The sequence below is a fragment of the Nicotiana tabacum genome, chromosome 21 (assembly GCF_000715075.1).
Source record: "Nicotiana tabacum cultivar K326 chromosome 21, ASM71507v2, whole genome shotgun sequence".
Lineage (NCBI taxonomy): Eukaryota > Viridiplantae > Streptophyta > Magnoliopsida > Solanales > Solanaceae > Nicotiana > Nicotiana tabacum.
This window is the reverse complement of record NC_134100.1, coordinates 81842109-81914197: the sequence shown is the minus strand read 5'-3', so window position 1 is coordinate 81914197 and position 72089 is coordinate 81842109. Positions and strand designations below refer to the sequence as shown.

Here is a 72089-nt window from a genome sequence, read left to right as displayed (position 1 = left end):
CTTGCTCGGATTTCAGCTATTCAGAGGAGACTTGAGGTATAACTACATAGCGTCCGCAGTTCTGAAGTTCCCGTCTATTTTACTTTAGTTGTGTGTTTATTTTCAGAAAGCTTTATTTTATTCAGACAGCTTTATTTGTATTATTCTAGAAACTCGTACACTTGTGACACAAATTCTGGGATGGTATTTAGACACCGTTATTTTTTTATGGATTATTTTATTATATTTCAAACTTTGCTTCCGCTTTTGGTTCCTTCATTATTAATACTGTAAAGATTGTTTAAAAATTGGTTAATATTATGCTAACGTTGGCTTGCCTAGCAAGTAAAATGTTAGGCGCCATCACAGTCCGAAGGTGAGAATTTTGGGTCGTGACAGGCCCGATTGTAATGACCTGGCCGGTCGTTTTATGTATTTGAATCCCATTCTCTTATTTGATGCTTTCCTTATTTGTGTTTGTAAGTTTGTGACTTGTGGAGGTGGTTAGTTTGGTTTCAGGAAAGTTTGGGAGTGAATTGAGACACTTAGTCTCATTTTGGAAGCTTAAATTGTAAAAGTTGACCAAGGTTTGACTTTGTATGAATGATCTCGGATTGGTGTTTTGATTGTTCCGGTTCATATGGTAACTTTGGACTTAGAGGTATGTTCGAATTTGGATTTGAAGGTTCCTAGAATGTTTTGGGTTTATTTTTGAAAGTTGACAACTTGAAGGTTTTGAGAATTTATAGGTTCGACCGGGAATTAACTTGATGATATCAAACTTGGATTATTATTTAGAAACTTAGAATAGGTCCATATAGTGGGGTGGAACTTGTGTGCGAAGTTTGGTTGGAAACCAAATTTGTTAGGTATGAATCAGACGCTTGGTTGGAAATTGGAAGTTCTTGAGCTTAAGATAAGGATTTTGATCGTCGATTCTTGGGGTTGATATTATTCATAATGTTTCGAGTCCTTGGATAAGTTTTAATTAGGTATATAGACATGTTGTGGATGGACGAGATCCTGAAGGACTCCGGTGTATTTCAGATTAATTTCAGACCATTTGGAATGGTTGGGGCAGTTCTGGTTCTGGTGCATCACACCTGCAAAGGTTTGGGGGCAGGTGCGAGGTCGCAAGTGTGGCTGGGCTGTCGCATATACAGAGTTAAGGTGTTCTGGGGAGTTTCGGTTCTATAAAGGAGAGGGTTTCAGGTGCGAAGGCGTACCTTCGGAGTACTGGTGCGCACTTGCTAGGATTGAAGGCCTGAGGGAATATCCGCACATGCGGAGGAGTTTGCTGCACCTGCAAAGTTGCAAATGAAATGCATGGGTCGTAGAAGCGAGTGGTCGGCAACTTAAGTGGGTTTGGCAGATGCGAGGGTTTTACCACAGTACAGAAGCGACCTTTTAGCCCACAAATGCAAAATTGCGGGGCAGATGTTATATTTCGAAGGTTTAGCCTATTTTATTATTTTGAGTTTTGGAGATCGGTTCGAGGCAACTTTTGGGGAGAATTTCATCACCACTTTCGGGGTAAGTGATTTCTACTTGATTTTGTTAACATATTATATTTTTTCATGAATTTTTACACATAGATTATGGTATTTGAAAGAGAAATTTGGGATTTTGACTATCATTTTGAAGAGTGTAAATAAGAGATTTGGGAGTCGAATTGGAATCGATTTTAGAATCTAATCACATATTTGAATCTTAAGGTTATGGGTAGTTAGGATCTACCTCCTGACTCGGGGTTTTGACTGTATTGACCTCGGTTGACTTTTGTTGACTTTTTGGGGATTTGATTAAAGATTTGAAGTTTATTATTTGTAATTGATTCTTATGGCTTTGTTTGATGTTATTGAGTTGTATTTGACTAGATTCGACTCGTTCAGAGGTTGATTTAAGAGGTAAGGATATTTTGGAAGGTTGAATGATACCGGGTGAAGGTAAGTCTCTTGGCTAACCTTGTTAAGAAAAAAACTCCTAGGATTTGGCTTGATTACTACTCCCCCCCTTTCAATTTATTTGAACCCATTTGACTGGGCACGTAGTTTAAGAAAAGAGAGAGGATTTTTAAACTTGTGGTGTAAAATGAGGCACATATATTTTGTGTAGCTATAAATCATTGCATAAAGATAAATTGTTTCCAAATAGGGAAAGAGATCATTCTTTTTGGCACGGACTAAAAAGAAAATAAGTTCACATAAATTAAAACGGAGGGAGTATATGTTTAAGGTATTGGGTATGATGTATATATGGGGTGACGAGCGTATATGCACTTACCAAGTTACATCATGACCGGGGTAGAATTGGGATACTATATGCCTTGTTTTGATTATGTGCTTATTTTATTCATGATTTGTTTGGCTTATATAATTATGTTTGCTCTCTTATTCATGTTAGAGATCATGCCTAGGTTTATAATTATCTATGAATGTATGGTAACTTATCCTTGGTATATTGAATTGCTTGAATTATTTGTAGCCATAGTGAAACTCCATGAGCAGACATGTTTTATTTATAATTATGCATTAAGTCCTTATGCATCTTTTATTATAATTCTTAAGCATATGCATATATTTTGAATATGGATACCTGATTTGGACTAAGAATTTTGGAACAAAAGGTAAGGCATGTGGATGAAATACAGTAATAGCACATAGGACATGATGATCAGATATTTGATTATATGTGAGCTATCAAGCTCTTTTTTGAAATTTAATAAGGATCTGCCCCTCTAGAGTCAGGTGATTACCCATGTTACTTTGGGCTCTATGAGAATGGCCGATACATGAATTGTGTATCGGGTCGATGCATGAATTTTATATCGGGTTATGGTAATACATGAATTTTGTATCGTGGTACATGGATCTTGTAGCAATTTTTGTAAGAAATTGAGTTTGAGCATTCTTAGATATCCTTGACTTATTTAGATATTAATTGTTACTTGCCATCTTTATATACTAGTTGGAAGCCCCGACTCTGTTGAATTGAAGCATGCCATCTTTATATATTATATATGAGCATCGTTATAATTATTTTTTGAGCTGGAAAAGCATAATTTATACTTTTCGACTATTGATATCTTTGATTCTTATTATTCATGAGATTATTTACTGTTTCAGATTTCATCTCTATTATTTATATCTATGTTTTAAATATCTTGATGCTTACAGTTTCGTCACTATTTTTTTAAGGTTAGACTTAATTGATACTTACTGGCTGCTGAATGTGGTGTAATCATACTATACTTTTAATATTTTTTTATGCAGATCCTCAGGTAAGTGCTAGCGGAGCCACTTGATTGACCTTAGGTGCTCGCACGGAGACTTAGGGTGAGCTGCACTCCATGAATTAATTTCGCAGTGCCCGAGTCCCTATTCTTTACCATTTTCTGTCTAATTTATTATTTCAGACAACCTTATTCATGTATTCAGGCTTGTACTTATTCAACATTTGTTTGTGTACTTCTGCCACCTAGTCTTGGGTGTTATACTGTTTTGGCCGCGTTTAAGCTATGTTATAACTGTATTAGATATATTACTGTTTTGAGGCTATTTCTATCTTTATGTTTTTATATGAATATGTTAATTAAAGGAATCTGACTTTTTTTGTTGATTGTGAGTTGGCTTTCTTAGCAAGTGCGGCTAGGCACCATCACAGCCTAAGGTGTAATTACGGGTCATGACAATATTGGAGAACAAGATGCGGGAAGCAAGACTTAGATGGTTTTGAGCATATGAAGAGGAGAAGTACATATGCCCTAGTAAGGAGGTGTGAGAGGTTGATCTTGATGGGTCTGAGAAGATGCAAAGGTAGGCTAAAGAAATATTTGGGAGAGTTGATTAGGCAGGATTTGGAGTTGCTTCAGCTTACTGAGGATTAAGGTAGAAGGCTAGTAGGTAGTCGAGAGTATTTATTCCCACTACTAGTAGTATTAGTGTTAGTCTTGTTTTCTATTATTGTTAGCTTTTTATAATTATATGTTGTTCTTTTCGCTTCGTTTTCTTATTATCTTGTTGTTATTACTACTTGTTGCTATTGCTTAGCTTGTCTGTTTTTTTTTTTTTATGAGGCTAAGAATAGTGTTTATTATATAAACTTACATGTTCCGTCTGTATAGCATATGTTTGGACAAAAAAGGATCATATGCCTACTTGATCGAATTAACTTAACGATTCATGCATTTAGTTTACTCCTTTTCTTTTAAATGGTGAAATACGACAATTTACCCAATCTTTGCCAGATTTTCAGGTAAATAAATATCGAGATATGGTATAGTTACCACTTACCCTGGAAAGAAGATGAAGACAAACATGAACTGCAAATACATCTCCAATAGGTCCCTCTTATACCACCTTTTCCTAAGCCAGGTCATTATGATAGGCTGCAATCAAAGTCACGTATAACTTTAAGAAATTGATAAAGAAAATAAATAAATAAATGAGAGCTACTATAGACAATTAGCATATAAAGTTTTAGAAACTTTATGTTCTAATTTCTTTTTTAAACTTTAAGTTGCATATAGCGATGATATAAAGAATATTTACACGATCAAATTATTTATAAGGTAATTATGAGTAAATTCATATAGTTAGTATTAATTAACAACATGATAAAAAGGTAACTTACTTGCAATTAAATTACAATGACAACATGAAAAGTTATATTATTCGTAAATAAAACTTAAAATCAATTTTTTTATCTCCACTTACTGGGGCAACAAGGAAGTAGAAGAATGCAGAAATGGCCAATTGGATCAACACCGAAACCAAGTCTTCTTCGTTATTCACACCTGTCACTGCCAAAACTGGCTCTGCACCTACCTATATATTATGGATTCATGAAAAACTAATCCTTCAGAAAGAGCAAACATATAAAAAAAATAAAAAAAATATTGAGTTAATTAATCTCAACTAAAGGGTCTTACAGTGGCAAAAAGTGCGCCAACTTGAATAGCCAATAAGGATTTTGAAGAAGCCAGACTTTCAATAGCCTTCAAATTGATGCATTTTGATGCCTATTATTGAATTCAAGAAAAAAGAAGAGTGGTAAGTTCCTTGATGGTAATAATTGTTGTATCGTGAAAGTTTGCGAACCCGTAAGTTGCTGCCATGTGACCAGGAGGTCACGGGTTTGAGCCATGAAAACAGCCTGTGCCAGAAATACATGGCAAGACTGCGTACAAGAGACCCTACTGGTCCGGCCCTTCCCGTACCCCACGCGTAACGGGAGCTTAATTAGTGCACCGAGCTGCCCTTTATTGCCTTTATCGTGAAAGTTTGCAAAAAATAAAGAAATCAAACCTTTAATTGTGGAATAGATGATTTATGAGATTTTTCCTGGCTTGAAGCTTTAGTGGAGATAAAAGGAGCTTTGCTATGGAGAAGAGGAAGAGAAGGCAAAGCCTTTGGGACAAAGGAGGTGTTCATCTTTTGGGCCACCTGTTTGTGGTTTTCCTTATCTGCTTTGGTTTTTAGAATGCAAGCAAAGGGACAAAAACAGAAATGCAATTATTTTTGAGTCCTCACATTCTTTTAGCTTTTTCACAACATAATAATGGGAAGTTTCAAAAAGTTTTCATTTTTGAAAATAATTAAAAGAAAAAACGTTTCAGTTAAAGATAAGGTTGCTCATTAATTCGTTTTACTACTATGGAAGAGGAAATAAGATCTCTTCGTCCCACCAAAAACCGTCATTACCATCTATCGTTTCTAAGTATCAATATAATTTATTTAACAAACAAACTCCCCTTAGGAACCTTTACAGCTTGTTTGGAGGGTTATTATATATCGTTTCATAATGTATCGTATTGTATTGTATTGTATTGTACTGTATCGTTTTAATGTATACAATGTTTGGATAGATTGTATTGTTTGCCGTCATTTTATGATGTCATGCACCAACAATATAAAAAATAAACCTGCAATATTATAAAGAAAAAGTAAGGTACGAGTAGAGCCGTCAAAATGGGCTTGACCCGTGAGGCCAGCCCAACTCAACCCGCTACTTTGGTAGAGTTGGGATAGGATTTTTTGCGCCCATTTAAAATGTAAAAATTGCACGGGGCGCCTTATTTGGTCGCCCACATTTAACCTATACTCACTTTTAAATTATTTTTTAACTTGTACCCACTTTTAAATAACTTCATGCCTCTTTCTCCTCCTCCCTCCCCTCCTTCTTTTTCTTCTTCTTTGGGTGACATTATTCTTTCCTCTAGATGATATTATTATTCTTCACATAAAGCGAAGCTCTTGAATTCAGGAAACTTGGTTTAATTGATGATTTGTCAGGGAAGCCAATATGGCAAAGTTTTGATAAACCCACTGATACATTCCTTCCTAGTATGAGGATGGACGACGGGAATGTCATGACCCATTTTCTGAACAAGTCGTGACCGGCACCCGATCACTAAACATGACCGAGCGAACCATCTGTGCTTACCAAATCTATTATAACTTCAAACTTTATATGCAACAAGGCAATACTTTAACCAAATACTTTTGATTAATTTAAATATTTAAAATAAATTAACTCCAAAACTTTATTCGTAGTAACTACTGAAATACTACTAAATTATTATCAAAAACATCTTAATCTTAACCCGCCGACTGTGTCTATGAAGCCTCTACTGATAAACTGACGCACTACTCAGGACATGAGATTTCCTGGCCAGTTCTCTAAGTGAACAAAGAAATAGCTAAATAAAGATGACACTAAGGAGTACTCCACGAACAATAGCGGAGCTCACCAATAGCACTGGAAGTGAGGGAAGTCCTAACCCGTAGCCTGCTCGCCTGCAAAACCGGTTCCTACGTTGTACCGCAGACCAACGTAGGTTCCCAAAAGAGAACGTCAGTACCATCCATTGTACTCAGTGAGTCTCAACGACAGGGACAAAACTTTAATAACATATACATTATAAGGAAAGATTCTAAATGCATGTAAAACATAAATCTTATAAAAATAATTCTAAAATTTATTGCATAATAGCAGTTTATGAATATTCTAAAGAAATTCTTTCTTTTTTTCTTTAAAAAAAAAAATACATCACTTTATACTTTGGGAGTTCCAACTACCCTGACTTAATTCTGTCTCAGTCAACGTGTGATCAGCAAGGGTTCGATCCCAACCTGATCGAATAGGCCCAATCCACAAGGTGCCACTCGCTTCATGGTTCTCAGCGCCGATGTGCTATACCTTAGCTTGGCTAGGCAAATTTTCAGCAACGAGACACTCGGCTCGTGTGCTCCCTACTTTGGCACAAGTAGTTTCAGGAAGTCAACGCCTTGGTCAGGACCCTCGGCCTGGAGATGACCCCTTCTCAGAATAGAGGATACTCCCAAAAATCTTTTCTTTCTAAAACTTCTTCTTGTGATTTTTCAAGTCTAAATCTTTTCTGAAACATCCTATGCATATTCATACCGGTATCCTTAATTGTAAAGCATGGCATAAGAATGAAATAAACATTTAAAAGTATTTCTAAAGATTCTTGATTTTTTCATTATTTTTCAACATGAAAATGGCATATACGAATAACACAAAAATCTGAAAATTTATGCACATATATCATAATAAATCATCTAAACTTTAGCTAGAACAATTCTAAATTAATAGGTACTCAATAGCTCCAATTAAGTACATATTAACTCTTTTAAGCAATTCATCAAACACCTTGTATGCGTTCTTTTGTGAGTTAAACCACTTTAGAAAAAGGTTATATCAACTCACCTCAAAACTCCTTGAGCCAATACGTAGGCCCAAGTCCGATTTATACCCGTCAAACAATTGATTCTACAACAACCAGTGTATTTGAATTAATTTCAGAGTTTCATACCTAAACATAAAATTTAATTTTGATACAGAGAAAGAAGGAAATTAACTATTCAATTCTTATCTACCACTACTTTAGGATAATTGATAATAGGGAATTTTATATATCTGAGTTCAAGAATTAGTGATTTGTAAAGAACCCTAGAATTTTCGTTGCCTGCGTGTTTAAGTTCCGTAGCCTTTGTGCTTGCTGCGTGAACAAAATAATGTTCTGTTTCTCTATTTCGAATTAGGCTTTTTAGCCTTCCGCCTGTGAATGAACAGAGGTTTGTTCGATTAAGACTTTAAGTCTTTTGTGTGTGTGAGAAACAGAATGCTTTTTGTTTTCTTAAAGGCATTAAGCCCTTTGTTTTCCTTTCAATACCTACTTTATGGGTTAGTCACGTGACTCCCTTTTTTTTTTGTTTTATTGCCTTCTCTTTTATTTTTTATTTTTTTTGACTTAACTAGTATTTAATGATACTCACTTCTAATAACTAATAATATCAACTTTATTAATATTCCCTATTTGTATATCCAATTATTTATAAATAGGAAAGTAACTCAAAAGTCAATCACAAGGGTTTAAATCCGTAATAGAAGTATAATTATTTTTTTATGCACTTAAGGCAAGATTTAAAAAAAAAAAAAATCTATATTTAGCGTGTGTTGAAACTTTTATAGATTTGAGGAGTGTTACAGGGAAGTTCAAGTTGACTGCTTGGAATATTACCCAAAAGGACCCAAGCACTGAAGTGTATCCTATAGGAGGTGAAGTTGAGCAAATACTAAACAAACTTCAGCTCCTAAAATGCTGAAGTTCAGCAATTACAAAACAAAAATTTCAGCCAAAATTGCTGAAGTTCAGCAATTATTGAACTGAAGTGCATCCTCTAGGAGCTGAAGTTCAGCAAATACTAAACAAACTTCAGTTCCTAAAATACTGAAGTTCAACAGATACTAAACAAACTTTAGCTCCTAGAATGCTGAAGTTCAGCAATTACAAAATAAAAATTTCAACCAAAATTGCTGAAGTTCAGCAATTATTGAATTGAAGTGCATCCTCTAGGAGCTGAAGTTCAGCAAATACTAAACAAACTTTAGCTCCTAAAATGCTGAAGTTCAGCAGATACTAAACAAACTTAAGCTCCTAGAATGCTGAAGTTCAGCAATTACAAAATAAAAATTTTAGCCAAAATTCCTGAAGTTCAGCAATTATTGAATTGAAGTTTTCCATTGTACTATGAACTGAAGTTTGCGCGATTGCCTTTACAAGTCAGGCCAAATTTCAGGCAAAAATATCTGAAATTTTGCTTTGATAAGGCTACACTTCAGGCAATACATTCTGAAGTTCAAACTTTAGACATAAATTTTTGCTACTTCAGGCCCGTATGCCTGAAGTTACCCGAAAAGTGGGTACGCTTGCAATTTTTTTTGCAAAGCGGGTATAGGTTAAAATGTGACCCAAAAATTGGGTATAGATACAAATCTCCCATTTAAAACTGAGGCTTAAAAGCCCGGCCCAAGTCAGCCCACTGACCCTTGAGACTTGACCGAGGCTGGGCCTGGGCCGGTCCGTGGGCTAAAAATTAATTAAATTTAAATTATTTAACTATTAACTATTTAATATTTAAAAAAAGTAAAAACTAAAAAACCTATTAACTATAATCCACATTCCCCAACCCTAGATTGCACATTTACCCTTCTGTATCAACTAGAATTTATATTTTTGACATGCATGCAATATGACAAAATTAGTTTTTCTTTTGCTTAAATAATAACGAAATTGAAAAGTTTTAGGTGGCCAATAATAATCTTTTATCAAAAGAAAATATTACTTTAAGTGGCCAATGATCAGTTTGGATTACTTTAATATATTATTAATATTTAAACTGCTCTTCAGTATAGACAAAGATCAATTTTAAATACAAAAAAAAATTGACCACTACCAAATTTTAGAAATTTTAAATATTTTATGAACTACAATGATGAAATCAGGAATGATATTAATCCTAAATTTAAAAACCTCAGCATATAAATTTATTGAAGCAAACCCTGAATCTGAGGAAAATAAAAGAAAGGTATTAAAAAAATATTCATGTAACTTTAAAAAAGAAGAGCTAAAAATATAAAAAATTTGCATTTCAATTACGAGATTACTCGTCAAATATTAGGCTTTTTGTACGCTCTAAGCAACAATCAAAACAAGCGTAACAATACAATAACAATAATCCTAACAAGCTGTTAGTTTCCAGAAGAGAGAATGATATGACCAAATCTCGAGTCAAATAATCAAATCTTGGCTGCTTGAAAGTAGTTTCTCCCTCTTTTCCTTTCTTATTACTTGATCCCACTCCTTATCAGACTTAAATGTAGAGAAAATAATAGATCAGTTCATCACGGCCGTCCATTTATAATTTTCCTAAATCCCCAACTAGGCGTGAATGCTATGAAAACGATATCTTCTCGACTTTGACTAGCAGTTTTATTAGTACAGTGAAAATCACTTAATTTATTCAAGACTTCCCGCCTACCAAGAACGAAAATCGTTAGGATATTTATAAGCACAGTCAAATTACCTAGATTAACACGTTTCTTTAGATCAATAATAATTTAAACATTAAACTAAACTACATTGTTACAAGACCAGTATATATTCATTCCTAGCTGCACTTCAACTCTGCAACCAAAAGCTCTCAATACCAAAGAGTTTTGTTTTCAGCACAAAGGTTAGATCAGCTATGACCAGTCTAGTACTGAACACCCCGTTGCGTTTTAGCAGAAGGTTCGATAGATACGAGCCGTTGGATCAATCAATAAAAAGCCACGACGAACCTCCAACACGAAGAGAAGTTGGTTTTATGGGCGATGAAAATAGTTGTAATAGTGATCAGAGAAGAGTTATGAAGTTACAGAAAAGTCGAAGACATCAGAGAAGTCCAATTATGTTGAGTTCATTTAGTTACAGAAGGGAAAGGGCAAGGAAAAGGCATATATTCTTGCAAAGTTACAAACTGGAATCGTCGGAAAATTTGAGGAATAGGAAATTGAAGAAATTTGTGGTCAAAATGAAATCTGCAATGGTTTCTGTTTTGTCTTTTATGAGGGCTCATACTATGAAATCTTGTAATTCTAACTCTGCAATTTCTGAAGCTTCTCCTGCTCGAGTAATAAGGTGTTGTTGATTAATTGTTTTTTATTTTTTTCTTTTGGGATTTATTCTTTTTGACTTTCTTAATTTAATTCCTTGCTTTTATTGTTTGGAATAGCAAACCTTCATATGTAATACAATATTGTTTGGATCAAGAGATACTATATGTGAATAATGAAAGTGAATTTTAAGGCGTTGATATCCAATTTTCTCCATCTAATTGTCTGGTTTCATAATTCTAGCAGTGAATTATTCCTTCTGTTCCAATTTGCTTGGGATAATTTTCTTATTAGTCTATTCAAAAGTTTTTCAATTTGCTTAAAACTATTTTCTTATTGGTTCGTATATTCATTGTTGAAAAAAATTAATTTTAAATTACCTAATGTACCCTTAGTGATCCGGAGAAAAAGATCCAGAGGTGGAAGCTATTGCTTCAAATACGTTTGCTACTGCTTCAAATAATTAATTGGACAGTTGCAAACGAAGAAAGATGTACCCTATCAAAGTGAACATAAGAGCACAACTTTGACCATGACTTTAGAGAAATCCAAGTTGAGGTTGGAAAAGATGTTAACCGCAAAAAGGAACTTTTGGTCGTAACTAGGGGTGCAAATGGACCGGTCTGGTCGGATATGAGACAAACCGAAAACGAATAATAAAAAAACGGATAAATTATCTGACCCGACACATATTTAATACGGTTAAAAAAGGGATTAACCGCTTAATGAATATGATCACTTGTGGGAGAATTCCTAGTCTTTCAAACTTGAGTAACCCACAATTTGAGGTTTTACAAATATAAAAGTTAAACTCATTAGTTATCCATTGGTTATCCGTTTTTGTAATGACCCGGCCGGTCGTTTCGAGAGTTATAACCCCGTTTTTCCCATTCCTACTTTTTTTGTGTTATTCAGCTATATTATGTTATATCAGGGTTAATTGGTTCGGGTCCGGGAGGAACTTGGAGTGAAATAAGACACTTAGTCTCATAATTGAAAAAATTGAGTTAGAAAAGTGGACCGGATATGGACATATTTGTAAACGATCTCGGATTCGAATTCTGATAATTTCAATAGCTCCGTATGGTGATTTTGGGCTTAGAAACGTGTCCGGAATATTATTTGGAAATCCGTAGAGGAATTAGGCTTGAAATGTCGAAAGTTTTATTTTTGAGAAGTTTGACCGGGGGGTTGACTTTTTGATATCGGGGTCGGAATCCGATTCTGAAAATTGGAATACCTTTGTTATATCATTTAGGACTTGTGTGCAAAATTTGAGGTCAATCGGACGTGATTTGATAGGTTCCGAAGTTGTTTGTAGAAATTAGAAATTTCAAAGTTCATTAGGCTTGAATTGGGGCGTAATTTATGGTTTTAGCGTTGTTTGAGGTGATTTGAGGATTCGACTAAGTTCGTATGATGTTTTAGGACTTGTTGGTATATTTAGTTGAGGTCCCGAGGGCCTCGGGTGAGTTTCGGATGGTTAATGGATCAAAAATTGAACTACAACAGCTACTGCAATTTTCTTCTGTTGGAAATTTCTTCTGCCAGATTCGAGCCTAGAAATCTCTCAGAATCGAGCCCAGAAATCGAGCCCAAATCGAGCCCAGGGTCGAGGGCCACAATCGAAGCCATGATCGAGCCCAGAGTCGAGGGCCACGATCGAAGCCATGATCGAGCCCAGGGTCGAGGGTCACGGTCGAAGGTCGGTTCGAAGACATAATCGAAGGTCTAAGATCGAGAACCAGGATCGAGAACCTCGATCGAAGGCCAAGATCGAGGCAGAACCGAGGATATCTGGGCAGAATTATAAAAACATGGCTTCGTCCCATTTGCCATTTTTGACAAATTGGAGCTTGAGGAGAGACGATTTTTGATATATTTTCAAGAAAAACTTGAGGTAAGTCCCTTGTGATCATTTCTACTCCATAATATTGAATTATCATCGAATAATTCGACTAGATTACATGATTTTGAGGTGTAAATCGGAGATTGAAACTTAGAAATTTAGAAATAAGATTTGTAGATTTGAGGGTCGAGTTGAGGTCGGATTTTGATAAAATTAGTATGGGTAGACTCGTAGTTGAATGGGCTTTCGAATTTTGTAACTTTTGTCGAGTTCCGAGACGTGGGCCCCACGGGCATTTTTGAGCTAATTTTTGGATTTTTATGGAAAAATCATTATTATCTTGTGGAATTAATTCCAATGAATTTTATTGACTGAAATAAATTATTTATGACCAGATTCGAGGCGTTTGGAGACAAATTCATGAGGAAAGGGCATTGCAGAATAAGAATTTCGCGGTTTGAGGTAAGTAACGATTGTAAATCTAGTCCCGAGGGTATGAAACCCCGGATTTCGTATCATTATACTATTTTGAAGTGACGCACATGCTAGGTGACGGGCGTGTGGGCGTGCACTGTTAGGAATTTGTGACTTGGTCCGTCTCGTAGCAACTGTAAAGTTGCATACTTTGTTGAAACCATTGATACTTATATGTTTTAGAAAGATTTTATGTAAATTGGGCTGAATGCCATGTTTGGGCCTTGCGCCAATCCTGTTTGGACCCTTAGGGGCTGTTTCTTACCATCCTCTCACTGTTTTTGATTGAAAATCTATACTCAGTCATGTTTATACTTGTTTACCGCATAACTCAGTTTTATGACTCTATTTTAATGCATATAAATGTTTTGGGCCGAATGCCCTGTTTTACTGAAATGCCCGAGTGGCCTGATTTGTGAGGATGAGTGTGGATCGGGGCTGCCCGCCTGCAGCATACTTTATGACTGAGTGAGGCCGAGGGCTTGATTTGTGAGGATGAGTGTGGATCGGAACTGCCTGCCTGCAACATACTTTATTATTATCGCACGTGAGTTGTCCGTGCAGATTATAGCGCTTGGGCTGAAGGAGCCCCTTCGGAGTCTGTACACACCCCCAGTGAGCGCAGGTACCTACTGAGTGCGAGTGCCGAGTGCTGAGTGACTGAGAGGCAAGAGTAATTGTGAGGTATGCCCGAGTGGCAAGAGTGATTGTGAGGTATGCCCGAGTGGCAAGAGTGATTGTAAGGTATGCCCGAGTAGCACGAGTGACTGTGAGGTTTGCCCGATGGGCTGTATATGAGTGATGTTTTGCCTGAGGGGTTGTTTATGATTTCATCATTTTTTGTTTACCTTTGCATTGAGTTTTTTTTTGAAAAATTGTTGGAAAAAAATATCTTTAAATGATTTTTACTGGAACTGGGTTTAAACAAGATGTTTGATTCAAATCCTGATTTTTAAGAGCATGTGGTATTTTACTGAGATTTTCTGATATGAACGTTATATGCTTTATTGCTCGTCACTACTACTCAGTCTTTATTTATTGTTGTTACTTACTGAATTGGCGTACTCACGTTACTCCCTGCACCTTGTGTGCAGATTCAAGTGTAGCTAGACACGGTAGCGGTTTTTGAGTGTTCTGGTTGCAGATTTTCTTGGAGATAGCAAGGTAGTTGTTTGGCGATCGCAGCCCCTGCTCTTCTCCCTCTTATCTTTCTCTGGTTGTATTTAGCTATTTTTCGGGCTGAGTTAGCCTTGATATTGTTAGACAGATTGTAGTATATACTCATGACTAGTGACACCCCGATGTCGAGCTTTTCTTTTTCGCACTTATATTTTTCTTTGATTTGAACTCTTTAAATGGAGGTTTTATGTTAAATAACCTTGAAATTATCTTTGAAATGAAAATATCGATTTGTTTTGGAAATGAGTCGGCTTGCCTAGTTCCACGATAGGCGCCATCACGACAGAGGTTAGTTTGGGTCGTGATAGATTGCTATCATAGCCTAGGTTACATAGGTCTCACGAGTCATGAGCGGGTTTAGTAGAGTCTTGCGGATCGGTACAGAGACGTCTGTACTTATCTTCGAGAGGCTGCGGAACCTTTAGGAAACTTCACATTATTGGATTCTTGTCGTGCCAATTTGTTGATTCTAGTAATTAAACATTTGTTGTTTCATTCTCTCACAGATGGTGAGCACTCGTACTACCGGTCAGGAGGGCCAGCCACCAGTACCACCAGCTAGGGCCGCGAGAGGCCGAGGCCGCGGTAGAGGCTGTGGTAGGGGCAGAGGTGCAGCCCGTACAACAGCTGGGGCAGTACCTACAGATCCACCGGTTGTCCCAGATCAGGACCAGGTTCCAGTTGTCGATGCACCAGCTCAAACACCACATGTGCCTATTGTGATTCTAGGCCTTTAGGAGGCCCTAGCTCAGATTCTGACAACGTGTGCTGGCCTTGCTCAGGCGGTTTCTATTTCGACGGCCGCAGCCACTTCTCAGGCCACGGGAGGCACTCAGTCTCCTGTCGCTCACACACCTGAACAGGTTATTCAGGGACTTCAGACATCGGAGGCACCACCAGCCCAGCCGGTTGCTGTTGCTCAGGATTATGTGGTTCCTGCTATGCCTGAGGATGATCAGGCGTAGGTTGGAGAGGTTTGAGAGACTCCAGCCACCATCTTTCAGTGGCACAAGTCAGAGGATGCTAAGGATTTTCTGGATAGGTGCCAACGGATGCTTCAGACAACAGGTATTCTAGAGACCAGTGGGGTCTCATTCACTACCTTTCAGTTTTCTGGGGCTGCACTCAGATGGTGGGAGACTTACGAGAGGCGTAGGCCTATTGGCGCAGTACCCCTTACTTGGCAGTAGTTCTCCGTGGTCTTTTTGGAGAAGTTCATGCCCCGATCCCACAGAGAGGAGCTGCGTAGACAGTTTGAGCGGCTTCGCCAGGGTGATATGTCTGTGATGCAGTATGAGATGCGGTTCTTCGAGTTGGCCCGTCATGCTATCTGGTTGGTTCCCACGGATAGAGAGAGGATCATGAGGTTTATTGATGGCCTCACTTATCAGCTACAGTTGCTCATGGCCAGGGAGCGGGTTTCGGGTGCTACCTTTGATGAGGTTGTCGACATTGCCCGGCAGATTGAGATGGTTCGCGATCAGGAGAGGGTTGAGCGGGAGGCCAAGAGGCCTCGTGGTTAGGGTGGATTCAGCGGTGCTCCTTTTAGGGGTTAGTTCCAGCACGGTAGAGGTCGTCATTTCAGACAGGCTCAGTCAGCTCGGCCATTGCATCGGGGTGCATCATCTGGCCATGGTCCTCACAGTTCTCATCAGGGCCACTCATCACTTAGTGCCCTTCCAGTTCAGAGTTCGTCCCGTGCTCCACCTGTTCAGGGCTCTTCCATGCCAGGTTCTTCTACCAGTCATCCTGGTGCTAAGGGTTCCCTTCAGTTTCCGCCGCCAGCACCAAGGAGTTGTTTTGAGTGTGGGGAGCTTGGGTATATGTAGAGGCAGTGTCCTCATCGTCATGGAGGTCTATCTCAGCAGAGTAGTCAGCCTCCGACTACAGCACCAGCTACCTCACCACCCGCCCAGTCAGCTCGGGGTAGAGGTCAGTCAGCTAGGGGTCGCCCTAGAGGAGGAGGCAGATCAGGGAGTGGTCAGGCCCGTTTCTATGCTCTCCCTGCCAGACCAGATATTGTTGCTTCAGATGCTGTGATTACAGGTATTGTCTCAGTTTGCCACAAAGATGCCTCAGTATTATTTGACCCTGGTTTCACGTATTCATATGTTTTCTCGTATTTCGCCCATTTTCTGGATATGCCCCGTGAGTCCTTAGTTTTATCTGTACATGTATCTACTCCTGTGGGCGATACTATTATTGTGGACAGCGTATATCGGTCATGTGTGGTGACTATTGGGGGTCTAGAGACCCGAGTGGATCTATTGTTGCTCAGTATGGTTGACTTTGATGTGATATTGGGTATGGATTGATTATCTCCATGTCATGCGTTCTAGATTGTCACGCTAAGACGGTGACGTTGGCTATGCCAGGAATTCCGAGGGTTGAGTGGAGCGGTTCTGTAGATTATGTACCAAGTAGGGTGATTTTATATTTGAAGGCTCAACGTATGGTTAGGAAGGGTTGCCTATCTTATTTGGCTTTTATGAGGGATGTTAGTGCAGAGACTCCTGTCATTTATTCTGTTCCGGTGGTACGTGATTTTCCGGATGTATTTCCTGCAGACCTACCGGACATGCCGCCTGACAGAGATATTGACTTTGGTATTGATTTGGTGCCGGGCACTCAGCCCAATTCTATTCCACCGTATCGTATGGCACCGGCGGAGTTGAAGGAATTGAAAGAACAGCTTTAGGAACTCCTCGATAAGGGGTTTATTCGGCCTAGTGTGTCACCTTGGGGTGCACCGGTTCTATTTGTGAAGAATAAGGATGGTTCCATGAGAATGTGTATTGATTACAGGCAGTTGAACAAGGTCACAGTCAAGAACAAGTATCCTTTGCCTCGTATTGATGATTTATTCGACCAACTTCAGGGAGCGAGGGTGTTCTCCAAGATCGATTTGAGGTCCGGTTATCACCAGCTGAAGATTCGGGATTCAGATATTCTTAAAACAGCTTTCAGGACCCGATATGGCTATTATGAGTTCTTGGTGATGTCTTTTGGGCTGACCAATGCCCCAGCAGCGTTCATGCATTTGATGAACAGTATATTCCAGCCCTATTTGGACTTATTCATTGTTGTATTCATTGATGACATCTTGGTGTACTCTCATAGCCAGGAGGAGCATGCTCAGCATTTGAAGATTGTATTACAGAGATTGAGGGATGAGAAGCTTTATGCAAAGTTCTCCAAATGCGAGTTTTGGCTCAGTTTAGTAGCATTCTTGGGGCACTTGGTGTCCAGTGAGGGTATTCAGGTGGATCCGAAGAAGATAGAGGCGGTGTAGAGTTGGCCCAGACCGTCCTCAGCCACGGATATTAGGAGCTTTCTTGGTTTGGAGGGTTACTACCGTCGCTTTGTGGAGGGATTTTCATTTATTGCATCGCCCTTGACCAAATTGACCCAAAAGGGTGCTCCATTCAGGTGGTCAGATGAGTGTGAGGAGTGCTTTCAAAAGCTCAAGACTGCTTTGACCACAGCTCCAGTGTTAGTTCTGCCATCAGCTTCAGGTTCTTACACCGTGTATTGTGATGCCTCGAGGATAGGCATTGGTTGTGTTTTGATGTAGGAGGGTAGGGTGATTGCCTATGCCTCGCGCCAGTTGAAGACCCATGAGAAGAACTATCCTATCCATGATCTTGAGTTAGCAGCCATTGTTCACGCCTTGAAGATTTGGCATCATTATTTGTATGGGGTTCATTGTGAGATCTATACTGATCACCGGAGTCTGCAGTATCTGTTAAAGCAGAAGGATCTTAATTTGCGTCAGCGGAGATGGTTGGAGCTTCTTAAGGACTATGATATCACTATTTTGTACCATCCGGGGAAGGCCAATGTGGTGGCAGATGCTTTGAGTTGCCAGGCAGAGAGTTTGGGGAGTTTAGCATATCTTCCAGCAGCAGAGAGACCTTTGGCATTAGATGTTCAGACCTTAGCAGGCCAACTTGTCAGATTGGATATTTTGGGGCCTAGTCGGGTATTGGCTTGTGTGGTCTTCATGTCTTCTCTTTATGACCGTATCAGGGAGTGTCAGTATGATGACCCTAACTTGCTCGTTCTTCAGGATAGGGTTCGGAGAGGTGATTCTAGGGATGTGACTATTGGTAATGACGGGGTGCTGAGAATGCAGGGTCGGATATGTGTGCCTAATGCAGATGGGCTTCGAGAGTTGATTCTTGAGGAGGCCCATAACTCGCGGTATTCCATTCATCCGGGTGCCGTGAAGATGTACCAGGATTTGAGGCAGCACTATTTGTGGAGGCGGATGAAGAAGGATATAGTCAGGTTTTTGGCTCAGTGTCTAAACTGTCAGCAGGTTAAGTATGAGCATCAGAGACCGGGAGGCTTGCTTCAGAGATTAAAGATCCCAGAGTGGAAGTGGGAGCGGATCACTATGGACTTTGTAGTTGGGCTCCCACAGACTTCGAGGATGTTTGACGCTATTTGGGTTATTGTGGATCGGCTGACCAAGTCCGCGCACTTCATTCCAGTTGGTACTACTTACTCTTCAAAGAGGTTGGCTGAGATTTACATCCGAGAGGTCATTCGCCTGCATGGTGTCCCAGTTTGTATCATTTCAGATAGGGGTACTCAGTTCACATCGCAGTTTTGGAGGGTCGTGCAGCGAGAGTTGGGTACTCAGGTTGAGTTGAGCACAACCTTTCACCCTCAGACGGACGGGCAGTCCGAGCGCACTATTCAGATATTGGAGGACATGTTTCGTTCTTGTGTCATTGACTTTGGGGGTTCATGGGACCAGCTTCTTCCACTCGCAGAGTTTGCATTTAACAATAGTTATCAGTCGAGTATTCAGATGGCTCCGTACGAGGCTTTGTATGGGAGGAGGTGTAAATCTCTGGTTGGATGGTTTGAGCTAGGTGACGCTAGGCTCTTAGGTACAGACTTGGTCCAGGACACATTAGATAAGGTGAAATTGATTCAGGAGCGGCTTCGCATGGCGCAGTCTAGGCAGAAGAGCTACGTGGATAGGAAGGTTCGTGATGTATCTTTTATGGTTGGGGAGAAGGTTTTGCTGAAGGTATCACCCATGAAGGGTGTTATGAGGTTTGGGAAGAGGGGCAAGTTGAGCCCCCGGTTCATTGGGCCTTTTGAGGTGCTTCAGAGAATAGGGGAGATGGCTTATAAGCTTGCCTTGCCACCCACTTGTCGAGTGTGCATACAGTGTTTCATGTTTCCATGCTCCGAAAGTATATTGGAGATCTGTCCCATGTTTTGGATTTCAGCACGGTTCAGTTGGAGGGTGATATGACTTATGATGTGGAGCCGGTGGCTATTTTAGATCGGCAGATTCGAAGGTTGAGGTCAAAGGATATAGCTTCAGTGAAGGTGCAATGGAGAGGTCAGCTTATGGAGGATGCCACCTGGGAGACCGAGCGGGAGATACGGAGCAAATATCCACGCCTATTTGAGACTCCATGTATGTTTCTAGACCCATTCGAGGAGAACGGATGTTTAAGAGGGGGGGATGTAACGATCCGGCCGGTCGTTTCGAGAGTTATAACCCTGCTTTCCCCATTCCTACTTCTTTTTGTGTTATTCAGCTATATTATGTTATACATGGTTAGTTGGTTCGGGTCCGGGAGGAACTCGGAGTGAAATAAGACACTTAGTCTCATAATTGAAAAAATTGAGTTAGAAAAGTGGATCGGATATGGACCTATTTGTAAACGATCTTGGATTCAAATTCTGATAATTCCAATAGCTCCATATGGTAATTTTGGGCTTAGGAGCATGTCCGGAATATTATTTGGAAGTCCGTAGTGGAATTAGGCTTGAAATGCCGAAAGTTTTATTTTTGAGAAGTTTGACCGGGGGGTTGACTTTTTGATATCGGGGTCAGAATATGATTCTGAAAATTGGAATACCTCTGTTATGTCATTTAGGACTTGTGTGAAAAATTTGAGGTCAATCGGACGTGATTTGATAGGTTCCAGAGTTGTTTGTAGAAATTAGAAATTTCAAAGTTCATTAGGCTTGAATTGGGGCGTAATTTGTGGTTTTAGCGTTGTTTGAGGTGATTTGAGGATTCGACTAAGTTCGTATGATGTTTTAGGACTTGTTGGTATATTTGGTTGAGGTCCCGAGGGCCTCGGGTGAGTTTCGGATGGTTAACGGATCAAAAATTAAACTACAACAACTGCTGCAATTTCCTTCTGTTGGAAATTTCTTCTGCCAGATTCGAGCCCAGAAATCGAGCCCAGATCGAGCCCAGGGTCAAGGGCCACGATCGAAGCCATGATTGAGCCCAGAGTCGAGAGCCACAATCGAAGCCATGATCGAGCCCAGGGTCGAGGGTCACGGTCGAAGGTCGGGTCGAAGACATAATCGAAGACCTAAGATCGAGAACCAGGATCGAGGGCCAGGATCTAGAACCAGGATTGAGGGCTAGTATCGAGGACCAGGATCGAGGACCTCGATCGAAGGCCAAGATCGAGGCAGAACCGAGGATATTTGGGCAGAATTATAAAAACAGGGACTTCGTCCCATTTGTCATTTTTGACAAATTGGAGCTTGAGGAGAGACGATTTTTGATATATTTTCAAGAAAAACTTGAGGTAAGTCCCTTGTGATCATTTCTACTCCATAATATTGAATTATCATCTAATAATCCGACTAGATTACATGATTTTGAGGTGTAAATCGGAGATTGGAACTTAGAAATTTGGAAATAAGATTTGTAGATTTGAGGGTCGAGTTGAGGTCGGATTTTGGTAAAATTGGTATGGGTAGACTCATGGTTGAATGGGCTTTCGGATTTTGTAATTTTTCTCGAGTTCCGAGACGTGGGCCCCACGGGCGATTTTTGAGCTAATTTTCGGGTTTTTATGGAAAAATTATTGTTATCTTGTGGAATTAATTTCAATGAATTTTATTGGCTGAAACGAATTATTTATGACCTGATTCGAGGCGTTTGGAGACCAATTCACGAGGAAAGGGCATTGCAGAATAAGAATTTCACGGTTTGAGGTAAGTAACAATTATAAATCTAGTTCCGAGTGTATGAAAACCCGAATTTCGTATCATTCTACTATTTTGAAGTGACGCACATGCTAGGTGACGGGTGTGTGGGCGTGCACTGTTAAGGATTTATGACTTGGTCCGTCCCGTATCAATTGTAAAGTTGCATACTTTGTTGAAACCATTGATACTTATATGTTTTAGAAAGATTTTCTGTAAATTAGGCTGAATGCCATGTTTGGGCCTTGCGCCAATGCTGTTTGGACCCTTAGGGGCTGTTTCTTACCATCCTCTCACTGTTTTCGATTGAAAATCTATACTCAGTCATGTTTATACTTGTTTACCGCATAACTCAATTTTATGACTCTATTTTAATGCATATAAATATTTTGGGCCGAATGCCCTGTTTTACTGAAATGCCCGAGTGGCCTGATTTGTGAGAATGAGTGTGGATCGGGGATGCCCGCCTGCAGCATACTTTATGACTGAGTGAGGCCGAGGGCCTGATTTGTGAGGATGAGTGTGGATCGGGGCTGCCCGCCTGCAGCATACTTTATTATTATCGCACGTGAGTTGTTCGTGCAGATTATAGCTCTTGGGCTGAAGGAGCCCCTCCGGAGTCTGTACACACCCCCAGTGAGCGCAAGTACCTACTGAGTGCGAGTGCCGAGTGCTGAGTGACTGGGAGGCAAGAGTGATTGTGAGGTATGCCCGAGTGGCAAGAGTGATTGTGAGGTATGCCCGAGTGGCAAGAGTGATTGTAAGGTATGCCCGAGTGGCACGAGTGACCCGAGTGGCAAGAGTGATTATGAGGTATGCCCGAGTGGCAAGAGTGATTGTAAGGTATGCCCGAGTAGCACGAGTGACTGTGAGGTTTGCCCGATGGGCTGTATATGAGTGATGTTTTGCCCGAGGGGCTGTTTATAATTTCATCATTTTTTGCTCACCTTTGCATTGACCCTTTGTTTGAAAAACTGTTGGAAAAAAAATGTCTTTAAATAATTTTTACTGGAACTGGGTTTAAACGAGATGTTTGATTCAAATCCTGATTTTTAAGAGCATGTGGTATTTTACTGAGATTTTCTGATATGTACGTTATATGCTTTATTGCTCGTCACTACTACTCAGACTTTATTTATTGTTGTTACTTACTGAGTTGGCGTACTCACGTTACTCCGTGCACCTTGTGTGCAGATTCAGGTGTAGCTGGACACGGTAGCAGTTATTGAGTGTTCTGGTTGCAGATTTTCTTAGAGATAGCAAGGTAGCTGTTTGGCGATCGCAGCCCCTGCTCTTCTCCCTCTTATCTTCCTCTAGTTATATTTAGCAATTTTTCGGGCTGAGTTAGCCTTGATATTGTTAGACAGATTGTAGTATATGCTCATGACTAGTGACACCGCGATGTCGGGCTTTTCTTTTCCGCACTTCTATTTTTCTTTGATTTAAACTCTTTAAATGGAGGTTTTATGTTAAATAACCTTGAAATTATCTTTGAAATAAAAATATCGGTTTGTTTTGGAAATGAGTCGGCTTGCCTAATTTCACGATATGCGCCATCACGACAGAGGTTAGTTTGGGTCGTGACAGTTTTCTAAATGGATAATGTGGTTCTTATTCATATTTGACCCGTTTTTAAATAGTTCATTATCCAACACATTTTTTATTGGATAATATGTGTGGTTAATTATTTTCTTTTAATCATTTTGTCACCCCTAATCGTAACTATCTATGGCTTTATTGACTCTTCATCCACTTCCCCAGATCTTCATGGAGTCGAGAATTAATATTTTCTAATCTCAAATATATTACGGGGACAAAATTTTTGTCCAGGGGATTAAAAAAAAAGAAATTAAAATTTTAAAGACACTGTGGCCAGTGGGAGTTGAACCAGCGATCTCATAAAGATTTTGAACCTTCTCAACAACTGAATTGTGCTTTTAAACTATGTCAAAGAAATTCAAAATATAATATATAGATATACAAAGTAAATTTTGGGTTATAATAATAGGATTTAAAAGAGTGTAAAAGAGTTTTACCCTTTGTTGCTAGTTATAATAAACATATCATGAACCAAACAATCTAAAGCTTGGTTTGTGTTAAGATGGGTTAAATAGGGTCATAATTCAACCCGTCAACACATGACCTAAACTCTACTCCTTTTTGTTTTGCCTTTTTTTATTATACAAAAAGTGTTTGAGTTCTTACAAATTTAGATAATTTCCAATACCCAAATTTTATTCTGTGTTTTTTTTAGTTTAGGTTGATTTTGACCCGTTATGCTACACTACTTAACCGGTTTTGACCCAATAACTTGACGGTGTCACTTTCGTTCAACTCATTGGATCAAGCCAATAAATTAAAAGGGTCATAACCTAACCTCTTTAAACTTGGGTGAATTGGACGAGTTAAATGGGTTAATTTTGCAGCCTCTAGTGGAAAGGTGTTAGATTTATAGCATGTTTAGTTAAACTTCTAAAATTTGTATATTTTAAAAAATATTTTTCTTAAAAGTACTTTAAGTATATTTTTAATAAAAGCAATTTTTTTAAAAAGTACTTTTGGGAATATGCTACTTATTTCTGCTTCTCAAAAACTCTTCTGTTTCTATTCAAAATCACTTTTTTTCTCTTTCAAAAATTTGGTCAAGCACCACAACTTTACAAAAAAATTATTTTCGGCCCCCAAAAAAAAAAGACTCGGCCAAACCGGCTATAACTTCCTTTTCATGATCGAGTAGGGGTCTTAACATTTGAACAGAACTCACAGTTATTAAATCTTTCAACTTGATGAGGAAGTCAAAAGCTTCTCTAGTGCGAACTCCTTATGTTACGATAAAATCAAGTGGTTATGTCACATTTTTCGAGTAAATTTTATGAGTAGTTATTCAACTTTGTGTTCATTACGTAAAAGTCACTTTTTTTTGTTACATAAAAATTATTCAACTTTGTGTTCATTACTCAAAAGTCATTTTTCTTTCTTTTATTACACAAAACTTATTTTACTTTGCTCTATTTATCACAAAAGTCACAATGGCCAGATTTTATAATACTTTTACTTAAAAAGTCTTTTATGTCCTTGACATTATAAATCCTCTTATTTATGTAATACCTTCTATATTATATACTATATAATATATTTTTACCTAAGTATTTTACTTATAATTAAAATAACTTTAAATTATTTTATTTATTATTTTTATAATATATCCATTCGTTTAATTTTTTTATGGCACTCAATTTGTTTAATCATATTCAAACATGAACATATTTTAAATATAAAAATAAAAAATATTTATTTTTTAATATTTATTTAAAATAATAAAAATAGATTTGTTTAACAAATGATAGTTTTTTATAGTCAATAAAAATTTTAAAAAAAGTTTCGAAGATATTTGTGTTTAATATTAAGTTTTGTAAAACTTTATTTGTTAATATTATTTATTTGAAAGTATTAATTTGATGTGTCATTTTGCTAAATGTGGGTATTTTATTTATTAAATTAATGGGTATGGCTTGGCTGATAAATCAATGAGCTTTGGTTTTTTAATTTTTATTAAACATATTTCATTTAGCATGATTAAGAACGTGGACTTGAGATTTGTTCACGGTAATATTACTGACAAATTTAATAATGCTACTTATATATCTTGAAAAATAATATTTTAAAAAAATTAAATGTACGAATATATTATAAAAATAATAAATAAAATAATATTAAGTTATTTTAATTATAAGTAAAATACATGGGTAAAAGTATATTATATAGCATATAATATAGAATGTATTACACAAATGGGAGAATTTATAATGTCAAGGGCATAATAGACTTTTCAGGTGAAAGATTTGTAAAATCTGGTCAAAGTTATTATTGTGATAACCAGAGCATAATCAAATAATTTTTTTTATAACAAAAGAAAGAAAAATAACTTTTAAGTAACGAACATAAAATTGAATGACTTTTACGTAAAAAAAAAAAAAAACTTTTGTATAATGAAAACAAGGTTGAACGACACTCATAAAATTTAATCCACACTTTCATCAGCAAGCTGAACATTCTTATTATATTGTACAAGGACAAAGTTTTCTCACTCTATTGCCCCTAAAAGTAATGGAGTACTTAATTTAGTTCCCGAGAAACATAGCTAATGATGTCGGATTAGAGCATAATTTAGGAATAATTATGATTACTATCCTATAGGAGTAGTTATCTGCAAAAGAAATAATTTAGTACTTATAAAGTAGGTGTGTCAATACATATTTAAAAACCGACTAAACCGATCAAATCATACCGTGTCAAACCGATTTTTAGGTTTCTTTTAATAAAAACGTTTGTTTTTATATAAATTTATAACTGTACCGATAATTAAGGTAAGTTTTTTATTTTATGAAAATAAACCAAAAAAATACCGAATAAATTTATATGTGAAAAATATATTTATATATTAAGTTTAAAGATAATAAATAATTAAATTTTTTCTTGGGTTTTGCAATTATGAAAACAATTACAAGCCAACAAGTAATTAAACTCAAAATCCTAATTCTCAAACCTATTATGCTACTCTTATTGAAACTAAATTATTTTCAGCATATTCACTAGCAATACACAAGGTATTGTAGTGATTATGAGTAACAAACTACAATGTATTAAATATGATGATTTAGATTTATCTTTTTGAATATTTAATCTTCTATATATTTTATTCTTGAGTCCTAGCCCAAGCTTGGTTAATATCTTTTCACTCGTGTGATTTATGTTTTTTTATATTAATTTGCTTGGTTTCTTTTACGCTGTTATAGAATAGTTGATGGATCTATACTCTAGCCATCTTTCATATTTTCTTAATTCATCACCCTTTAAAATGTAAAAATATCTAGAGAGATTTGCTAAGTCCTATAAAAATATGTATGTTGTTGCATTCTACTTCTACTAGTGACTTTTACATGATATTTAAAAAAGTACCGAAAATTAACCGAACCGTACTGATACCGAAGAGAAACCGATATGATTGGCGATTTTAAAAAGTCTAATTTTAGTTATATATAATAGAATAACCGAAAAATTAGTATAGTATAAATTTTACAAAATAACTTACCGAACGGAACCATTGACACCCCAATTGTAAAGTACAAAGGTAAAAAGAATCTAACCTTTTAATGCCACTGGTGACCATCATTATGCCTAGCTTTCATCTTCATGCCTAGATAACAGCCCCACTTTCTTCTATCACGTTCCCAGCTTATCCTTAATATTAATTTGTGTGATACCTTTTTTTTAAAGATTCAGACTAACTAATATTTTAAAATATGTTTTGTCATCATATTGATAGAAAAAGAATTGCAACTTGTACATCTTTTTATAGTTTTTAAATATTTAAATTGTGATTTTAATCGAAGAATAATCAAATTAATTCACATAATTTGAGACGAAAGGTGTACTTATTTTTGGCTTTCTTCTCCAATAGGATTTGACTGGTGAATGTTCCTTTGACCCCAACAAGACCATCCAAATAACTGTATTTCAAGATTAAAAACCAGAGCGTGCATCTTAAGGATGTGCAATTAAACAGGACATGAGCAATTAAATGATAACGCGATGATCATGCGGATGCATTAGATATTTACAAATTGGAGTTTAAATTCCACAGAATGATTATATAACTTGATTATTTATAAGATTATTGCAAGTAAGTATTTTGTTCCAGTTTACGTGAACCTTTTCACTTTTCAATATTAAAACTACCAGAAATTTTGACCAACATTTTGAAATGTTGGTCATACTAACATGAGAAGAATTGCACATATAGTTTTGAGTATCTAAATTTTAACTTTAAAATATTGAGTTAATCTAATTTGATTTAGCTTCAAAGATTATTAATTGACACTCGAAAAACAAAAAAGTTCACGTAATTTGAAACGGATGGAGTAACTATGATGATGAAAAAAAGAATAAATAACTATGATAAATATTAATTGATAAATTGATAAAAATTATAACTAATATACTATCACATGTTAAAATGCACAAATAGTCGTAAAATATCTTTACATTGTCACCAAATATAACTAATATCCTTAGAAATTATTTAAAATTTAACCTTCTACTTAATTGAAGGTTAAATTCATTCCCGAAATTCAAGAAGTATTTGAGAACAAATATTAAAATTTATTCTGGTATTAATTGCAAAAAGATAAAGGAAACAGACCTCCAGGACATAAAAAAAAAAGCTGAAAGAAGGAATACAATATGAAATTAGAGAGAAAAAAAATCGACTGAAGAATATGGGAAATAAAATGGCGGGAAGAAACTAAAAAGAGAAAGAAATTGATGAACGTGATAGAATTTTATGGGACACGGTCTAATAGTTGTGAGCATAGTGGAGCAGTTTCCAAGTACATTATATTAAAAAAGCTGCTTCTCATCTTGTTCCTTAATTTCAATTATTCCCTTTTTTCCTTAATTAATAAAAAAATTACCAACTTTATTTATTTCATCATCCTCGTGATACCCTTCAAGAATCTTATTCTTTCTTTTACTTTTTCTTTTAGCTGCTATAATCCCAGAAATATCAGACAGTTGTTGCATTTTAAAGAAGTGTGAATTGGTCATCAACTTCTTTTTTGAACTTGAGACTTTATTGTCATGTTTGATATACTTTTTGGGTGGAGAAAAGCTACTAAATGGTAAGTACAGCAGTTTTTTCCATCTGTTCTTAGAGCCAATGAATTGAGTAAAGTTAAGTTAATGTTTACTGCATTTGTTATATTTCTTTGGCAGTAAGAATTTGATTAAACGGGTTAAGTGCCGGCTTAAGCTGCTGAAAAACAAGAGAAGTTGCATTATCAGACAGTTGAGGGATGACTTAGGGGAGCTACTTAGACATGGGCATTACCAAATTGTCTTTGACAGGGTACGTGCTATGTATTTTTAACTTGTGGCTTGGACTTTGGATAGAAGATTTTTCTGCCTTTGCTTTAGCCTATTAGAATTCTTGTCATATATACAAAATTTGCAGAATTGATGTCTGTTGTGTTGTTTTCTTGCAATTTCAGGTAGAGCAGCTTTTTATGGATGAGAATATGTTGGTAGTGTATGACTTATTGGAGAATTTCTGTGAATTTATCCTCCTTAACTTTCCATATATCCGCAGACACAAGTAAGTAATTAATAGCTTTCAAGTGTGACTCAATTCTTGGATTTCTAACATTGGAACCGTAAATAACTTGTATATTGTATTCTAACTTGTTGTGGCAAGTAACCTATCATATTCTTCAGGTCTACATATGGACGATCTTTTGCAGTGGTGTTGTATACAAGTTAAACTCAACTAGTTTTGACATCTCTATTTTGTTTTTAGGGACTGTTCCAACGACATCAAAGAAGCAGTGTCAAGTCTCATATATGCATCCGCTAGAATTGGCGATTTACCAGAGTTTTTAGTGATCAGGAAGCTCTTTGGCCAGCGTTATGGGAAGAAATTTGAAACATCTGCCCTTGAATTACTTCCTGGGAATCTTGTGAATCATCAGGTTAATTTGTCCACATTTTACAAACGGTTAATCTCTTGCAAACTAAAGAGTTAACTAAGGTTAAAACATTATAAACTTTAGTTATTCTTTGGTTACAGCTAAAAGAGAACCTGTGCAGAAAGTCTGTCTCAAATGAAGTGAAATACAGATTGGTGGATGAAATAGCAAGGAGTTGCTTTCAGAAAGGACCTTTGCTTCTTGAATACATAAATGAATCACAACAAGAGCTGGTAATTATTTTATGCAGTAAATCAAATTCATGAAAAGAAAAAAAACAAAAGAGAAAACGAGAAAGAAGTAGATAAAAGACGAGACATGCTCATCTTGATTCTTATATCAAAGACACCATATTTCTGTTTCCTTATGCCATGAAACTGCAGGCAAATAAAACTATAGATGATGTTCAGACTGGTCACAAGAAAGATGGAGAAACGAGATTGAAGAACTCCAACATTGCGACAGAAGCAAATGTCGATTATTCATCATCAATTGAGCACAATTGTATAGATTCAGTGGGCAGTTTGAAGAATATTAATGAGCAGGAAAGAGTTCCAAATTCTGCTCGGTCTAGTGTTTCGTTCCGATGTACAATTTCTAGTCCCGAGTCTGTAATAAAAAGCGATTCTTGGAAGACCAATGGCTTTACTTTGGGGCAAAAGACAGGGAGAAAAGCTACAAAATCCACTTCAGAAAGTTCAGATCAAATAGCCGAGGAGACGATTTACTTTGATGACATAGAGGAGTTTGAGTCTATTCTGAGCAAAGATTTAAATTTCCAAGATCAGAGACTATTCATATTCAAAGCACCTCTCTTTCCTTTACTGTTAAAGATAGACAGCGATACGAATATGAATATTTTTCCTGTGCAAAAGCCAAGATTAGTGGCTATAAAGGATCATTTGGAAAATTCTGATCAAGCTGAGGTATTGGAAAGTCAAGAATGTTGTTCCTTTACGTTCTCATCATCAGCAGAAATGACTGATCCAAGATCAAGAAAAGAAAATCAGCAGCCTTATTTGAGGACAATTACTATGCCAACTGAAAGGCCTAAAGATAATCTCTCGAACAACTTTCTTCGATCAAATACATTTCCATTTCAAGAGCCTGGAAAAGGATCACCTATGAATAGTCATGTACATCCTAAGCTCCCTGATTATGATGAATTAGCAGCTAAGTTCATTGCTCTTAAGAAAGAGAAACTGCAAAAGAACTTACAATGAGGCTATCTTCACTCTACATCAGGCTGGAGAAAATTTGAGTGTTTTTTTGGTTTTGTTCTTTTTCTTTCTTTGTATTTTTTTGCTAAGGGTTTCATATATAATTAAACAGAGATAGTGATTTTTTTTACTAAGGGTTTCATGTAAGCATTTGAATATAAGAGTTGAGAATTTACAATCATTAAGTTGAAGTACAGTAGTAGAGTATATTTACGTCTTTTGATTTTTTTTCCTCACACGTTTATATATGGTTCGAGTTGTAAATAATAGGTTCAATTTTAATTTTCATCATTAAGAATGTAAAAGTTTTTACGAAATGTAAACACACATTATAGTTACTAAGGACTTTTACAAAATCACTCTTTTCTTTAAGTTACTAATCAATACTTAATATAGAATCCTAGTAATGATTTACTTTTATGAATTCATTATATAAATATCTTTTACCCTGTCCAAAAGCAAAATATAGTAATACTCTATGAGATTAGAGAAGGACCTAAGGGTGTGTTTGGTATTGAAGGAAAATATTGTTCAATTTTTACCGTGTTTGGTAGGCTTAGATGAACTTATTTGGAATTTAAGTTAAGGGGGTAAGGAACTCGCTCTCTCCAAAAATATCCCACTCCAAAGATTTGGGTTGGGTAAGCTTCTTGTTTGCTCTGTTTTCTTCAGGTTTGGCTATACCAACAGTTGAAACTTAGACCATCTGAGTTTCTTCCAACCAAATTTTCAGTTCTGTGTCCTTTTTGTTTTTAATTCTCAATTCCAACAGTTGAAACTCAGACCATTGTGTGGTTTAGTAAACCATCTCAAAATTCAAGAAAGCTAATGAGACTTTCTGCCGTTAGAAGTGACAATGGCTGCATCCAAGAATAGTAGCAAATCAATGGAAGAAGAAATCAAATGGCAGAGAGACAAAAGCAAGGATTTCAACACTAGCTTTCAGATGCAACAATGGTGGCCAGTTTCTGAAGAATCTTCCATGTCAAACAGGCCTTTCAAAAAAAGCAAAAGTCCTGAACATCAACTCTGTTTTCAATCCTCTGTTTTTTCATCCCACCAAACTCTGTTACCATCCTCTGTTCCTTATAGTACTTCCCCATACATAACATTTTCTCCTCCATCTTCATTGTCGTCGTCGTGTTCTTCTTCTACTTGTCGTTCGTCAAGGGTTGTTTTTCCTTTTTCTTTAGATGGAACTCAGCAACCCATTGAAAGTTTACATCAATTGAGATCAAACAGCACGCCTCTGTTTCGCCCGATGCATCAAAATCAGCAGCAAATGATCTCATTATCCGCTCAACACCCACAATATTTTTCAATGGAATTGGGACCATTCCAGCATCAGCTGAAGCATTGTAATGAAACACTTAATTTAAGTCTAAGAGGGAAAATGATGATAAATAAATCAGGACAGGGTAACGGGGTTCCCCTGTTTAGTCCTCTGTTACAGCATCCTTATTCAACGACGAAACTCTACAGAGGAGTAAGGCAGAGGCATTGGGGTAAATGGGTAGCTGAGATTCGTCTTCCTCGAAAAAGGACTCGTCTTTGGCTTGGTACTTTTGACACTGCTGAAGATGCAGCCATGGCTTATGATCGCGAGGCCTATAAGTTAAGAGGAGAGAAAGCTAAGCTCAATTTCCCGGAACTCTTCCTCAGTAAAAATAAAGTAGCATTACCAGAAAGTCTTCAGTTGCAACTTCCTCAACAGCCACCACTTGCATGTGACAATTTTGAAGAGGAAATGGGATCAAGTGAGGTTATAGCTATTGATGGAGTTCAAGGGAATGCGGAAAGTTGTGGTGCAATATCACAATTATCTGATTTTGAGGCTTGGTTAAATGCAATACCAGAAGGTTGGGGTCCAGGAAGTCCAGTTTGGGATGATTTGGACACAAACAATAATGTCATCTTACCCCATAATATTAATTTTGGGGATGTCCATCAGCAGGAGCCTCATATTAATTCTGATCTTCAGGGCACGATGAAGAAGCCCGCAGGGTAACGCATCGGCTTAGAATTAGACCTTCTGTAGACGAGACGCCAGACTTCTTGATAGGGCTTGAGAAATTCTAGAATTGAAGAATTATGTTGCACCTATGCAATCTCGTTACAACGTTCTTTTTTCTTCTTCCAGCATGCATAACCCCCCTCTCTCTCTCCACACCGCCTTTTTTTACCATCCATCATTCAGCAGAAGGAGATGAATTTTTCAATAATCTCCTTAACTTCTTTCATAAGGGGCAGCCCAGTATACAAGGCATACGGCGCTCATGTAGAGTCCGGGGAAGGACCGCACCCCAAGGGGTATGATGTAGACCGTCTATCCTAATGCAAGCATTAGTGGCCGCTTCTACGGCTCGAACCATAGGTCACACGGAGACAACTTTATCGTTGTTCCAAGGCTCCCCTTCCCTTTAACTTCTTTCATAGGTTGCATATTTTTTGTCAGACCTGTGAGATCACAATTCCATCTTTGTTCATCTATTTCCTCACTGGTTGCAGATTTACATGGAACAACCTGTGTTTCTCTTTGGAGATCCTTTTGAATTCTCCACTTTGCCTTTTAGTGATTACCTTTCCTTCTTACACCCGAACCATTATCTGCAGAATGGCTGCATATTTTTTGCCTTTTTTGCAGAGGTAAATTTCACTAGTTGGCTTTTACATCTAGGACTATAGTCATTATCAATACTATCATCAATATCTAGTTATGTTGTTTTCCCGTATTTTTGGCTGTTTAATTTAGCAACTTTTGCTCTAGTAGTTTATAAATTAGGACCAAAGTTAAGGAGACGGTTTTTATCTCCTACTCTTGATGGTCACTCCATTGCGAGCTCAACTTTTATTAGAGTCTGTAGACTTTATATTTTAATATTTGCTTAAGATTATGTCTTGTAATGTCCTGTTGTTTTCTGTAAAATATCAGTTCAGCAGTTATCCTCTTTTGATCCAATGAGAATATTCCCAGTTTTTAAGTCAATATTGTGGTATTGTTGCACCTACTACTATGTATATATACACTGTGTTGATACCACAAAGTTAATTTATCTACCACAGTTCCTCGTTACAAACCATTTAAAAGCCGAATTGTGACAATAAACCGGCACTACTTGCACAAATTTCATGTTATTCGTTATCTATTATTTGCTTTAGATATCTATTATTAATCTTTAGTACTTAAATTTTTTATTAAAATACTATTTAATTTGCTAATATTATTATTAGTCTTTAATTATATATTTTTTCGAAAAATATTTTTCACTCACCAACAAAACATCGAAAAATATTTTTCATGAAGAATAAATGAATAATTACTTCTATCATACTAAACACACTATAAAAATAAAAAATAAAAAACTGTAGTTCGTGATTAAGGTATAGAACTCACGATTTAGGTAGCAGTCATCACTCAAGCATCTAGAGCCACAGTAGTATATTACATAAATGGTACAAATGTACAAAACAATTTATTCAAATGTTTATTTTTCATTGACCACTATATTTAATGTCTTCCTATATTATTTTTAAGTATATAAATTTTATTTCAAAAGAATTTTAAAATTTTGATACATTAATGCAAAAACTAGATAAGTTGCCTCTCGTTTTCCAAGCCCCACCTTTTTTTTTTAATTTGAAAAAAAAAAGGGAATAAATATCTGGGATTAACAACAAAAGGTTACATATTGTATACTTAGCATGCTTTTCGTGGTTAATTACTTTTTAAAAATCTAACTGGAATTTGGTATAATATTGACAAATATTTTTTGACAAAAGTGGGTCCGTTAGCCGTCCCGTGAGATCATCTTCATTTCTTGAAGAGAAAATGATAAGCTTAAAAATTATAAAATAATAATAGATGAAAAATCTTAATATTGTGGCCGGTTAGATAGCTAATGATTAGGTTTAATGATCCTAGCTTCGACTTAAGCATGATGAGCATTGATGTCACGGTGCGGCTGCAGTACTATGATCTCTAAAATAGAAAATTAATTCCCATGTCAATTTATTAATGGAAGTGTCCTTATATATATAGGAAAATAATTTTGATATCTCAAAAAGAAATATTTCAAAACTATGTCTAAATTCATTTTCTTACTACTATATTAATGAGTTTTAATTATAGTAATTATTTAAAGAAGAATTAACTCAAATAGCTGCCCACCCTATCACTTAAACTAAAAATTACGAGTGAATGTATAATATATACATATTTTATGTGTTACATGATGTATAATAGTGTATAATCAATGTATAATTTATGTATATAATTAGAAAAAATAAACAATTAATATGGTCGGCTATTTGTATAAAAATCTCTTATTTAAATATATTTGTAACAGAAAATTAATTTATTTTTGAATTCAATTGGGACAAAATAAATCAAACAATTGAATGCTCATTAGTATGAATTTGTACGTTAGTATTGAAAAGTCAATAGACCAAAATTAATGGCTTAAGATTTAACGTATCGTAATTTGGAATAGCCTTTATGGGTTGGACGTTTCCGATCGTCTACTTCTTTGGGAATAGCCTGTAATATGGAAAAGATAAAGTCTACTTTTTTAGACTATATATACCTTTGTCTTCATCTTGGAAGAAGGTGAAAAAGTAAAAACTTTTCTTCGACGGTGGTCGTCTTTGTTAATCTTTATTATTTTTGCTCATAATTTATACCAGAAGAGTTTGTTGAATCTTGAGAGATACGCTTAATTTTTATTTATCACGATGTTGTAAATAATATATATACATAACATACAATATATACTACAAGAAAATATATATATATATATATATATATATATATATATATATATATATATATATATATATATATATGTTCCTAAGATATTTTTTGGTTTTCTATTTGGTGTTCAATACCTATTTTGAGATCGAATTAATTCAGATCCGCGCCTCCCGCCTTAGGGTTGCCCCTCTACGTACCAAAGGTAACTTCATTTTCAAGGATTAAAGCCGAAATATCTGACTAAAAATTGAGAATTACTTACTATCCTACCACAACTTTTGATAATTGTTAGTAACATATTTGTGCACTTTTAAGTGAAGACAAAACTTAGGATGTGGTAATTTGCCTATGAACAAACTTTGATATTATAAGTTGAGCAATCCTGCATGATCCTAGGGAACTATATTATAAAATGTTTGACTACTTAAAAAATATCATTGAATTAGTATAATGCTGAAATCCTATATGATTATAGTATTAGACAAAAATTTGTAAAACAATTAGAAGTTTCCTTTGTGAGTACAAAGTCATGTTCCAAGAACTTGTCATACAACGGAAAATAAGTCATTCATCTTACTCATAGTCGTGGCACGCAGAAAAACAAAACTTCAAACCAAAATGAACTTTATTTGTTTAAAAATAAGGTTATATGAATATATATTTTTTTCTTTTGGTAATTGGTTATATGAATTGTTACTGTTCATGTTTGTCGTTCAAGTTCATCTTAGTTCAATTCTAAAGGAATGTAAACTATAATTTAAATACAAAAATAAAATGCACTTGAAGGTCTATATATTTTTTAATAGCATATAAATCTTTAACAGGACTAATAGATTCGTGAAAAATATTAGAACTAAAATAAACACACGACTAAAACTTAAATACACAATGACCTATATATGAAATTGTATGCGGGTAAAATCGGGGGAAACCTATACAGGGTTAAATGAAGCAGCGGCACGATTATATGAAGTCGGAATCAAAGCCGAAACGCCTCGTATTAACGTCCGAACGGAGTGATTGCCACCGGGCTTGATAAGACATTACTTCTCTGATCCCGCAACGAGCTTCGAGATCTCGGAAAACACGATAACGGTTACCCACGACCAACAGAGGTCCGCGGTATCCGCACCTCATCGGATATCACGGCGCAGATCTCGGTCCGTATCGGTAACAGATCGGTGATTAACGAAAAGGAAGATTTATTACCTTTCTTAGAATTGTATTAGGGGTGAAACTCTCCTACTATATAAATGGGGTAGTTTTTATTGAATGAACATATTGTAACACGCACATCAAGGCAATATAGATTTGTTTTCTCCGCTTCCAAGTTATTCAAAGTTCTTATTTTTTCTCATAGCTCTTCATACATTTTCGGCTCCGAGTCGTGGGCAGAACAATCGTTAAGCTTAATCCAAACCCGGAATTAACATCATAATTGGTTTGATTATTTATTTTATCTTTAATCCGCTTATCTAACGTCTTTGATTACTTGTATTGAATTAATCCACATATCCTTGAAACCATGTATAAATTTAATTGTTATCCATTTTTAAGGGTAAACAATTTGGCGCCCACCGTGGGGCTAAGGATAATAGTGGTGGTTCGATACAAATCTCTATAACACACTCTATTTTACACTTGTTCTTTAAGGTCTCAATTTCAGGTCAGCTTAAAAATATCAAATTCTCAGTTCGCTCACAAGACAAGGTGGGCTATGTCAGGGATTTATTTGTGATGACTTGTGGTGGCCTGGGGGCATTCTTTTTGTTGATGTTTGTGTAGTGGTACACTTACTTGTATGAGCTTTATGTTATCGCCAGGCTTATGTGGATTAGGGTGACGTGGGGTCACCTGCAGGTGTATGTCAGAGTTGTGCATTCAGTGATTTGATGACTTTGAGGCGATTCTTGGCACGTTTGAGGACGAACGTTTGTTTAAGAAGGGGATGATGTAACGACCCGCCCGGTCATTTTGAGAATTTAAGTCCCGTTCGGCGGCGTAAGGTCCTGAGTAGCTTCGTATTATGAGTATTGACTTGCGTGCGTGGTCGAATTCAGTTACCGGATGGTTCATAGTCAAATCGGAAGAAGTATTCAAGTTTTGGAAGCTTAAGCGGTAAGAGTTGACCGAAATTTGACTTTTGGGTAAACGTCTCCAGAATGGGTTTTGGATGATTTCAACAGCTTCGTATGGTGATTTTGGACTTAGATGTGCATCCAGATTTGGATTTGGAGCATTTCGGTGAATGTTGAAAAGGTTGAAGTTTTGAAGGTTGAGAGGTTTGACCAATAGTTGAGTTTGGCGATATCGGAGCCGCAATGCAATTTCGAGAGTTTGAACAACTCTGTTATGTTATTTGGGACTTGCCTACAGAATTTGACGTCATTCCAGGTTGGTTTGATAGGTTTCGATGCGAGTTTTAGAAGTTGGAAGATTTGAAAGTTCATAAGTTCGATTCATGGTTGAACGTTGAGGGTGGGTCTGGCCACCATGGCGAAAACAACAATCTGGTGCCTAGAAATTAGGTGCCCCTGCTGATGTCAACGGGGTCCCAGTCGTAGATCCAGTCGATGCTAACTCACATGTGGCCATCGACGCTAACCTTCCTACCGACCCCGAAAACATCATTTACGGAGAATCCCGACTAACGGCTCAAGGAGCACACGAAAGTGAAGGCGACGGGGTCAGTCTACGATTAATCTTCGAAATGCTGCAGGCTCAACAGGCGGCGATAGCACATCTGCAAAACCAAAGTAGCGAACCCAGCAGAGTTGATCCCGAACCACCGCGGGAAAACACCCGAAGAAATGAGCAAATCACCGAAAGGCCGGGCAAAGCTGAGTCTGGGTCAGCCCTGAAGTAATGAAAATGTTAGAGGCATTAACGAAACGTGTGGAATCTGGTGAAAAGAAAATCGAGGCAAACGAAAAGAAGGTAGAGACATATAATTCCCGGGTTGATCAAATCCCAGGAGTGCCTCTAATATTGAAGGGATCAGACTTCAAGAAATTTGTCCAAAAGCCTTTGCCTCTGAGCGCAGTACCGAAACCAATCCTAAAGAGGTTTCGTATGCCCGATATTCCAAAATATAATGGAACCACGGATCCAAATGAGCATGTGAAATCCTACACATATGCCATCAAAGACAATAACTTGGAGGACGACGAAATTGAGTGAGTGTTATTAAAGAGGTTTGGGGAAACTTCGTCAAAATGAGCGATGATATAGTACCACAACTTGACCCCAAATTCCATTGATTCGTTCTCTATGCTCACAGATGCTTTTGTGAAGGCTCATTCCGGGGCCATCAAGGTCGAGACCAGAAAATCAAACCTTTCCAAGGTTAATCAAAGGGACAATGAGATACTCAGAGAGTTCGTGTCGAGATTTCAAATGGAACAAATGGACTTGCCTCCGGTTGTGGACGATTGGGCCATTCAAGCATTTACTCAGGGACTCAACCCCCGAAGCTCCTTGGCTTCGAAGCATCTGAAACAAAACTTGGTAGAATACCCGATGGTAACTTGGGCTGACGTCTATAACAGGTACCAGTCAAATATTAGAGTCGAGGATGACCAATTCGGAGCCCTTTCCAGGTCCGTTTATCCCATCATAACCGATGACAGGCCTTAGATAATCATCGATCATGAATCAAGGCCGGTCCGAGATCGATATCAAGCATACAGTACAGATCGAAGGGGAAACGGGTCCGGGCGCAGATCTACAAGAAATAAAAAGAGAAGCGATCGAGGGCCCAATAAGCTAGGTATGATGAGCAAAAGTGGTTTCGACAGGCCACTCGGGGGGAGGGAAGCTCCAAGACTGTCAGAGTATAACTTCAACGTTGATGCAACAAGCATCATATCAGCCATTGGACGCATCAAGGAGACAAAGTGGCCTCGACCATTGCAATCCAACCCTACCAGAGAGACCCTAACATGATGTGTAAGTATCATGGCACTCATGGCCACAAGACCGAGGACTGCCGACAACTAAGGGAAGAAGTTTCACGGTTGTTTAATAATGGGCATCTCCGGGAATTCCTAAGTGATCGAGCCAAATACCACTTCAGGAATAGGGACTCCAACAATCAGGCCGACCAAGAAGAACCTTAATACGTCATCAACATGATCATTGTAGGGGTCGATGTCCCTCAAGGGCCCATGATAAAGTGCATAAAAGTATCCATCATGAGGGAGAACTACACCCGAGATTATATCCCGGGAGGAGCCATTTCATTCAGTGACGAGGATGACGAGGGCATCATGTAACCTCATAATGATGCACTGGTAATATCTGTACTTATAAACAGATCCCGAGTCAAACGTATGTTGCTTGATCCAGGAAACTCGACCAACATCATCAGATCGAGGGTCGTAGAACAGTTGGGGCTACAAGATCAAATTGTGCCGGCGGTCCGGGTGTTGAACGGATTTAACATGGCATGCAAAACTGCCAAAGGAGAAATATCTTTGCCAGTAAATACCGGCGAGACGATTCAGGATACCAAATTCTACATGATCGAAGGGGACATGAGGTATAACACCTTATTCGGAAGGCCTTGGGTTCATAACATGAGGGCAGTACCCTCGACATTACACCAGGCACTGAAGACCCCCACACCGGGAGGAATCATGATGGTTTACGGAGAGTAGCCGGCCGCAAAAGAAATGTTCGCAGTTGATGAGGTGATCCCGGTGCCCGTGCTCTCGACATTAAAGAACTCGAATCCGATTAGAAAGGAAGAAACTAAATTGCAATCACCAATACTGGCCCCGACTATACTGGAGGAGCGGGGAGCAAGCGAGGATGATGATTACGAAGTCCCTAGGTCGTTCATTGCCCCTGATGATTCCGATGTCACCAAATCAATTGTCTAGGAGCTGGATAAAGTCATATTGATTGAACACTTGCCCGATCGGAAGGTACACCTGGGCACGGGGTTAACTCCCGAGCTCAGGAAAAAATACATTGAATTTCTTATAGCTAATAGAGAGTGTTTCGCTTGGTCCCATCTTGATATGAAAGGGATCCCGCCATAGATATCCACTCATAAGTTGAGTTTGGATCCGAAGTTCCACCCAGTTAAACAGAAGAGGAGGCCTCAGTTCGAAGTCAAACATTCATTCATAAAAAAATGAGGTATCTAAACTCCTTTAAATAGATTCCATTCGGGAAGTTAAATACCCGAACTGGTTAGCTAACACAATGGTAGTGCCTAAAAAAGGAAATAAATTAAGAATGTGCATAGATTACAAAGACTTGAACAAGGCATACCCTAAGGACTCTTTCCTTTGCCTAACATCGATCACATGATCGATGCGACGGCCGGGCATGAGATACTCAGCTTTCTCAATGCCTATTTCGGGTACAACCAAAGCCGAATGGACTCGGGAGATCAAGAAAAGAATTTTTTTTATCACTAAATTCGGCACCTATTGCTATAATGTAATGCCATTCGGGTTAAAAAATACCGGAGCCACTTATCAACGCCTAGTAAACTGGATGTTCGAAGAACAAATAGGAAAATTAATGGAGGTATATATTGACAATATGTTAGTCAAGTCCCTGCGAGCAGAGGACCATTTAAAGCATTTGTAGGAAACCTTTGACATATTGAGGAGATAAAATATGAAGATGAACCCAGAAAAATGTGCATTCGGGGTCAAATCCAGAAAATTCCTCGGGTTCATGGTGTCCAACAGGGGGATCGAGATCAATCCCGATAAAATCAAAGCTATAGAAGACATCACCGTGGTTGGCAGTGTCAAGGTCGTTCAGAGGCTAATCGGGCGTGTAGCCGCCCTGGGCCAGTTGATACTGAGGTACTCAGACAAAAGCCATCGGTTCTTCTCACTATTGAAGAAGAAGAATAACTTTTCTTGGACCTCAGAGTGCCAACAAGCTTTGGAAGAACTCAAACGGTACCTTTCGAGTCCACCCTTGTTCCATACTCCGAAGAGGAAGGTACGCAATTTCTTATTTACTAAGTTAGTAGAACTTTAGGCGAGGCCGAAACAAGGTATCCTCGCTTGGAAAAATTGGCGCTCGCTTTGCTAAGCGCCTCTAGAAAGTTAAAACCATAGTTTCAATGTCACCCCATATGTGTCGTAACCTCTTACCCACTGAGGAACATCATGCACAAACCCGAGCTCTCGGTTCAGTTGGCCAAATGGGCAGTCAAAATTAGTGGGTATGATATCTAGTATCTTCCCTGAACCGCCATCAAATCACAAATCTTGGCAGACTTCGGAGATGACTTTACGCCGGCCTTAATACCCAAACCCGGAAGGGAACTATTGTTAACCCCGAGGATTACCTCAGGAGTTTGGACCCTCTTTGCGGACGGTGCTTCGAACGCAAAGGTATTTAGACAAGTTACAGGTAACGCTACATCAATTCAAGGAATGGATCCTGCAACACGTGCTCCGAGATTAAAAAAGTGAGGCCCATGCCCTGACTAACTTGGAATCAATGATTTATGATGATGAATTCAGTTCGGGGACAGTCGTACAACTCATAAAGTCGGTGGTGGAAGAAGTCCATGCCGAAGTAAACTCAATAAGATTAACTTGGGATTAGAGGAACAAATACATAGATTATTTGAAGACTAGGAAGTTGTCGTCGGATCCTAAAGAATTGAGAACTTTGCGCACGAAGTTGGCCAGGTTTAGCTTGTCCGAAGGGACTCTGTTCAGAAGAACATTCGATGACCCGCTCGCCATATGCTTGGGGCCGAGAGATACCGAATATGTCTTGAGAGAAGTTCACAAAGGCACTTGCGGAAACCATTCGGGGGCAGAATCTTTGGTTTGAAAACTAATCAGAGCCGGCTATTACTGGATCGATATGGTGAAAGATGAAAAAGACTTTGTAAGAAGATGCGACAACTATCAGAGACACGCACCGATAATCCATCAAACCGGAGAGCTACTACATTCGGTTTTGTTCCCATGATCGTTCATGAAGTGGGGAATAAACATCGTCGGTCCCTTGTCGTAGGCACCTGGTAAGGTTCAATTCATACTATTTATGACCGATTATTTTTCAAAATAGGTCGAAGCTCAAGCATACGAGAAAGTTCAGGAAAAAGAAGTCATTGACTTCATTTGGGACTACATAATATGCCGATTCGGGATACCAACCGAAATCGTATGTGATAATGGGAAGCAATTCATCGGCAGCAAGGTAAATAAATTTTTCAAAGACCACAAGATTAAAAAGATACTATCGACACCCTATCACCCTAGTGGGGACGGACAAGCAGAATCTACAAACAAGACCATACTCCAAAACCTAAAAGAGAGGTTGACCGATGCCAAAGGGAAGTGGAAGGAAATCCTGCCCGAAGTTTTGTGGGCATACCATACAACTTCGAAGTCTAGTACCGGGGTCACCCCGCTTTCATTGGTCTATGGTGTTGAGGCCTTAATACCAGTCAAAGTAGAAGAACCGAGCCTCAAATTCCAATATGCAACTGAAGAGTCGAACCGCGATGCCATGAACATGAGCCTAGAACTATTGGATGAAAGGCATGAGGCCGCCCTGGTCCGATTGGCCGCCCAGAAATAACGGATAGAAAGATATTATAACCGAAGAGCCAACCTCCGACACTTCAAGATCGGGGACTTGGTGTTAAGAAAAAGTAACACTGCACACCCGAAACCTGAACGAGGGGAAGCTGGGACCGAATAGGGTATGACCATATCAAGTCGTCAGAATTACCGACAAAGGCTCGTACAATCTCGAAGCATGAAACGGTATATAACTACCGAACAACTAGAACGTGACACACTTAAAGTGGTACTATTGCTAAGGTACGATTTACTTTTTTATAATACTAGTCTTAGAGTACGTGCATTGCTCGTGTTTGTTGAGTCAATAACAAAAAAACTATTGATAAACTATATTCTTCATCATACAAATAAATATTAATATCGTGTTTTAATCGAATTAAAATAATTTCAATTAGAAATTTTGAACTAAATATTAAATAATGTGCCAGCACAAGTTGTTCCATATTTAAACAAAATTATAATTTTGGTAAAACGATAGTTAGAGGTTATACTATTTAAAGAATGATATTTTACTATTCTTTTTCAATTTTAATTTTTTAGAAGTTATGGGTCTTCATTGTTTCCTCTTCTTTTTCTTTTTGGTCTTCTTTATATGCTTTTGCCTTCTATCTTTTCATCTTTAATTTTTATTGCATCAACTTTTACAATTTCGTGTAACTCCAATATAATTAAACATTTTCTAACATGATACCCTCAATTTATTGTATATATTTTGAAAAGAAAGATAAATATTTTTTTACCCATACTTAGGACCATTTTACGATAAAAACTATTTCTATTAAAAAAAAACAGGTTAGATAAAAGTATGGACTATATATATTTATTATATTGTAAATATTAGATGAAAATGATATAATATTTTGAGATATTAACTCTATATATTTTGTATTATCACAACTCGCAACCAACCTAGTATATTGTAGCTTCAAAAGGTGTTACATTACTACTCATGTTTATTATTGTTAATATCAAACACCTCATATATTTAAATATATCTAAAAGTCATACATAAATAAGTTGTTATTGCATTTATGGATATACCATAATGAATATTTTAATCTTAAATAATTATAAACCCCTAAATATTAGGATTTATCACATAGTTCAATTGAATTGAATTCTTTTGCTAATTAGTTAATTAAAATTTTTAACTATTTGTTCTTAGCGCTATAAGAATAATTCTTTACCTTTTCAGATTCTTATAATAGCTCATCTATTTTAAAATATTTAAGTGTACTTGCTAAGGATAATAAAAACAATTCTTTATATTGTTAACTTTTCAGTAATAAAAAATAAAAAATAAAAAATTAATAAAGTAATAAGAATTGAGTTGCATTGGTTGGGAAAATATTTTTTGATCTCGATAGAAAATATGGCAAATAGGTTGCAACAACAACTTGCTAGCTAAAGACTTTGAGCAAAGCCGGCAAAGCGCTTGAAACGAAAAAAGAACAAAATATTTGTTTTTTTTTTTTAATTCTGTTTGCTTCAAATAAGGAAATTAAGAATTTTTAGACAGTAAAATATTAATTAATTTTAAAATCATAAATATTAGGAGAGTAACATAAATTATAATTTTATCCACTATTTTTTTTTAAAGGGTAAAAAAGGCAAACGACATTTCGCTAAGGGCCTTCGTGCTTTTAATATAGTATAGATTATGAATCGGGCTAACACTTGTAGGCAACGAACAAGGGAAAATATGACTATTAGGTCTGAAAGTGTCACGACCCAAAATCCGTTAAAGGTCGTGATGGCGCCGGACTCCACTGTCAAGCAAGCCAACACTAATTAGTTAATTAAATTCTCATTTTAGTATTTCTAAAAATATAAATTTTCTTCAATTTAACTAGTAACAAACGAACTTTAAGAATAATAATAATATTTTCCACACCTATGCACCTGCAAGGCTGCTAGACATATATGCACCTGCACAAAAATATGCAGCAAGTGTTGTATGAGTACGTAAATCAACGTGTATCCAGTAAGTATCCCGAGTAACCTTGAAGAAGTAGTGACGATGGGTCGGCTCCGACACTTACTATGGGCTATAAATAAATTTCCAATGATATAGTTTAAACATGAGTTATATAAAACGGCTGTAAGCTCGATATTTTGAAATAAATAAGCAATTCCTTTATAATTAGTGTATCATACCAGATCCAGAGGCCCTTCACCTCCTCCTCCTCCAAGTGATCCTAAAAGTAAGGAAAAGGCTAAGATGGATGACATGAGTGGTATCGGGAAAGATAACGCTGCACATGCAGAAAATGTTGAAACTTCAGATGGTCGGAGTACTCAGGCACAGAATGATTTGATTTTACGGTTGGAGCAGAAAATACTGGAATTGCAAGGGGAACTTGAGCAGGTCCACAACTTGGCAAATCTCTCCCTCACCTTAGAAATATCCCGGATATTAACCAACAGAACGCCCAAAACCCAACACCTCCTCAAAATACACCAAACCAACATCCACAAAACCCTCCTCAAAATACACCTCCTAAAAATCCTAACCCTCCACCAGTGCCAAACTCCTCCTCAACACCAACATCTTTCGACTCTACAAACTACCTACCATACTCTTCAAAATACACTGCAGCCTACCCCCAATCCGCAGAACTCAACCAATGATCATCACTACACCCAAATCCTCGTTATCCACCAAAGTAACCCCATATATGTAGAAACTCTACCTCACCCCACTCAACAAACCCCATACACATCAGAATCCGCCGAGAAGGACCTGCTCATCAAGAATACAACATAGGAACTTAAGAAGCTCACAAGCCGAGTCCAGGGTGTCGAAGGGGGTAAAGGCATTGAGGGTTTGAACTATGAAGATCTGTGTATTCAGCCAGACATAGAACTGCCGGAGGGTTACAAACCTCCCAAGTTCGAAATGTTCGACGGAACTAGTGATCCAAAGGTACATTTGAGAACATATTGTGACAGGCTTGTAGGAGTTAAAAGAATCCGTATGAATCTGTTCATGAGAAGCCTCACTGGAGAGGTACATCATCAGAACCCAAAGAAATGGATTAATTGGGTAGGCATGGCATCAGATTTCATGGATCGATTCAGGTTTAACACAGAAAATGCACTAGACGTTTTCTATATTCAAAAACTCAAATAGAAATGAACAGAAACTTTCCGCGAGTATGCTACTCGGTGAAGGTCTGAAGCTGTAAAAGTAAGGTCAACGCTGGAAGAAGAACAGATGAATAAGTTCTTCGTCATAACTTAGGATCCACAATACTACGAAAGGTTAATGGTTATCGAGAATCACAAATTCTCCGACATCATCAAATTAGGGGAAAAGATTGAAGAAGGGATCAAGAACGGAATGGTAACTAATTTTGAGGTATTATATGCTACGAATAAAGCTTTGCAGTCAGGGGGTATATCCAAGAAGAAATAAGTAGGGGCTGTGATGGTAGCCCAAGGTCCAAAATCTCTTCTCACATACCAAACACCTCCACCCACATATCAGCCTTCACCTCCCCGATACTAACAACCTGCCACCACTTCCATACCTATAACACATAACCCGCATATTATCACTCCCTGCCAGCCCGCCAAAACTATCAGAAACCTAGACCAAATTTCGACCGCAGGCTGCCCAGACAATACACCCCTATTGCTAAACCTATCGATCAGTTATATGAGAGACTGAAAGCTGCTAGATATGTCACCCCTATTCCCGTTGTTGCCATGGAAAACTCTTATCAATGGGTCAGTCCAAATAAAACATGTGACTACCACTCCGGCATGAAAGGTCACAGCATCGATGAATGTCGCACTTTGAAAGACAAGATACATACATTAATTGATACCAAGGTCATACAAGCAAAGGAGGCTACACCTAACGTCCGCAACAATCCCCTCCCAGATCACAGGGGCGAGGGTGCGAATGTGATAGAAACTGATGAAGAATGGGACCCGGAAGGGTCAATTGGGCTTATTCGAGAAGGGGATGACCCAAAGAAACCTGCGGTCACTCTCACTCCTATTGTGGTACATATACAGCCACCAGTCGAAGTTGAAGTAGCCGCACCAACCCCGTTCGAGGTGGAAGTAACAACAGCTGCACTTGCTCCGTTTGAAGTAGAAGTGATCATACCCGGCACTGTGACGGTATGGGATTATGTTGCAGAAGCAAGAAGGAAAGAAAGAGGAAAATAGAAGAAACTGGTGCAGCACAAGGTATGACCAGAACTTGTAGGGTTTACACGCCCGAGCATTTGGGGGGAACAAGTAAAGAAGCCGCTTCCAAGCAGCCCATCATTGAAACCGGCCCGGATGATCTTTGGAGAAAGGTGCAAGTAATGGAGTATTCTGTGGTTGATCATTTGAACAAAACCCCAGCTCAGATATCCATTTTATCACTACTACAGAATTCTGAGGCACACAGGAACACGTTGATGAAAGTGTTGAATGAGGCTTTTGTACCCAACAACATTACCAGTGGAAAGATGCCCAATATGGTAGGACAAATGTTGGAAAGCCACAAGATCACTTTTCATGAATACGAGCTACCACCAGAAGACGAGCTACCATAGACTATGTCACAACAGGGCACTGCATATCACAGTGCAATTTGAGGATAAGTTCATTGCCAGAGTCCTGATAGATGGGGGTTCGAGTCTTAACATATGTCTATTAACTACTCTGAAAAGATTGGGTAAAATCCTGTACGAGAAACGAGGAAAAAGTATGAATGTGAAAGCGTTTGATGGGTTTCAAAGGGCCATAATTGGGGAAACCAACCTCAGCCTACAGATGAGCCCAACCTGGTTTGATGTTGAGTTTCAAGTGTTGGACATATCTGCTACCTACAACATATTGTTGGGACGACCTTGGATACATGCCGTTGGGGCCGTAGCTTCTACTCTACATCAGGTCGTGAAGTTTAAGTGGAACTATCAGGAAGTGATCATCCATGGGGACGGAAGTAATCCCATTTACATGATTCAAACGGTTCCGGTCATCGAAAATAGAAGGAATTTGGGTGGAGAAACATACCATTGCATTAAGCGCGTCAACGCAATTGAAAAGGACAAATGGTAGAGCAGTAAGATAGAAGGCATATTGGCATGGACAGGGTATGAGCCTGGCAAAGGTCTCGGCAAGAATCTCCAGGGGATCACCGAACCATTACAGCTAAAGCGTCACGACACAACTTTTGGGCTTGGGTATGAATACACCTGGCACGAGTATCAGAATTGGTTGCCACCATGGCGTGGTCCTTATTACCCTTTAGAGCAACTAGTACCACATTTTAGCTAGTCATTTCACTAAGCTGACATAATGTGGGAGTCCGAAGAAGATAGAGTTCTAGCCGGTATAAGGAATCTGTTTCTGGATAATAGAGACATGGATTGTAGTGCGATAGTTGAGGAGGAAGAGGAGGAAGGCCTCATTATTCAGACCTTGGAGAAGGGAGTTGTTTTCAAGAACTGGACTGCTGCACCATCAAGGGCCCATCGAGTTCCTGGGTAGCCTGGAAATTAGCATCATTTATTTTTAAAAGTAATTTTATGAGCATTTAAGACCTTTTCAGCATTTTGTTTTAAGCATGTTTTGTTTTGATATAATTGCTTGGGTCATCGAGCCGCACCTGTTTGACATTTTCAAGATTTATCTAAATACATTGATGTTTTTAGTATTTATTATTATTCTTTACGTTTTGTTTCTACAACATTATTATTACCGACCCCGATGAACTTACGATTGTGACATGTAATGAGACAACGGAACATAAGGATAATGACTCAGAGGATCTGGAAGAGGATATAATGCCCAAGAAAATTGTCAGAGAAGTGGAAAACTTTGAAAATAAGCCTAAGTCCAATTTGGATGAGACTAAAACAGTTAATCTAGGAGACTCCAAAATAATCAAGGAAACACGTGTAAGCATTCACCTGTCACCGTCAGAGAAGAAGAATACACTCATTTCCTGAAGGAATATGAGGATATCTTTGCATGGTCCTATGATGATATGACCGGTTTGACCACGTCCATAGTGGCTCATAAACTACCTACCAACCCAATGTGTCCTCTAGTAAAGCAGAAGCTCAGAAAGTTCAAGCCAGATATGAATTTGAAAATCAAAGAAGAAGTCACCAAACAGATCAAAGCTAAGGTTCTCATAGTGGTTGAATATCCAACTTGGTTGGCTAACATTGTGCCAGTTCCAAAGAAGGATGGGAAAGTCATAGTATGCGTCGATTATCGAGACCTAAACAGAGTAAGTCCCAAAGATGATTTCCCATTACCCAACATACACATACTTATCTACAATTGCACCAAGCATGAACTCCAATACTTTGTGGATTGCTTCGAGGGATATCATCAGATCTGGATGGATGAAGAGGATGCCGAAAAGACAGCTTTTATCACACCATGGGGGGTGTACTGCTATAAAATGATGTCGTTTGGTCTGAAGAATGCTGGGGCCACTTATATGAGGGCCATGACAACTATTTTACACGACATGATACACAAGGAGATAGAGGTATATATGGATGACATCATCATCAAATCCAAGAAGAGTATAGATCACATAGCAAACTTGAGGAAATTTTTTGATCGGCTTCGGAGGTACAATTTGAAATTGAATCCCACAAAATATGCCTTTGGAGTTCCTTCCGGAAAATTGTTAGGGTTCATTGTCAGCCGCTGAGGAATTGAGTTAGACCCGTCAAAGGTCAAGGCTATCAAGGATTTACCTCCGCCAAAGAGCAAGAAGGACGTGATGAGTTTCTTGGGACGTCTCAACCACATCAGCTGCTTCATAGCACAATTAACTGTAATATGTGAGCCGATTTTCAAAATGTTGAAGAAGGAAGCCGCCACTAGTTGGACAAAATATTGCCAAAAAGCTTTTGACAAAATCAAGGAATACTTGTCCACACCACCAGTCCTAGTCCCGCCAAAACCTGGTAGACCACAGCTACTCTACCTTTCCGTACTAGATGGGGCTTTCGGTTGTGTGTTGGGACAACACGAAGAGACAGGGAGAAAAGAGCAGGCCATATATTATCTGAGTAAGAAGTTCACACCCTACGAAGCACGGTACTCTCTGCTGGAACGTACCTGCTGTGCTCTGACATGGATAGCCCAGAAACTGAGGCACTACTCCTGTGCTTATACCACATATCTCATATCGAGGATGGATCATCTGAAGTACATCTTTCAGAAGCCTATGCCTACAGGAAAGCAGGCCAAATGGCAAATATTGTTGAGCGAATTTGACATCAACTATGTAACTCAGAAGGCAGTTAAAGGACATACATTAGCAGATCATCTTGCGAAAAATCATGTAGGAGGAGAATATAAACCACTGAAAACGTATTTTACTGATGAAGAAGTGTCATTCGTAGGAGAAGATATTGTCGAAGCCTACGACGGGTGGAGAATGTTTTTCGATGGAGCCGCAAACTTCAAAGGAGTGGGTATTCGAGATTTTATGGTTCAGAAATAGGTCAACATTATCCGATATCCGCGAAACTCAGATTTCCGTGCACCAATAATATGGCAGAATATGAGGCTTGCATATTGGGGCTCAATTTGGCCGTTGACATGAATATCCAAGAATTACTAGTAATTGGCGATTCAGATCTGCTGGTACATCAGGCGCAGAGAGAATGGGCTACAAAGAATACCAAGATATTACCATATCTATATCATGTGCAAGAGATGATGAAGAGGTTCACGAAGATAGAGTTTAGACATGTCCCGAGAATCTAGAATGAGTTCGCAGACGCATTGGCCACTTTGTCCTCCATGATACAACATCCGAACAAGAATTTCATCGACCCCATTCCGGTAAGGATTCATAATCAGCCAGCTTACTGCGCTCATGTTGAAGAAGAAGCAGACGGGAATCCATGGTTCCATGATATCAAGGAATACTTGGCAAAAAGAGAGTACCCGGAGCATACAAATCATACTAAACAACGCACGCTCTGAAGATTGTCCAACCATTTCTTCCAAAGTGGAGGGATTATGTACATAATGACTCCAGACTTAGGATTATTACGGTGTGTTGACGCCAAGGAAGCTTCACTGCTCGAAGAGTTACACTCTGGAATTTGCGGACCACACATGAATGGTTTAGTTTTAGCCAAGAAGGTACTGAGGCGGGTTATTTTTGGATGACTATGGAAACAGACTGCATCAGGTATGTCCAAAAATGTCATCAGTTCCAAATACACACAGATATGATACGGGTGCCGCCAAGTAAACTCAATGCAATGAGTGCACCTTGGCCTTTTGCCGCTTGGGGAATGGACATCATTGGACCAATCGAGCCTGCCGCTTCAAATAGGCACATGTTCATTTTAGTGGCCATAGACTACTTCACAAAGTGGGTCGAAGCTGCATCCTACAAAGCTGTAACCAAGAAAGTCGTCGCAGATTTTGTCAAAGATCGTATTTTTTGCCGATTTGGGGTTCCAGCGTCCATCGTCACCGACAACGCCGCCAATCTCAACAGTGACCTATTGAAATCTATGTGCGAGACCTTCAAAATCAAGCACAAGAATTCCACAGCATACATGCCTCAAATGAATGGATCCATGGAGGCAGCAAACAAGAATATCAAGAAAATACCGAGGAAGATGGTAGACAACCACAAGCAATGGCACGAGAGGTTACCATTTTCCTTATTGGGGTACCGTACCACAGTCTGCACATCAACCGGGGAAACTCCTTACCTATTGGTCTACAGTACTAAGCCGCCATTCCCGCCAAGACAGAAATTCCTTCTTTGAGAATTATACAAGAAGTTAAACTCAGTGACACAGAATGGATAAGGAGCCGCTATGAGCAATTAGCCCTCATAGATGGGAAAAGAATGAATGCAGTGTGTCATGGTCAGCTTTATCAGAACAGAATGTCCATAGCTTTCAACAAAAGGGTCAAACCTAGACAGTTCGCACCGGGGCAACTGGTGCTGAAATGGATCTTTCCACATCAGGATAAAGCCAAAGGAAAATTCTCACCCAACTGGCAAGGGCCTTATATGGTTCACAGGGTACTAACAGGAGGAGCACTCATACTCGCAAAAATGGATGGAGAAATTTGGACAAAGCCTATCAACTCAAATGCAGTCAGAAGATACTATGTTTAAACTATTTGCATTTCTTCTTATGATGTAACTGAACTACGCTTGACCTGATTCCCGTTTAAGAGGGGATACGTAGGCAGCCCCGGTCACAATTCAATAAAATTCTCATTTTTCCCACAATCAGAAACTGGGGCAGAATTTTGAGGAGGACCCTCAAAATTCTGGGGCAAGCTCAGCCAACGGCACCATATGCGGAATAGCCAGAAATTCATCTAGATAACTGGGGCAGAATTTTGAGGAGGAACCTCAAAATTCTATGGCAAGAAGGTCGTAATGTCTCTGATAGTGTCACAGTTACTGATTCATCTAATCAATTTTTAAATTGCACATTACTGTGTTTTGAATAACTATGCATGCATATTTTACGAAAACTTTTTAGCCAGATGCTACCCATGGTAACTCGAACAGGACTCCAACGCAGAGCAGAGCAGACAAAGGCATGAACCAACCTCCCCCGTAAAACTCATGATTTTTCTTTGAATGCAGGAACAAGAGATAGTCGCCAGTACGTGCGCACCTTAGAAACACTGTCTTCACAACAACAAGGCTACCAAACTCATCCACAGCTACGAAATACTCCGCTATCACTTATTATGTATTTATTGCATGAGACTAAGCATTGTCTCAAATCTTGAATGAGGCTAAACCCTACCTCCTCAACTGCATAAGGCTAAGCATTGCCTTCCATTTTCATGAGAGTAAGCATTGTCTCAAATCATGCATGAGGCTAAGCCCTGCCTCCTCAACTGCATAAGGCTAAGCATTGCCTTCCATTTGCATGAGACTAAGCACTGTCTCCATCCTGCATGAGGCTAAGTCCTGCCTCCTCAACTGCATAAGACTAAGCATTGCCTTCCATTTGCATGAGACTAAGCATTGTCTCCATCCTGCATGAGTCTAAGCCCTGCCTCCTCAACTGCATAAGGCTAAGTATTGCCTTCCATTTGCATGAGACTAAGCACTGTCTCCACCCTGCATGAGGTTAAGCCCTACCTCCTCAACTGCATAAGGCTAAGCATTGCCTTCCATTTACATGAGACTAAGCATTGTCTCCATCCTGCATGAGGCTAAGCCATGCCTCCTCAACTGCATAAGGCTAAGCATTTCCTTCCATTTACATGAGACTAAGCATTGTCTCAAATCTGGCATGAGGCTAAGCCCTGCCTCCTCAACTGCATAAGGCTAAGCATTGCCTTCCCCTTGCATGAGACCAAACAATGTCTCCATCTTGCATGAGGCTAAGCCCTGCCTCCTCAACTGCACAAGGCTAAGCATTTCCTTCTCATTGCATGAGACTAAGCATTGTCTCTCCTTGCATAACCACAAATGTTGCTCTACTCCAAACCTTGCATTATTCTCTTCTCTCGGGACTAATCTCTGCTCCCGACTCTATACAGGACTAAGCTCTGTCTTGTTTTATCTCAAGCATCATATCTCTGCATCTCATGGGCTGATACATCGCATTTTTATCCAAATGCGTCATAGTCCGAAGGCATCATCCTCATAGCCGGAAGATACCATGTCATGGCCTGAGGATCTCTCAATATTGCACATCATTATTCAAAGGCATCATAGTTCGGAGGCACCGTCTTCATAGCCCGAGAACATCATTTCATGGCCTGCGAATCTTTTATCACATGATTCATGGCCCAGGACGTCATGGTCTAAGGACATCATCCCCAACGTCCGAAGACGATCTCCATAGTCCAAAGGGAATTTGCATCATGCGTTAATTTATGCAATAATCTATATGTATTTGTATGAATCGTATTTTGAATTTGCAGGTGATCCAAGAAGTAATCGTTCTCCTAACTGGAGCAATCTTCGCTCCGGTTTCCATTCAACGTTCACATCCTACAATTATTTCAAACATAACCAACCACCATAAATGAAATTCACAATGAATCATTTAATCTTAAATAATTATAAACCCCTAAATATTAGGATTTATCACATAGTTCAATTGAATTAAATTCTTTTGCTAATTAGTTAATTAAAAAATTTAACTATTTGTTCTTAGCGCTATAAGAATAATTATTTACTTTTTCAGATTCTTATAATAGCTCATATATTTTAAATTATTTAAGTGTACTTGCTATGGAAAATAAAAATAATTCTTTATATTGTTAACTTTTCAGTAATAAAAAATAAAAAACAAAAATTAATAAAGTAATAAGAATTGAGTTGCATTGGTTGGGAAAATATTTTCTGATCTCGATAGAAAATATGGCAAATAGGTTGCAACAACAATTTGCTAGCTAAAGACTTTGAGCAAAGCCGGCAAAGCGCTTGAAACAAAAAAAGAACAAAAAATTTGTTTTCTTAATTCGGTTTGCTTCAAATAAGGAAATTAAGAAATTTTAGACAGTAAAATATTAATTAATTTTAAAATCCTAAATATTAGGAGAGTAACTTAAACTACAATTTTATCCACTATAAAATCTGTTTTTAAAAGGTAAAAAAGGCGAACGACATTTCGCTAAGGGCCTTCGTGCTTTTAATATAGTATAGATTATGAATCGGGCTAACACTTGCAGGCAACGAACAAGGGAGAATATGACTATTAGGTCTGAAAGTGTCACGACCCAAAATCCGTTAAAGATCGTGATGGCGTCGGACTCCACTGTCAGGCAAGCCAACACTAATTAGTTAATTAAATTCTCATTTTAGTATTTCAGAAAACATAAATTTGCTTCAATTTAACTAGTAACAAACGAACTTTAAGAATAATAATAATGTTTTCCACACCTCTGCGCCTGCAAGGCTGCTAGACATATATGCACCTGCACAAAAATGTGCAGCAAGTGTAGTATGAGTACGTCAATCAACGTGTACCGAGTAAGTATCCTGCCTAACCTCGAAGAAGTAATGACGAGGGGTCGGCTCCGACACTTACTATGGGCTATAAATAAAATTTCAATGATATAGTTTAAACATGAGTTATATAAAACGGCTGTAAGCTCGATATTTTGAAGTAAATAAGCAATTCCTTTATAATTTAGAAATCTCCAAAATTTATTTCTCATCATTTAACAATTTATCTCAGGCCAAAGAGCCAATATCATTTATTATAAATTCCAAAGGAATCAATTCAATCATGCGCAAATCATGTCGAGGTCGTGCGGCCCGATCCAACATAATATTAAAATGTGCACTGTCGGAGGGTCGAACGGCGTGAACCATAGATGCATCTATTTAATCCACCGAGGCGTTCGGCCGGTTCCACAAAAGATAAACACATTCAAATAACCTAATCAAATATTTATTTAGGTTTGATGTTCAAAGAAATATCAATTCTCGTTAACGGTCAAGTGACCCGTCCGAAACCCAAATAGGTGAAGTTTAACCTTTTGAAATTCCTTTATCAAGTTCCATAAATGGTTAAATTAACAAGTAGGATGCAAGTATCGCAAATATAACGTGATTCGGGTCCTAGACTACCCGGACATAGGCATAATAGTAGCTACGCACGGACTCTCGTCACCTCATACGTACGTAGCCCCCACAAGTAGAAGCACATATTGAATTATTTCACCTATGGGGTAAATTCCTTCTTAAAAGGTTAAAAAGGAGACTTACCTCGCTTCGAAATTCCGTAACCGACTCCAAAGCCTCTTTACTCCTCAAACCGATGCATAACGCTCCAAAACTAGTCAAATAAATGTGCAAACCCATAAATATATACTCTAAAACTTATTATAATTCAATTTACAATAATTTCAATCTTCGCTCGAAAAGTCGATAAAATCACCCTCGGGCCCACGTGCCTGGATTCCAAAAATGTTTGAAGATAAACATTTCCCACAGCATTACTATGAGAAGGCACGAGAGAAAATATGTTATTGATATTGGATAAACAATACAATACAAGAGGTCCTTATTTATAGCTATACTATACAAGGACATACTACTCTTCTATACCAATGTGGGACAATACTACACTATATACATGTTGTAAACTAACACTCCCCCTCAAGCCGATGCATACAAATCATATGTACCGAGCTTGTTACATATATAACCAATATGAGGACCAGTGAGAGACTTGGTGAAAATATCTGCAAGTTGATCATTCGACCTCACAAACTTTGTAGCAATCTCTCCTGAAAGTATCTTTTCTCTAACGAAGTGACAATCAATCTCAATGTGTTTAGTTCTCTCATGGAACACCAGATTTGATGCAATATGAAGGGCAGCTTGATTATCGCACACACGTTTCATCCAACTCATTTCACCAAATTTTAACTCCTTGAGCAATTGCTTGGTCCAGACTAGCTCACATGTTGCCATAGCCATTGCTCGATATTCAGCTTCTGCACTAGACCGAGCAACTATATTCTGTTTCTTGCTCTTTTAGGACACCAAATTTCCTCCTACTAAAACACAATATCCAGACGTAGAACGTCCATCAGAAGGTGATCAAGCCCAATCAGCATATGAGTATCTAATGATCTGCTCATGACCTCGATCCTCAAAGAGTAACCCTTTACCTGGAGCCAATTTTATATATCGAATAGTGTGGACAAATGCATCACAATGACTATCACAGGGAGAATTCATAAACTGACTTACAACACTCACATGATAAGAAATGTCGGGTCTAGTCACTGTGAGATAATTTAATTTTCCAACCAACCGCCTATAGCTTGCAGGATCGCTAAGCGGTTCCCCCTGTCTTGGCATAAGTTTAGAATTCAGATCCATCGGAGTGTCAACAGGTCTGCAACCTATCATCCCGGTCTCCTCAAGAATGTCTAAAGCATATTTTCTTTGAGAAATAACAATACCTGAGCTAGACTGGGCAACCTCAATACCTAGAAAGTACTTTAATCTGCCTAAATCCTTAGTTTGGAAGTGCTGGAAGAGATGCTGCTTCATATTGGTAATACCATCCTGATTATTGCCAATAATAACAATATCATCAACATAGACTACCAGATAAATACATAGACTTGAAGCAGAGTGCCGATAAAACACAGAGTGATCAGCTTCACTACGAGTCATACCAAACTCCTGGATAACCGTGCTGAACTTACCAAGAGTGCTAGACTGGGAAACACAAGTAAAAGAATTACCAGTAACAGAAGTATCCATCTGAGCAACTGAGGCTACTTGTGGAGATGTCTGCTTACTTGCTCGATACTGAAGGAGCTCATTATATTCTTCTTTAGATAAAAAAAATCCTTGGTTACCTGGAGTCTCGGTATGAGCAATGTAAGCATTTTTGGTTGGACGACCATGTAAGGAATAGCACATTTCACGAGTGTGTCCAAGTTTGTGACAATAAGAACACTTGGGTCTAGATCTTCTAAAACGACCTCCTCCTTGTCTATGCTCCATAGTTTGAGATGCCCGAATATCCATTGTCTGGGATGCAAGAATAGAGGAATCAAGTATCTGTGATGAGATCACTGGTGGGCTTGGTGCTGCAGCAAGGCGGAGTAATCGAGATAATAATTCATCAACTGTCGGGACAGACGGACTAGCCAAAATCTGGCCGCGTACTGAATCAAGATCATTAGGAAGTCCAGCGAGGATAAGAATGAGAAACATCTTCTGTCGCTGCTCTTGTTATTTTTTCACACTAGCAGAAACTGGCATCAACTTCTCAAATTCCTCTATGACTGCCTGTACTTTACCCAAGTAAGTATACATATCCAATTCCTGCTTCTTTAAGTTTGTCATCCGCGATATCACATCATAGAAGCGAGATATGTCATTAGTGTATAAGGTGCGTGCCTTTGCCCAAATCAAATAACATGTCTGGAATGGACAAAACAAGGGCATCAACTTGGAATCAATAGATCGCCACAAGATGCTACATAACTGAGCATCGATTTTTGCCCAAAGTGTTATTGCCTTTTCATCTCCATCGCTAGACTGTTTGATTAGATGATCTTGAACACCTTGACCTCTACACAATAACTCGACAGATGAAGCCCAGGCTAAGTAGTTTGAACCTCACATTAAATGTTCCGAGGTAATAATAGCACAAGAGCTTCCAGAACTCATGTTTCTAGACCCAAAAGCATCAAATCCCAAAGATATTGTTGCCAATTATTACCAAATAAGAAAAAGAATCAACTGTAATCCACTTAAACATTGTACTGAAACACAGAAACAGAATACTAAAATATTATAGCTGCCGGAATCTACTGTAGCTGCCGAAATAGTACTGTAGCTGCCGGAAAAAAACTCAAAGTTGTCAGAATGAAATGAAAACAGTAGGGGTAGGATCAGAATTACCAGGCGACCCAACTATTCTGACGGAAGATTTTCAAAAAATGGCCGGAAGTGATCATACGCGCTGGCGCGTGAGCTTCTGGTGGCGCATGGAGGTGTGTAAGGAGGCTGCTGCCAGAGTTTTTCACTAGGGTTTGGTCGCCGGACAGTGACGACTCTTGTGATAGTGTTGGATTTTGCACAACACTGACATAAATGAAGCAGATAGAAAATAGCCTTAAAAAAGTACTGATTTCTCTTTCCCGGAATCGCTGAAATTTATGCAGAGCGATAAGTCTCTCACAATTGCTCTGATACCATGTGAGAAGGCACGAGAGAAAATATGTTATTGATATTGGATAAATAATATAATACAAGAGGTCCATATTTATAGCTATATTATACAAGGATATACTACTCCTCTACCAATGTGGGACAATACTACACTATATACATGCTGTAACCTAACCATTACGAACTCAAATAAATAATTTATTCTCAATCCCATGGCCAAATTCGTGGTCAAAATCCAAAAATACAAATTTATAGGTTTTTCTTCAAAATCCCAAATTTCTACTAATTTCCATGAATTTGCACGCCTAAATTCGTATATAAACCAAGTATTTAACTTGCAATAGGTAGAAATCACTTACCTTGACATATATGATGAAGATGGAGCTCTAAAATCGCTCCTAGGTCGGCTCCCATGAAGGAAATGAGATGAAATGAGCCAAACCCATTTTTACAAACTTATACACTGCCCAGGCGACCTTTCTTCGCGTTCGCGAGCCCCCCATTGCGTTCGCGATGAACAAAATTTTCAAAAGCCATTTTCAAACTCTTCTCAGACAGCCTCTAGTATAATGGTCATAACCTTTTGTACAAAGCTCCAAATCAAAAATGGTTTGACTTTATTGAAACTAGACATCAAGGGCTATAACTTTCATATGTTGATTTTCTCCCAATTCATTGTATATTTTGCGATATAAGCTTCCAAAGTCAGCCCTCTGCAGCAGATATTTCCAAATACTTCCCGGAAAGTCTGTAGTGTAGCCACCATAACATTTTGCACACAACTCCAAATAAAAATTGGTTTACCTTTCTGAATACTATACACCAATGTCTACAACTTTCATTTTTGTATTATCTCCATATTCGTTACGGACGATGGACAACAAAAATTCCTTTTTCGCGAACGCGAAGAACAAAGTCCCAACAGTAAAATCCTTCTTCGCGAATGTGAGAGGCTCCTCGCGAACGCAAAGAACAACACCAGAACCAGCAACCAGCAGCATCAAAACACCCAAACTTGGTCCCAAACCACCCCGAATCACACCCGAGGCACCCAGATCCCATCCACTCGTACCAACCAGTCCCAATACCTAACACAAACCTGCTCGAGGCCTCAAATTACATCAAACAATATCAAAACCACGAATCGCACCCCAATTCAAGCTTTATGAACTTTAGAACTTCAAACTTCTACATTCGACGCCGAAACCTATCAAATCAAATACGATTGACCTCGAATTTTGCACACAAGTCATAATTGACATTACGGACCTACCCCAACTTCTGGAATCGGAATCCGACCCCGATATCAAAAAGTCCACTCCCTGTCAAACTTCTTAAAAGCCTTTAAATTTCTAACTTTTGCCAAATGACTCTGAAATTACCTACGAACCTCCAAATTAACATCCGCACGCGCTACTAAGACCAGAATCACCATACAGAGCTATTCCTAGACTCGGAATCCCAAATGGACATTGATAACATTGAAATGCACTTCAACTCCAATTTAAGAAATCCTTCTAAAATGCCAACTTCCATAATAGGTGCCGAAATGTTTCCGGGGTATCCAAAACTCGATCCGGACATACGCCCAAGTTCAAAATCATCATACAAACCTGTTGGAACCTTCAAATCCCGATTCTGAGGTCGTTTACTCAAAAGTCAAAGTTTGGTCAACTCTTTCAACTTAAAGTTTTCAAATTTAGAATTTTCTTTCCAAACCGACTCTGAACTTCTCGAAATTTAATTCTGACCACACGTACAAGTGATAACACCTAAAGTGAAGCTAATCAAGGCCTCAAGCCGCCGAATGACGCGCCAGGGCTCAAAACGACCGGTCGAGTCGTTACAAAAAGCACGCGTTGCACTTTTTTCCCTTGAACCTATTTTGTCCCAAAATGGATTTTTCACCAAGGTTTTTAATGAGGCAACAGTAAAATGAGCAAACTTAGATTTGAAGGTCAGTCTCAAATCAGAGTCAATTGGTGTTCATTGCGCATTAACAGCATTCGAGCCCTCTCAAACTCGACCTCGAATACTGGGGGCCATCATCCTCGGGTTAAGGTTCTTAGCAAGGAAGGGAGGACACTTCGTACTTGAGTAGCTAAGGCTCGACGGTTAGGATACATTATAAGGGCCAAACGGTCATATGAATAGTGCCCACGTAGTGTGATGACCCAAAAAGTCATCTTTAAATTTGATAATTAATTCTGTGTTCTAAGACCTCAAAAAGCACTATTTATCACTCCTCGACTTGCGTGCACAGTCTGTACAATTTTCCGAAATGTTTTTATGTGAATAATGGATTAAAATGTGAAATAGAGCTTTAAAACTCAACTGAGTTGACTTTGGTCAACATTTTGAGCAAACAGATTCAGATTAGTCTTTTGACAGTTCCGATAGGTCCGTATCTTGATTTGGGACTTGGACGTTTTCCCGGAATCGAATTCCGAGGTCCCTAGCCCGATATATGAAATTTTGATGAAAAATTAAAAGTTTGAAAGTTTGATAATTTTAAGAATTGACCGATGTTTGGTCTTGTTGATACCGGATCCTTATTGTGGTTCTGGAGCCCAGTACAAGTCCACTATAATATTTATGACTTCTCTGTCGAATTTGGTGAGAAATATAGTTGATTTGACGTGATACGGACGTCCGGCTATAAAAATATAAGTTTTAAAATTTTCTTGAAAATTTCCTTTGATTTGGTGTCCGATTCGTAGGTGTTATTTTAGTGATTTGATCACGCGAGCAAGTTCGTATGATATTTTAGGACTTATGTGTATGTTTGGTTTGGAACCCCGAGGGCTCGAATTGATTTTGGGTGGTTAACGGATCATTTTTGGACTTGGGAAAACTGCAGAAATCTGCTTCTGGTTTCCTTCTTCGCGTTCGCGACGGGAAAAAGGCTGGTCAGGAAAATTTGCCTTCGCGTTCGTGAAGGGCATCCTGCGTTCGCGAAGGCCAAGCCAGGCAAGCATCGCGTTCGCGAAGGGCAAAATTTGGACAACACAAATTCGTGCTTCGCGAAAGCGAGGCACTGACCGCGTTCGCGAAGGGTAAAAACCCAGGCAACAGAACTTAAGTTCTGTAAATGAGATTTCGTCCCATTTTCAATCATTTTCCATTTTTGAGCTCGGGTAAGGCAATATTTGGGCGATTTTCCTGGGAAAATATTGGGGTAAGTGTTCCTTATCCTATATTGATTATATCTCATGAATCCATACTCATTTATATCATGAATCCCTGAAATTATGGGAGAAAAATTAGATTTTTATAAAATCTTTCAAAAACAAAAATTTATGATTTGAAGGTCCATTTGACATCAGAATTTGATAATTTTTGTATGGTTGGACTCGTCTCGGAATGGGTGTTCGGATTTCATAAGTTTTTCTGAGATTTGAGACGTGGACCCCACTGTTGATTTTTAAAATAAATTTTGGATTTTTATCCGGAACATTAGTAAATTCATATGGAATTAATTCCTATGATTCGTATTGAATATATCTAATTTTTTGTGAATAGATTTGACGCTTTTGGAGTCGAATTCAACGGGAAAATCTATGGTCGAGCAATTGATTGGAATTTGCAAAGTGAGGTAAGTGTCGTGGTTAACCTTGACTTGAGGGAACAGAACCCCTGAATTATTTGCTATGTGAATTTCATGTGCAACGATGTATAGGCAAGGTGAAGGGTGCCTATACTTGTCAATTTAATTGGCTGCTTAATTTTTTAAATATCTTAAATTATTTTAAGACACGAATTAATTGTTATAATAATTGTTTCTCTCCTACTCTTTGTCAACTATTAATTCTTGAATTCCATGCAATAATTGTTACATGCTTATTTAATTTATGTGTCTTAATTGCTACTTGACATTTAGTATATTAAATATTAAATTGCCTGAGTTCTATAATAAATTCCTATTTGTCATTGTTTGTTTCATAATTAAATCATAATTATTGTATGCTTGTTGTCTTATAATTGCATATTAATTGTTGCATTTATTGAATTAATTTCTTTTATAAGAATTGGTAAATCATATTATTGGAGGAGCGGGTTGCATGTCGCAATAGAATTAAATAAAAATAAATATATTGTGGGATCGGGTTGCACGCCGCAACAGACTTATTTAAAAGTTTATATTGGGGGATCGGGTTGCACGCCGCAATAGAATTGATTAAAATAAATATATTACAGAAGCGGGTTGTACGTCGCAACAGAAGTGAATATGAATATATTGTGGGAGCGGGTTGCACGCTGCAACGGAAATTGATTGAAATAGTTATTGGTTATGACTGCTGAGTTGGCTTCAACTATTAAAATGAGTTACCTAATTTATTTCTATTATTGTGGTTATTACTATTATTGCGTACAAGTTAATGTAAGTGACCTGCCTTAGCCTCGTCACTACTTCGTCGAGGTTAGGTTCGGCACTTACGAGTATATGGGGTTGATTGTACTGATACTACACTCTGCACTTCTTGTGCAGATTTCGGAGTTGGTCCCAACGGCGTACCATAGATTTGCCCGGATACAACTACCAGTGGAGACTTGAGGTATACCTGCACATCGTTCGCAGTTCTGAAGTCCCCTTCTATATTATCTCAGTTGTGTAGTATATTTCAAATAACTTGAATTTTATTCACACCTTTATTTATATTATTCTAGAAGCTCGTGCACTTGTAACTCCAGTTCTGGGATGGTATTTAGATATCGCAATTATTATGGAATACTCACTTTATTTCAGACTTTATTTCCGCATTTGTTTTTTTGTTATTAATTAATTTAAAATTTTGTTAAAAATGGCTAATATTATTCTAACATTGACTTTCCTTGCAAGTGAAATGTTAGGCACCATCACGGTCCCGAAGGTGGGAATTTCGGGTCGTGACAGTTGGTATTAGAGCACTAGGTTACATAGGTCTCACGAGTCACGAGCAAATTTAGTAGAGTCTGAAGGATCGGTACGGAGACGTCTGTACTTATCTTTCAGAGGCTATGAAGTTTAGGAAAAATATCAGTTCTTTCTTATCCTGTCGTGTGATTTTATTCTATCATCGATAATTGAACCATTCTATTCTTATTTTCTCGCAGATAGTGAGGACACGTAATGCATCTACCGATGGACAGGGACCAAAACCCCCGGTGGCAACTATGGCTAGGGGTAGAGGTCGAGGCAGAGGTAGAGCTCAGTCTAGAGCTCGAGCAGCAGCACCTGTTGTAGAACCTCAGGTGGATCTGCAGGAGGAGGTTCCAGTACAGACTGTACCAGTTGGACCAATTCAGGTCCCGAAAGGATTCATAGCTACTCCAGTGCTTTAGGACGCTCTAGTCCGTTTGGTGAGTCTTATGGAGGGCGTGGCACAGAATGGTACATTTCTAGTGGCACCAGCCATCTCACAGGCTGGGGGAGGACCACAAACTCTCACTACTCCCGCTCTGGAGCAGATGGCTCCCCAGAATCAGGCTCCAGCAGCCCCTCCAAGTTGGGGTAGTTCAGCCAATTGTTGCGGCACAGGACGGTGATAGGCCCGCCATGTCTTCTGAGGCCTTATTGAGACTGGATAAGTTTACTAAGCTCTTTCTAGTTCACTTCAGTGGTACACCTTTTGAGGACCCATAGGATTATCTTGACCGCTGCCATGAGGTGCTGTGGAACATGGGTATAGTTGAAACCAATGGGGTCGATTTTGTTGTATTTAAGATGACGGGTTCCGCCAAGAGGTGGTGGAGAGATTATACATTGACCAGACCAGTTGGATCACCTGCATTAACCTGGGAGTAGTTTTCACGGCTATTTCTAGAGAAATTCCTCCCTATCACATTGAGAGAGGATTACCACAAGCAATTTGGGCATCTACAGTAGGGCAGTATGACTGTTACTCAGTATGAGTTCCATTTTGTGGATTTAGCCCGTCATGCTTTCTTTTTACTACCTACTGAGGGAGAGAGAGTGAGGAGTTTTATTGAGGGACTCACTCACCCTATTAGGCTTCAGATGGCCAAGGAGATCGGAAGTGAGATTTTCTTTCAGGCGGCTGCTAATGTCGCGAGGAGGATCGAGATGGTTCTTGCACAAGAGAGAGGGCAGAGGTCTGATAAGAGGCCTCGTCAGTTCGGTGGTTTCTGTGGTGCCTCGTCTGGAGGCAGGGGTAATTTTGGTTGGGGTCATCCTCCCAGACCGTTTCATTCAGCACTTCAGGCATCTCACGGTGCTTCAGGGAGTCACGGTCCTATTATGCCTTACTCTGGGCAGCCAACATTTAGTGCACATTCAGCTCCTATCAGCGCACCACCACTCCAGAGTCACTACAACGGTTATCCGGCCCGTTCGGGTCAGCTTCAGCAGCCACGGCATCAGGATGGGTGTTATGAGTGTAGGAGCATTGGTCACATCTGGAGGTATTGCCCTAGGTTGTCGAGTAACAGATCTCAGCAGGATTCTCATGCCATCATACCGGCACTGGTTGCTTCACCTCCTACTCAGCCAGCTAGAGGTAGGGGTCAGGTAGCTAGAGGTGGAGGTCAGGCCATTAGAGGTGGAGGCCAGCCAATTAGAGGTCGTCCTAGAGACGCAATTCAGAGTGGTGGGGCCCAACCCCGATTTTATGCTTTTCCAGCTAGGCCTGAGGCCGAGTCATCTGATGTTGTGATCACAAGTATTATTCCAGTTTGCCATAGAGATGCTTCAGTTCTATTTGATCCAGGATCTACTTATTCCCATGTGTCCTCATATTTTGCTTCATATTTGGTTGTGCCTTGTGATTATCTGAGTGCTTCTGTGTGTGTATCTACACCGGTGGGAGACTCTATTGTAGTAGATCATGTCTATCGTTCATGTGTGGTTACTATTAGTAGTCTTGAGACTAGTATGGATATATTACTTCTTGATATGGTCGATTTTGATGTCATCTTGAGTATGGATTGGCTGTCACCTTATCATGCTATATTGGATTGTCATGCTAAGACAGTGACCCTAGACATGTCGGGGTTACCTCGGTTAGAGTGGAAAGGAACTCCTGGTTATTCTAGCAACGAGGTTATTTCTTATATGAAAGCGCCTATTCGGCTTATATTTGTGATCCTAGTGCAGATGTTTTTTCTATGGACTCAGTACCAGTTGTTTGTGAATTTCCAGAAGTATTTCCTGCAGATTTGCCGGGGATGCCACCCGACAGAGATATTGACTTCTCTATTGATTTGGCTCCGAACACTCAGCCCATTTCTACCCTACCATACTGTATGGCGCCGCCGGAGTTGAAAGAATTGAAGGAGCAGTTACAAGACTTGCTTGATTAGAGATTCATTAGACCTAGTGTCTCGCCCTGGGGTGCACCAGTACTATTTGTAAAGAAGAAAGATGGCTCTATACGGATGTGTATAGATTATCGGTAGTTGAACAAGGCCACTATCAAAAACAAATATCTGTTGCCAAGAATTGATGACTTATTTGATCAGCTTCAGGGTGCCAAGGTGTTTTCAAAGATCGACTTGAGGTCTGGTTATAATTAGTTGAAGATTAGGGCATTTGATGTCCCTAAGATAGCTTTTCGGACTCGGTATGGGCATTACGAATTCCTAATGATATCATTTAGGTTGACAAATGCCCCAACAACTTTTATGGATTTGATGAATCGGGTGTTCAAGCCCTATTTGGATTCTTTTGTGGTTGTATTCATTGATGATATCTTGATTTACTCCAGCAGTCGAGAGGATCATGAACAGCATCTTCGGAATATGCTTCGAGCTTTGAAGAATAATCAGTTATATGCCAAAATTTCAAAATGTGAATTTTGGTTAGACTCGGTTGCCTTTTTGGGGCATGTTTTATCGGCATAAAGGTGGATCCTAAGAAGATTGAGGTTGTTCAGAATTGGCCTAGACCTACTTTAGTTACATAGATTCGGAGTTTCCTGGGTTTGGAATTGGCCTAGACCTACTTCAGTTACAGAGGTAGCCCTCGCGTTCGCGAAGGGTAAAATTTGGACAACAAAAATTTGTGCTTCGCGAACGCGAGGCACTGACCGCGTTCGCGAAGGGTAAAAACCTGGGCAACAGAACTTAAGTTCTGTAAATGGGATTTCGTCCCATTTTCAACCATTTTCCATTTTTAAATTCTAGTAAGGCGATTTTTGGGGGATTTTCATGGGAAAACATTGGGGTAAGTGTTCCTTAACCTATATTGGTTATATCTCATGATTCCATACTCATTTATATCATGAATCTGTGAAATTATATCATGAATCAGAATAGGTGTTCAGATTTCGTAAGGTTTTTCGAGATTTGAGACGTGGGCCCCACTGTCGATTTTTAAAATGAATTTTATATTTTTATCCGGAACATTAGTAAATTCATATGGAATTAATTCCTATGATTTGTATTGAGTATATCGAATTGTTTGTGAATAGATTTGACGCTTTTGGAAACAAATTCAAAGGAAAAAGCTGTGGTCGAGTAATTGATTGGAATTTGCAAAGCGAGGTAAGTGTCATGGTTAACCTTGACTTGAGGGAATAGAACCCTTGAATTATTTGCTATGTGAATTTCATGTGCAACAATGTATAGGCAAGGTGACGAGTGCCTATACTTTATCAATTTAATTGGTTGCTTAATTATTTAAACATCTTAAATTATTTTAAGACACAAATTAATTGTTATAATAATTGTTTCTCTCCTACTCTTTGTCAACTATTAATTCTTGAATTCCTGCAATAATTGTTACATGCTTATTTGATTTATGTGTCTTAATTGCTACTTGATATTTAGCATATTAAATATTAAACTCCTATTTTCTCCTTGATTTTCATAATAATTTGTTATTTGTCATTGTTTGTTTCATAATTAAATCATAATTATTGTATACTTGTTGTCTTATAATATCACATTAATTGTTGCATTTATTGGAGTAATTTCTTTGATAAGAATGGGTAAATCATATTATTGAAGGAGCGGGTTACACACCGCAACAGAATTGATTGAAATGAATATATTGTGGGATCGGGTTGCACACCGCAACAGAATTGATTAAAATGAATATATTGGAGGAGCGGGTTGCACGCCGCAACAGAAGTGAATATGAATATATTGTGGGAGCGGGTTGCACGCTGAAAAGGAAATTGATTCAAATAATAATTAGTTATGACTGCTGAGTTGGCTTCAACTATTAAAATGAGTTACCTAATTTATTTCTATTATTGTGGTTATTACTATTATTGCGTACAGGTTAATGTAAGTGACCTGCCTTAGCCTCGTCACTACTTTGTCGAGGTTAGGCTCGGCACTTACCAGTACATGGGGTCGATTGTACTGATACTACACTCTGTACTACTTGTACAGATTTCGGAGTTGGTCCTAGCGGCATACCATAGATTTTCCCGGATACAACTACCAGTGGAGACTTGAGGTATAACTGCATATCGTTCGCAGTTCTGAAATCCCCTTCTATATTATCTCAGTTGTGTAGTATATTTCAAACAATTTGAATTTTATTCAGACCTGTATTTGTATTATTCTATAAGCTCGTGCACTTGTGACTCCAGTTCTGGGATGGTATTTAGATATTGCGATTATTATGGAATACTCACTTTATTTCAGACTTTATTTTTGCATTTGTTTTCTTGTTATTAATTAATTTAAAATTTTGTTAAAAATGGCTAATATTATTCTAACGTTGGCTTGCCTAGAACGTGAAGTGTTAGGCACCATCACGGTCCCGAAGGTGAGAATTTTGGGTCGTGACACGTAGCCCACCTTAGCCATGATACAAATTTTTATCATGTACTTTACACATTCAAATGAAAAAAAGTTTCGCCTTGCTATTATACATTTTCTTGCCTCTTAAATCCTCGGATCCTAAGAGCCCAAGGGCTACCCCTACTCGGGGACTTTCAAACCCAAGGGCTACTAAATCCGAGGGGCACCAAACCTATTAGACGGTGCCCAAAAACAAAACGTTGTGTCCACCCAAAAAATGACTCAGAGACGTCCGAATCTCGTAATCAAAAGAAAGGCCTTTATAAAATTCAAAACGTGCTAAAAGGTTACCCTCGAAAAAAGCACCGTCTAAAATCACTTAAGCATCTTGAAAAAACTTCCGATCGTACCAAGTGCTAAAAGCCTCGAGCAAACAAGGTTTCTTCACCTTATCTGTAACAACGAAGCTCAGTTGTGCTCGGAGATCGTCGTTCAGCTGAGACCACTTGTCAGCTTTCTCCTTCGCCACCCAGAGTTGGACCTCTACCAATGCCAGCTTCGCCTTAGCGGTTTAATTCTACGTAACCAGAAGGTCCATTTAGATTTTCTACCCATCATCCATGGCTTGGACCTCGTTCATATCGGCTCGAAATTGGTCAATCAGATCGATCTTTTGTTGGACTTGTGAGGTTGTAGTGTTAGTCACCACGACTAGATCCTCGTTTTTAACTTCAAAGACTTTTACCTTTTCAACCAGGTCGGCATGTTCCCACCTCAGGATCAAAGCCTCATTCTGAGCCTTGTCCAGCTCAGCCTGAAGACCCTTGATGGCCCCGTCCTGTTGCTCACAAAGGCGATTGAACATATCCTTTTTCGGGCCTGATCCTTGAGGTTGAACTTGAGCTGGCTGACTTTCAAGCGATATAGAAGGAAGCTCTCATGGTGAAACACTGAAGCCTATAAAGAAAGGGAACTAAGTAAGAAACGTCAAAGGGAAACTTTAAGTGGTTCATAAGGGGAGTTTGAAGGTTATAGAAATTTACCCGGTTCAATGCCAATTGTGCCTCGTTGAAGAGACTCTACATGCCCACCTTTTTCATCTTTGACTGGTCCTCCTCGATTACTAAGCATCGGAGGTAGATGGTTACACCTACTAAAGCGGATAGGACTCGAGCATTCTTCGGGGCTGTGATAACAACCGTCCTCTTGCGCTTGGGGTCCGCGTTCAGCGCAGGGAACTGCTTCACCAATCTAGGGCTCGTGCTCACCTCGTCATCCCCTGAAGGCACGTCCTTCTTTGGTATCTCTTGGTGGCCTAGCTCAAAAAATTCCTCCAATGTAGACGTATCCATACCTTTGAAGAAAGAATGGAGAGGATCTTCTGCCCTCTTCACTTGATTTTTCTTTGCCCACTTGGGCCTCTTCGAGCATGGATTCGGTGTAGGAGGGAGTCTCCATGATGTCTATCACATCGGTCACCTCTTTCGGTACATAAGCGGCTCCTGAGGAGGTCTCAGCCCTGATCTCCATCTCGGCCTCTAGGATCGGCGGAAGGTCAGCCTCATGACCTTTCCCCTCGATTGTCGCCTGCTCCCCAGCAAAGGTCGATCCGTGGGCAGCAAAGATATAATCTTCTTCGGGCTCATCCCTGAGATGGTAAAGCAAATCAGAGTCCAGTACCCGAGACTCAATATTCTTCTTGGGCTTGTGGGACCGAGTGGCCGACCTCTTTTTTATCTTCACCTCGGACCCCTCCGAGCTCGAGGATTTTCTTTCCCTCTTCTTCTTTTCCTCCACAACGGCCCCGGGCTATCTCGTAACGGAGGGATCAACGGACAGGGACGCATCCTCGCCCCCTTTCAGCAGCCTATGTTTGTGTTCTTAGGCATAATATGAACTATTCTAAGAAGATTCTTACCATGTGCATGGGCCTCCCATTGACCTTTCGAAAGCTTGCACCACGAGCGCTTAAAATATGACATCTACTTGCAGATTCCTTTGATCCACTCCTTGAGCCGGGGGACCGCACTGGGAACCCGAGCAAAGCTGCATAGTCACAAACACTGACGATAAGAAGGGGAACAAAGAAAACTCGACACTTAAGGGAAAAGTACACTTACGAGATGCATTCCACTTCTCAGGGAATGGCAGAAACTTAGGAGGGATTAAATAATTAGTCTTCACTTGAATGAAGCGCCCCTGCCAGCCTTGGTTTTGGTCCTCGTCGATGCTCGAAAATAGGGCCTTGCTGGCCCGTGAGTGAGCTTGATTAGTCCCCCTCGGAAAATTTGGGGACTGTATAGGCGGAGCAGATGGTCAAGGGTGAACCGTCGAGACTCGATGTTATTTGCAAAGTAACGAAGGGGGATCACGATCCTCCAAAGAGACGGGTGGAGTTTCCCAATGCACACCTCATATCTTTTGTAAAAGTCCAAAACAACTGGGTCTACCGAGCCCAGTGTGAAGGGATAAGTGTAAATACTTAAATACCCCTTCACGTGAGTGGTGATGTCGTCCTCAGGCCCGGGGACTACCACGTCCATACCTCCCCAGTTACAGTCCTTTCGGATAATGGGAAGGGTATCTTCGGTGACAGAGAATATATACCTCGATGCCCCTTCACCTCGGTCTTGTTTGGATGAGGTTCTCGACTTTGAAGTCATCTAAGGTCGAGCAGACCCCAGGAATAAAGCTCTTCATGTGGGGCTCTGGGGCCGATTCAGTGGCAACCACCTCGGGAGCAGCCGTCTCGAGAACAACCACTTCAGGAGTAGCTGCCTCAGTACTTGTGGCTAGGTGAGAAGACGTAGAGGTAGCTTGTTGAGGAACCTATTTGGAAGTTTTAGCCATTACTATCTGAGAAAATTTGAAAACTTAAAGATAAAGTATGAAGGTTTGAAGGAACGAGTTTGAAGGCTGAAGAGAAAAGTATGAAGATTTGAAGGTAGGACAAATATCTGGGTAAGAACCTAAGAACAAAAATGAAGATTTGAAGATCAAAGATGAAGATATGAAGGGCTGAAAGAGTTGGTAACAACTAGAAAAGTCGAAGGTGGAAGCTTGGATCGGAAAGTGGAAAAAGAGCAAAGGGTAGAAGCTTTTATAGGGGCAGTACGTGACGTTTTGCGTTTGAGAGCGACCAGCCGATGATTGACACGTGTCCAAAGTCATAACGACATGACTGATGGGATGTTTCACCTTCTTTGTCGTTTCGGTTGTAACATACGAAGGAAGGAAAAGGAACATCTATCATTTCCCATCATTTCGGCAAACCTACTCTCTGAGAAACGAGGGGACTATTTATATACGGGTAAAATTGGGGGTAATCTATACGGAGTCAAAAGATGCAAAGGCACGATTATATGGGGTCGGAATCAAAGCCGGAACGCCTTATATTAAGGTCCGAATGGAGTGGTCACCACCGGGCTTGATAAGACATTACTTCTCCGATCCCAGAATGAGCTTCGAGACCTTGGAAGACACGATAAGGGTTACCCACGACCAACAGAGGGCCGCGATATCCGCACCCCATCGGATATCACGGCGCAGATCTCGACCCGTATCGGTAGCGGATGAGTGATTAACAAAAAAGAAGATTTTTTACCTTTCTTAGAATTGTACTAGGGGTGAAATTCTCCTACTATGTAAAGGGTGGTAGTATTTATTGAATGGACACATTGTAACACGCACATCAAGGCAATATAGATTTGTTTTCTCTACTTCCAAGTTATTCAAAGCTCTTATTTTTGCTCATAGCTTTTCACACATTTTTGGCTCCGAGTCGAGGGAAGAACAATCATTAAGCTCAGATCCGAACCCAGACTTAACATCACAACTGGTTTGATTATTTATTTTATCTTTAATCCGCTTATCTAACGTCATTGATCACTTGTATTGAATTAATCGACATATCCTTAAAATCATGTACAAATTCAATTGTTATCCATTTTTAAGGGTAAACAGAAATATTATTTTTATCAAACAAGGACATAACATGAACACTATATTTTTTTATTAACATTCTAAATGGATAGTTGTTGGAATGATTGTGTTATATGAACGATGAGAAAGAAAAGGCCAAATGAAATAGGGAAGATAGAAAATATAAAGGAAAGAAAAAGAAAGAGGTTTAGTGGAGCATGAACATGATCTAAGAAATTTATGGATTTCTTGAATTCCCTGCATATTAAGAGTAAGTAGTGTTATTCACTCTGTATTACTGTAATAAACAATAAAAACCATTAAACTTT

The 72089-nt window shown here is 38.7% G+C and overlaps 3 protein-coding genes across 4 annotated transcripts in view; 2 read left to right on the top strand and 1 right to left on the bottom strand.

Annotated features, from left to right (window-relative positions):
• The window catches only part of LOC107810827 (NAD(P)H-quinone oxidoreductase subunit L, chloroplastic-like), an 8984-nt gene extending 3479 nt beyond the window's left edge, over positions 1–5505 (bottom strand). The window contains exons 1-5 of one of the 2 annotated variants that reach the window (XM_016635656.2): positions 5286–5501; positions 4910–4999; positions 4695–4805; positions 4272–4366; positions 1206–1282 (exon numbers count right to left, since the gene is read on the bottom strand). In XM_016635656.2, the coding sequence (XP_016491142.1) occupies positions 1206–1282; positions 4272–4366; positions 4695–4805; positions 4910–4999; positions 5286–5411 (499 nt within the window). In that variant the 5' untranslated portion in view covers positions 5412–5501. Of the gene's footprint in view, positions 1–1205; positions 1283–4271; positions 4367–4694; positions 4806–4909; positions 5000–5285 lie in introns of both variants that reach the window. The other variant, XM_075242497.1, reaches the window with a different exon arrangement.
• A 22397-nt stretch (positions 5506–27902) lies between these two features.
• LOC107766415 (uncharacterized) lies at positions 27903–30337 on the top strand. The gene is made up of 6 exons (XM_016585193.2): positions 27903–28107; positions 28202–28334; positions 28477–28580; positions 28782–28953; positions 29052–29183; positions 29334–30337. Exons 1-6 carry the CDS (start codon positions 28067–28069, stop codon positions 30171–30173), a joined length of 1422 nt encoding a protein of 473 aa, XP_016440679.1. The 5' UTR covers positions 27903–28066; the 3' UTR covers positions 30174–30337.
• Positions 30338–30763: 426 nt separating this feature from the next.
• Positions 30764–32908, top strand: LOC142175471 (ethylene-responsive transcription factor ERF054-like). The gene has a single exon (XM_075242297.1). It carries the CDS (start codon positions 31027–31029, stop codon positions 32176–32178), a length of 1152 nt encoding a protein of 383 aa, XP_075098398.1. The 5' UTR covers positions 30764–31026; the 3' UTR covers positions 32179–32908.
• The last annotated feature ends 39181 nt before the right edge of the window (positions 32909–72089 follow it).

What these genes read in the sequence shown, in the direction of transcription:
- LOC107766415 (XM_016585193.2), top strand. Translation starts at nt 28,067, where the DNA reads ATGTTTGATATACTTTTTGGGTGGAGAAAAGCTACTAAATG. An exon ending in GGAATCTTGTGAATCATCAG is followed by an intron (nt 28,954 to 29,051) that starts GTTAATTTGTCC and finishes CTTTGGTTACAG; the next exon opens with CTAAAAGAGAACCTGTGCAG. An exon ending in ATGAATCACAACAAGAGCTG is followed by an intron (nt 29,184 to 29,333) that starts GTAATTATTTTA and finishes ATGAAACTGCAG; the next exon opens with GCAAATAAAACTATAGATGA.
- LOC142175471 (XM_075242297.1), top strand. Translation starts at nt 31,027, where the DNA reads ATGGCTGCATCCAAGAATAGTAGCAAATCAATGGAAGAAGAAATCAAA.